Genomic DNA, 60,948 nt, shown 5'->3' with positions numbered 1-60,948 from the left:
GAGTCTAATTTGCCTTATTCCTTGTGGTTGGCCATGTTTTTAAATCAGAAGATGAGGTGAAAAACAAACATGTTTAGATAAAATTAAATAACGTGTCTTATTTCTCTATCCAGGCTGAGAAAACAAAACGCCAGGTCTCTTTTTCAGGAGTGGCAACCCATTATCTTATTTTGTTGCGGTACGCGGGCCTCTCCCGTTGCGGAGCACAGGCTCCGGACGCGCAGGCTCAGCGGCCATGGCTCACGGGCCCAGCCGCTCCGCGGCATGTGGGATCTTCCCGGACCGGGGCACGAACCCGTGTCCCCTGCCTCGGCAGCGGACTCAACCACTGCGCCACCAGGGAAGCCCCATTATCTTAATATTTTGTATTGTTAAAAGGGAAGTGAATGGTTTGGTTCTGATATTCGTTGGAAAATCCTAAGGAAAAAAAAGCAAGGCGTCCTGATGCTCCACCATTACATCTTCATAAATGATATAGAGCAGTAAGCATCGGGGTGATATTCTTCTCTAGCGATAGCATTCTACCTCAGACTTGGATACAATTCCCGGCTTCTCCCCTCTAAAAGTGGCGACCTCGAGTAACCTCTGTAGATTTGTTTCTTCGTGTATTGAGGAAAAGTACACACATATCACGAGGTTGTTTGGACCACTAATAATGTCACCCCCTCATCGCCACCATCAGCAAGAGCCATCCTGTGTGTAGCCACTTTACATTGTTTTATATGGTCAAGTGTCTGGACTTGCTTTTAGACATGCTGTTTATCATATGTTTATATTTGGGAGGGGGAAGGGAACCGGTTGTATTTTAGTTTAATTTGAGTTTTAAAAGGAAAGTGGTGGAATATAGGTTGCTCTGATGGACAAGGACTGAGCCAAGTCAGATGTGAATCTTTAGGCTAGAACTAGATAAAATGAGATTAGATGTCTGAATGCTTTTGTTTCCTTTAAACAGATTAAAGACTTTAAATGCATAGCAGCTTGTCGGTAATAAACAAGTGTGGGTAATGGCTGGTAAACAATCACTACTATCGGAGGTGGTCGCCTCACAAGGGTTCCAATTAAGAGAAGCTGACAGCTTGCGGCTTTCTGCGTAGTCTGCTGCCGGGGCCACATCGGCCGGTTTTACCCCGGACTCAACAAAGAGGCCCGCGGAGCACAGCCTTGACGTCACTCAAACACTGGCCCCAATCCTGCTGGGTAGCGCCGTGACCCCGCCTGCTTGAGCTCCGAGCAGGGTCCGCGCCACGCCTCTGGGGCGGGGCGATGCCGAACCCAGGCGGGCTGGCTCAGTAAAGCGGAGGCAGCGGGGGAAGATGGCGGCGGCCGTTCCGCAGCGGGCCTGGACCGTGGAGCAGCTGCGCAGCGAGCAGCTCCCTAAGAAGGACATTATCAAGTTTCTGCAGGATCACGGTTCAGATTCGGTACTGGAGGCGGCGGGGCGGCCGGGCTGGTGCGGCTGAGGGACACTTCACCCCCCCGTAGATGCCCATACATTCCGTATTCCTCGGTGCCCCCGCCCTCGCTCTCCAGCGGCCGGTGGCCTGGAAGGCCGGAGAGGTCCCGCGTGCGCTCCCGAGCCACGCTCCCGCCCCTCGGGCCGGCCCTATTTGGGCAGGTGGAGCAACTTTACCTCTTGCGGCACGCAGCAGTAGCAGATTTAGAACCTCATTGAGATGCTTGAGTGAGGTGGAGGCTGTGAAAAAAAGGAACCCAGTAGATTTTGGGGGTTGAGACGGGGGCCCGAGGACTGGAGGCTTGCGTGAGATAGATCCCTGGCGGGTAGTGTGGGCTGTTAGGGAAATGAGAAGGGATGTGAAGATTTCGGTGGGAACGATGGTGCGATTTGCTTTTCTCATCAATTACCAAGCACTGAACACTAATAATTGTGATTTTTTAACAGTCTCGCTGTTTAACTTTTAAAATATCGATCCTTTAAATGACCTTTTCACCTGTATATCTAGGGGAGTTACATGAGTATTTCGGGTACAGTGGTCTCCCATTGTTATAAACAAACCAAGAAATCTATTTGGCATTCTTCCTACTTTTACGCCCTGCATTTTTCAGCACAGTCTCCATCTTAACCACTCTCCGTAGTCACAAGTTATTTTTGTCAGACGGCTTCTTTTCCTTTGGAAATTAATATAATTCATATCTCCTTAAATTGCAGAACGACTGTACAGTTTGTGTGCCCGCAGCATCTCCCACATATCAGAAATAGCAGTGGTCTAAATGTGGTTTATCTCCGATTTTTAACTTAATTTCCAATAATCTCCCTCCTGAATAATAATTCTGACATCAGCAAATACTTATACAATATCTACAGCAAGAACCGTACTCAGTGTTTGGGGATACAAGTGTGAAAATGAAAGACTATGCCTCAGAGACACCATTTTATACCATTTTACTATTTTAGTGGAATTATTTTCTCTTAAGCCAATCCACATTTCACTGAAACAATAGAGTAGATATATCATTTATTAACGTGTAATGCCTCAAAACTGTACTATATTCATCAAATTCTTATAAAACAAATCATCCCAAGGTGGAATCTAATATAAAACTGGCCCACGTTGGACAATTTCAAGAGACTTGGCTTGTCAAAATACTAAGATACTAATACTAATATACTAATCTTTTACATGCATATTTTCCAGTGTTCATTCACATATGTAAACCTATATTTGACAGTCACTATTTTATTGATCATAAGATATCATGGAGATATTTATATTTTGGATATCTTTCTGAAAACTTGCTAAAGAAATCACAACAGTGCTAAAGTAACTGCTTCTATTTAATCAAAATAGCCTTTCCCATGAGCCTTTATCCTTTAGAACATTTCTCTCTAAGCGTCAGAGAGAAAAATGCAATAGTGATAGTTTCAGAAAAACTGCTTTATTGTAAGGTTAGAAGGTTAGAAAGATTAAAAGATGCCAGAGGACAACTTTGGGAAGGTAACAAAATGAGGAATCAAGCAAGGACCACAAGGTAGAAAAGGAAGAATAAAGTAAGGAAAACATGTACATGATTTTGAGATGAAGGTACATGATTTTGATGATTTGATATTTCAGTAGTAGTATTTCAGTATTCATCTGACAGTTTAGTCTTATATCTGAGAGAAATGGAATTCTACTGTTAGAGTTATTAAATACATTATTAATCAAATAGGTAATATGTATTGAGTTCTTACTGTGTGACTGGAAATGGTTTATTACATTTACCCTTATAAGAAGCCTCTGACATAAGATGCTGTTATTAATCTTTCACTGTGATGCAGAAACTGAGTCTTTAGGAAAGCTTAGTCCCTTGTCTAAAATCAGACAGCTAGGATTTTAACCCAGTTGGTCTGACACCACAGTCTATACATTTGAACACTATATATCCAGCATTGTGTAACAGTGTTTCTGGGTGTGCCAAGAATGGGTTACAGATACGTCAAGATAGAAATACCCAACATGGCTAGAGGCTCCCAGCGCACGGGCCAAGTAACATCCTGCCAGGAGCAGCTTTGCCCAGTTACCAAAATGTGCTTGCTTGTGTAAGTGTGCTCTTCCGTGAGCTCCATGATGGGAAAAGGGTTAGTACACACCAGTGTAACCACTATGCAATATTACAGTTCTAATCTTTAAGTATTTCTTATAATTACCCAATATGGTTTTTTTAATATTCCTTCAATCTTATTTTTGTTATGAAGTAGAGTATAAAATGTAATGTTTCATTTCTTTTATCAATAGTATGATTGAAAACATAATTTCTAACTCAAAAGTTCATTTTCTAATTTTAGACCCTTTCTTACATGAGGGAAATTATTTTGACTAACCAGCTTTTTTCTTTATAGTTTCTTGCAGAACATAAGTTATTAGGAAACATTAAAAATGTGGCCAAGACAGCTAACAAGGACCATTTGGTTACAGCCTATAACCATCTTTTTGAAAGTAAGGTGAGTATTGTTACATTTTATTACCAAAATATCATTTTAGATATTTTATTCCCAAAAAGAAGCTTTAAATGCATTTATTTGCAGAATATGTTGACATTTTTCCACCTGTACTTTTTCTTAACTATAATCATAAATGGACTGTCAAATTTAGCATGGCTAATCTGTAATATGGCAGGATGTTTTGATATTTTGAAAGGGAACAGATTTTTAAGGACACTGAAAAGTTACAAATCTAAAGTAAGTTGCATTTCATTAATGTATTTAAACTCTTGGTTAGACCTAGGCTGAGCCTTTAGAAAAGCAAATTTTAAGAAATTCTCCAATATATGTTAACTATGAAATGACCACCTTCCACAAAAAAAAAGAGAATCTTTATTAAGGAATTGATTGAATACTATTCATATCTCTGAGTCTGAATTGGTCTTTCTAAAGGTTACGGGTCTCATTACAGAATTTATTTTGTGAGATAGTTTGAGATTCATAATTTGTTGATTAAAATGCTTAATATAAGATTCTTCCTTTGTTCTTAGCCAGACATGAATATGATAAACAGACCATTTTCCTTACAGCGTTTCAAGGGTACTGAAAGTATAAGCAAAGTGTCTGAGCAGGTGAAAAATGTGAAGCTTAATGAAGATAAACCCAAAGAAACCAAGTCTGAAGAGACTCTGGATGAGGTATGTATAGAATGTATTCTTACTTGATTTCGCCTGTGAATTTGAGAAAAAGTATTTGCTTTACAGCACTGACTTCTATAAGGGGTGGCCATTTTCAGTGAGCCAAACACTAATATGGAGTGGGTTTTCTCCCTTGGGTGTACTCAATAAGTAAAAAAGAACTAGTGCTTTACAGTTAGTAAGCCTTTCCTGTGAAATACCTGTAGTTTTTTTTTTTTTAAAAAACATGTTCTCACTCATAGGGCCAAATCAGTACATTGTTTTTTTGTTTGTTTTAATTTATTTATTTATTAATGGCTGCATTGGGTCTTCGTTGCTGCGCATGGGCTTTCTCTAGTTGCCGTGAGTGGGGGGCTACTCTGCCTTGCGGCACGCGGGCTTCTCATTGCGGTGGCTTCTCGTCGCGGAGCACGGGCTCTAGGCACATGGGCTCAGTAGGTGTGGCTCGTGGGCTCTAGAGCGCAGGCTCAGTAGTTGTGGTGTACAGGCTTCGTTGCTCCACGGGATGCGGGATCTTCCCAGACCAGGGCTCGATCCCGTGTCCCCTGCCTTGGCAGGCGGATTCTTAACCACTGTGCCACCAGAGAAGCCCTTGCTTTGTATTTTATATTGCCTCTATGTCTGGCCAGAACTTCTGAGCTTTCAAAGCTATTTTAAGGGCCTATTCTATAGCCAAGTTGGACTGAGTGAAAGAAACTTCCTTTTGATTATTTTTAGCTTTTTCTGATGTACATGGTGTCCTAGGCAATATAAATAGTTAATTTGGGCCTGGCTGCAGGGTGTGGGTTCATCTGTCTCATCTTTCCCAGCCCAGGTTTTGTACCAAGGTTTGAAGAGCTAGATAAAACTATTTCTGAAATTGGGAGATTGGGATTGACATACATACACTAATATGTATAAAATGGATAACTAATAAGAACCTGCTGTATAAAAAAATAAATGAAATAAAATTCAAAAAAATAAAACATTTTTCCACCAGTGTCTCCATTAAAAAAACAAAACAAAACTATTTCTGTAAATGGACAGCCTTAGTAGAGCTAAGGACAGCTCTTTGAAAAGCCTCAGTAGAGCTAAATTGATTATTATCTTGCCACTTTTGATAATATCTTGCTAACAACTAAGCTCACTCATTCCTAGCAGTGTTAGTATCAGTGACAATAATAATAATAATTTGATAAATGTTTTATATAGTGGGCAAATATTGAGCAGCTACTAAGGTAAATAGAGGTATAATTATTAGAAGGGTTACAAAAGCAGTTGGCAACATAGTTCATCTTCCAGAAAGAGTATTCCAGAAAACTAGAATAAGGGACGTATGAGGTAGCAGATAATATATCAAGAGATTAAGAAAAAGAGCATTCAAATAAAAGTAAAAGCTGTAAGGGCTGGAGGCAGTTTAGAGAGATTTCGTGAGAGTCCTAAACTATATCGTTTTCTTTAAGACGTCTTTTCATTTCATTTAACTGGTCAGTGTGAGCCCTCTTTTTTATGTACTCATTGTCTTCCTGCCTAGATTCTGTAACTTCTTGACCAGTACTTTGCTGGTCCCGGCTGTCTGCTTTCTCTGTTCATGCTTCAGGACTGCAGAGCAAGTACTGTGAAGAAAAATAATCATCAGAATTTTTACTGGGCTTTGTATAAATTAAAGCTTAATATCAGACAAGCATGGTTTCTAGTTTCACTGCTACTCAGCAGCTTTCATAACTATCCCTCGCTCAATTCCCCATCCACATAAACTACTTGACATTTTTCCAGAAGTTCTCAACCTTCTCTTATTCCTTTCTCATTATATACTCTTGTGTTCTATTTTACCAAAATATTAACATACATAGTTGTAACCATTCTCTTCTTCCCAGTTTAAAAGTTCTCTGATCTTTGGTTTTCTTTTTCCTTTTCATGTCTCCCTCAGATCTAAGGCTCTCAAATATCTTCTTTTTCACATCTTCATCCATTCCTTTTTGATTCTCAAGCATTCCAAGGCCTCAGACCTGGAGTGTGGGAAAAGTCACTAATCTGCCTTCATTCTCTTTCATCATCATTCAGCCCCAAAATGGCTGTTCTAGTAAGTTTTCTAAAATATTTTGCAAACTGCACCTTACTCAAAAATCTTCAGTAACTCTATACTGTCTAGAGCTGCACTGTCCAATACAGTAGTCACTAGCCATACGTGGCTGCTGAGCACTTTGTGGCCACTCCGAATTAAAATGTGCCTTAAGTATAAAATATGCAGTTTCAAAGTTTTAATGATTTTTTTTAAATGTAAAATATCTCAACATTTTTATATTGATTACATGTTGAAATGATATTAATGCAGCAACTAGACCAGTTAAAATTACATTTGTGACTCATTGTTTTTCTATTGGATTGCATTTTTGGCATTCAAAACCTTCCAATATCTGGCCCCTGCCCAGCTCCATATTTACTACTTCTATAGAAATATTCTTCTTCGGTCACAGATGTCTGCCCATTGTCTACTAAACTGTCCATACTTTTATTTCTTGCTTAGTGTGTCTCTCCTCTCAGCTTCCCTATTTGTCAGTTCTCTGTCCCCTTCAAGACCCAGGTCATCGGCTCATCGCTTCCTTTGAAACTTTTACCATCCCAGACTTTACATAACTGCCAAAAATTTCTGTAGCACATGGTTATCTATATTATTTACCTCTACCTTATTCATCTTAATACAGAGAACCTTGTCTAATAGCTGTTACTAGACTTTAAATAAATCAGTCATAGTCAATATATTTATTACCTATTATGTATTAAATAGTGTTGAGGAAAGTTTTCAAGTATGAATGAATATTGGACAGGAGAGAAAGTATAAGTTAGGTCAGGAACTCACACTCAGACGTCAGAAGTGACTGTAAAAGTACTCAAGCCAAAAACTTGAGATTCATCCTTCATAACTTCTTTACATATAATCATCACCAAAGTCTGTTGATTCTGCATATATATATCACAAAACTGCTCATCTTCTGTCATCCTCAATGTTGGCACCCCAGCATAGACCTAGACTACTATACTAACCTCTTCCTATCAAGTCTCCCCACTTCCACTTTTGATTCCCTATCCATTCCTCAACTAGGTCAAACTGATCTGTTTAGAACACAAATCTGATTTTGTAACTTCGTTTAAAACTGGTAATTGGCTGCTCAGTGACCTAAAGATAAAAACCCAGATTCTTAACATGTGTTATGTCTTTCCAGCCTCATCTCATACCATTCTTTTCTTTCTTACCTTGCAGACTATTTTCATGCTCTTCCCTGCTATGAAAATGCTATTCTCTGTTGTAAACCTTCCCCTACTGAGGGACCTTCTTTTGTCCTTCAAGATACAGTGTAAACATTACTTCAGAGAACCCTCTCCCAGCCTATAGCCTATACTGGAGTACGTCACTGTGTCCTTCTCATGTTGGCACCCTGTGCTTCCTCTTTAGGTCTCCTAACACACACCTATATTCTCTGTTAGAGGGAGGGCCAGAACCACGTCTGCCAACTCAGCTGTGTATCTCTAGTTCCTGACATATAGAACATGCTCAAATATTTCTTGAATTGAGAATAATTATGTAATATACAGTTGACCGTTGAACAACATGGGTTTGCATGGGTCCTTTATAATATGCAGATATTTTCCAGCAGTAAATACTGCAGTACTCCATGACCCTCAATCCTTAGTTGGTTGAATCTGTGGACGCAGAACCATGGGTACGGAGGAATCATGTAAAGGGAGGGCCAACTATAAGTTATACATGAATTTTGGACTGCAGGAAGGGTTGGCACCCCTAACACCCAAAGTGTTCAAGGGTCAACTCTACTCTCATTTTTAGAGGCTATGCCGTGATCTAGTTAATTGCAGCTATGATGATCACTCTCAAAAGTTCCTTTATCTGTGTCTAGAAGTTTCTAGGTCAGACCCAATCTCAGGAATGTAGTTCTTTTCCTCACTCTGGACTAAGAAATGCTGCAAAGCCAGGAAATTACCTAAAAGCCAGGTCCGTTCAAGCACATTAACTCCAGGATAGCTTGGGACTGATCTGACCTCCCACCATGAAGCAATCAGGTTCTTGCAATGAAACCCAAAATGAGATCCACCATTTTACAAAGTGTGTTTTATAGGTCCCAGAAGTTCCATGTTGTTTTCATGTGTCATCAAAAGCTGTACCTTGTGTCTCCTACTTGAAGATTCAGTGTATATTACCTAATGCATAATTAGCTCTGAGAAGTTATGCAAAAGAGGCATATTTAACTTGAATGCAGTATTTCCCAAACTTAATTATATTAGGCCCTTTTCTTCCAACAATGCCAAGGAATGGGTGATCCATAAAAGACACTTTGTGAAACACTGAAATTGAGGCCCCAAGTAGGCAGATTGTGCCTTCACTGTTAAGACTGAGATATAGCCACCAATTTATTGTGTTTGCATTATACTAAGACCTCTAATGTAGGTAACACAACATGCCCAAGCAATGTGGTACAACAAAGGGGAAAATAATGGAATGACATTGGTTTTTTTTTTTTTTTTATAGTTATTTATTTATTTTTGGTTGTGTTGGGTCTTCGTTTCTGTGAGAGGGCTTTCTCTAGTTGCGGAGAGCAGGGGCCACTTTTCATCGCGGTGCGTGGGCCTCTCACTGTCGCAGCCTTCTCTTGTTGCGGAGCACAGGCTCCAGACACGCAGGCTCAGTAGCTGTGGCACACAGGCTTAGTTGCTCCGCGGCATGTGGGACCTTCCCAGACCAGGGCTCGAACCCATGTCCCCTGCATTGGCAGGCAGATTCTCAACCACTGCACCACCAGGGAAGCCCGACATTAAGTTTTAAAATGTGGCTATTATTTGCTAATCGTACCTTATCCACTCAATAGTTATCTGTAATTTCTTTAATAAAGTCTTGATATTCTGATATTCTCACATAATATACGTATATTGTCATCCTCATTTTGTGGCTTTTAAATGTTTTAAGTTAAAATTATTTTCAAATTTGGGATATATGTTAACAGTTTTTGTCAAGTCAACTATATTCCTTAAAAATCATTTATTTTTCTGATAGAAAAGGATAGAGAAAACATAATTCCAACACCTAGAAATGAATGTTTAACATTTCAGAATATTTTTGAATATTTTCTCTGTGTATTTTTATTGAAAAGTTGAGATTTTACTGTAGAACTTTCTACTATTTGCCTTGTAATCTTATAAGAATTTTTCCACATTACTAAAAACTATTATATTACCATAAATATGTGGTTTTATTTTGCCATTATGTATAATAGTGTATGGAATAATTGCATAAAGATTTTTTCCTAAGTTTCAAATTACTTCTTGAGTATATATCTGTATAAAGAGAATTATCATACTTTTAACATTTTAAAATTGCATTCCAAAGAGATGGCACCAGTTTACACTACTAGCAGTAGACTTCTAAAGTAACGTCTCACTAAAACAAGCTTGGAATGGGTCAGGAAGAAAGTTAATGCTTACTTTTGTAATACACTTTGTATTCAAGCTATAGATGTGACTTTCTTCTGACTTAGGGAGGCAGCCTAGCTTTAGCTGAAAGTTCTAATCCTTAAGACTCTGAATTGCATAGGGCTTTATACCCTATCCAGGCCTCACTACTTTCTCTATAAAAGATGGGGAAAGAACTGCCAGGTTGCTGTATGGTTAAATGAATGGACATAACAAAATGACTAGTATTAATACCTGACATTCCATATGTGCTTGAGAGGTAGTAAAGTGGTTAAGGCTTGGGCTTTATAACCAGGCTGCCTGGTTTCCAATCCTACACAGCCACTTTGGAGCTCTAGGACCTTAAGCAAGTTACTTATCCACTCTATCCTTTTGTTTCCTTATCTGTAAAACAGGGATAATAATAGTACCTACCTCATAAGGGAGAGTTAGTTTCTGTAAAACATTTGGAATGTTCTGTAGTATAAAATTCTATATATTCTTAAGTTTACCTAAGAAATTGATTCTTTTGATTCTCAGATTCCTCACTAATGATTAGATTAACCCTTAGCTTTCAAAAAAAAAAAAACAAAGACCCTGATAATCCTGCTTTGTTCTAGGAAATATGCCTCTTATGGTAATTTCTATAGATAATTCCATTCATTGTGTGAACTTATTTTCAATTCAAGTCCAGGAACAGATGCAATGTTACTTGTATTTATTCTAATTGGATATAATTTAAATATTTAGTAATGCCAATTATTGGTGCTAACACAACTCAAATCTTTGAAAAGATGTCACAATGATTTAATGCCTTATAATTTTATAGGAATTAAAATGTAATGATATTTCTAACCTTGGAAAATAACTGGATTCATTTTATGGTTTGATGAATAATTACTCTTGTCAAAAGAACACTGGTTTCCAAAGAAGCTGGAAGTTATTTGCAATTATAGGTGTGCTAGTTACTAATATTCTCATCACAGACTTGAAATGAGATAGTGAGTTTTTTAACTCAGTGGTGAACCAGAGGCAAAATAGTTTGTTACCAAATCTGTGAAATTCTTGTGACTGGACTTAGGTCACAGTTGGCTGTATAAGTATTCTGTCATCCTTCTAAAAAAAGGACATGAATTAACAACTCTGTGTGTGTGTTGTTTCTGTTTCTAGGGTCCACCAAAATATACAAAATCTGTTCTTAAAAAAGGAGATAAAACCAATTTCCCAAAAAGGGAGATATTGTTCACTGCTGGTATACAGGAACACTACAGGATGGGACTGTTTTTGATACTAATATTCAAACGAGTAAGTCTAAATGTAACCTTATCTCTTTGGCTTTAGGGCATGCCAAATATTTGTGTTGGCAGTACCTTTTTCTTGGCTGTCATTTTTTTTCCGGAAGTCTTTTACACCTGTTATTTACTTGTAAAAGGTTTTCAGTTCACTACTTGGCTGGGTGTAAATGAAGACCTTTTGGTCATTGAAAAGCAAAAAATAAGGAAGCTTAGTCTAAACTTTGTTAATGCCCCAAATTCTGGCTTTTGTATTTTAATATAAAAGGCAGAATAGTGTTATTTTAATGGTGTAAATATAGGTCCTTTCCGTCTCCCTCCTTTAGACCATAATTATTTTTACATCCAGAATTTTCTTGATGAATTACTTGGCTTTCTGAATTTTTATTTCTTTTCAGATGCATAGCATGGTAAGTTCTGAAATCAATTTAAAGACTTAAATCACTGTGTTTTTCAATTGGAACTTAACTTCATTATTAATTATAAAGAAAATCTGTTTTACAGGTTCGAAGAAGAAGAAAAATGCCAAGCCTTTAAGTTTTAAGGTTGGGATAGGCAAAGTTATCAGAGGAGTAAGTAAAAACTGGCCATGAACCAGTAGATATTCTGGCACACGCTACTTGTGGTATGGTAACATAAAGAATTAGGTTTGAGAATAGGATGAAAATAATCTTTCGAGTCTCACAAATCAAGTGTTATCATTGCTAACTGATCTGGCACAAATTACATTCTCTGGATCTCAGACAGTACAGCCTACCTCAAGGCTGCTAAAAGATTAAGTGGGGGACTTCCCTGGTGGCACAATGGTTAAGAACCCACCTGCCAAGGCAGGGGACAAGGGTTCGAGCCCTGGTCCGGGAAGATCCCACGTGCTGTGGAGCAACTAAGCCCATGTGCCACAACTACTAAGCCCGTGTGCCACAACTACTGAAGGCCGCATGCCTAGAGCCCGTGCTGCACGAGAAGCCCCCGCACCGCAACAAAGAGTAGCCCCTGCTCACCGCAACTAGAAAGCCCACGCACAGCAACAAAGACCCAATGCAACCAAAAATAAATAAAATTTTTTAAAAGAAAGATTAAATAGGTATAACTTAAAGCACATAATAGACTCATATTATTTCCTTCCATGCCTGCCCCTTTTATTATTTTTTTCTTTGTAAAGTAATTGCCAGAATGTTTGGCTTTCTAAATTTGATTCTTATAAAATGTTAAATAGCTGTTGTACCACTTATACATGATTCAGAAAGGTAAAATATCTGTTCCACTAGAAGTACTGATAGAAACTTCTAGGAGTCTTTCCTGTGGCCCTCTCACCTCTCACAATTTAGGCTCAAACACCAAAAATATCTTTCAAATGTTAAGTATGCCTTTACCCACCCTTACATGTGAGAGATAACAGAAGGAAACTCTGAAAAAAGGGGAAGTTAGGCTTAAGCTGTACTGACCATTGCACTGTACAGTACAAAAGGAGATGAAACAGTAGGATGCCAAATATTAATAACCAAAATGCCTATTTAAATGCAGTTATGAGGACCCTAAATATGTTATTCTTTGTACTGTGGTAAGACCTAAAATATTGTTCAATCATATCCAGAGCCCAAAATAGAATATAAAACATCTTGAAACTAAAGGTTTAGTTGAAAATCACTTTTAACTACTATCTGATTATACCAAGTTGATACATCAGGTTGAGCTATTTTTGTTTCTATAACTAAAATGTTTACTGGTAAATTTGTTCTAGTCAACCATACTCTTAATTTCCAGTATGTGACAGATCTCTATCAATCATTTTAGCTTTATGTAATTTGTTACATTTCAACAGAGTATATGATATTAGTAATATATTCTGTATCCTTGCATCATATTGTTTTTGGTAATTTGGCTTTAAGATCCAAATTTGTACAAAATGACATTGTATCATTTTGAAAAGTTCAAGTATTTACACTAGAAAATTGTTTAATGTGTCCTTAACTTTTTTCATTGAGGAAATAAAGGACAGATTTAGAGACTCTCACCCAAGGACATTACCTTAGGACATGAAATCCTGTAACAGAATGCTTTGTATGTAATCTTGCCTTTCTTCTGGCTTTGCATGCTTTTGTAAAGTATCATTAGTTTTGATTTTATGTTCTTGCCTTTAGTGGGATGAAGCACTCTTGACTATGAGTAAAGGAGAAAAGGCTCGACTGGAGATTGAACCAGAATGGGCTTATGGAAAGAAAGGACAGCCTGATGCTAAGTATCCTTTTTTCCTCTGTAATTAAAAGAAAAATCATTAAGAAAGATCACTTGAAGGTATGTAAATGCTGTCTAGGTTAACCTCTAGGTCAGAGATCCCGTCCAGACCAGTCTTCCTGATATTTAGATGCTTTTGTGTCAACACCTCCAATATACACAATATTTTCTACTGTTACAAGTATTCTAACTTGAGCTGGAGTCATTTTTCTTCCTATAAGCTCTTAATTTTCAGGACCTAAACTGAGGTTTAAGTTTCCATCTTTGAAAAGCTACTATTAATGTTTGAAGGGTTTATTTAAAGGAGTTAAGATGCTCAATACAAACAACTGTAGCAAACTGTAGGATTCAGATATGGCTCATGGTAATTTTATGCTTCCATATGATTTCAGGCAATTAACTGGGTACTCAAAGCTTAGAAATGGAACACGTTGGGGATCACCAGTTGTGAAATGAAGGAGACCACAGGTCCAACATCATAGTGTACGCATTTGTGATTACAACTAGTGACAGTACTTTTCTGATAGGCCCAATTTGTGAACATTAAAAAAAAAAGAAGAGCCATGACTCCAGTCTATTACGACCAGAACAATCCAATAGCTAAGTAGGAAGGTAGTTTAGTTGTTGGTTCCATTCCCAGAGAACTAGTTGGACCAGGTAGAGTAAGTTTGGGGATAAAAAAATTGGAAGTCCTTTCTAGTCTTATCAATTACAGTTACTTGGGAATATAATAGCCTTCTTCTTCTCAGCCTATCAAAATCCCGTGACCAACTGCAGCTCCCTCTCGTGAAGTATCTCAAGACCAGTCAGATAAAAATCAGTTATCTGAATTCAACATCTGAAAATTCACAGCAAATATCAGGTAGTACCTCATATGAACTTTGATTTAATGTAACATATACAATCAGCTAGATTGAAATCACTTGGGGCAGGGGTGGGGCATACTAAGTAACAGTCTTCATCAAGTAGTGGCTAACTTGGCAGTACTAGAGAGGCATCCAGGTAAGGAAGATCCTAGTTCAAGCTGAATTTATCTAGTCAGCCTTTATTGACAGGTTATGACCTCCATTCACAAAAATACTTTCAGGAACCTCTAGGTTCCTATGTACTAGCCCCTGAGTCAACTATAAAGCCCTCCCTTTGGAGTTAATTACCAGTATCCAATATACATAATTCTAATTTTATTTATTTTTGGCTGCGTTGGGTCTTCGTTGCTGTGCGTGGGGTTTCTCAAGTTGCCACAAGCAGGGGCTGCTGTTCGTTGTGGTGGGGGCTCTAGGTCATGAGCTCTAGACGCGTGGGCTTCAGTAGTTGTGGTGCATGGGCTCAGCAGTTGTGGCTCATAGGCTCTAGAGCACAGGCTCAGTAGTTGTGGTGCACAGGCATAGCTGCTCCGCAGCATGTGGGATCTTCCCAGACCAGGGCTCCAACCCGTGTCCCCTGCATTGGCAGGCAGATTCTTAAGCACTGCGCCACCAGAGAAGTCCCATAATTCTAATTTACAGTAAGGGGAATAAGGGAAGAGGCAAGTTTTATCAAATTTACCTTGACTTCTTCAACAGAATTCCACCAAATGCAAAACTTATTTTTGAAGTGGAATTAGTGGATATTGACTGAAATAGTAAAGGCATCAGCAACAATAAAATACAGCCTTGAAGAAACTTAGGTGTCTCATTAGAACTGGTTACTATTTTAAGGGAAGAGTCAACTGGAAAATTCAAGAAGTTAAGTTAGAACTTGTTTACTTGATCCCCAACTTCTAAGAAATGTAATCCATTATAAATCCTTGAAGTTTAAAATATTTTACTACAGCTGTGTAGAATATCACTTAAAGAGAACTGACTTGCCTTTTACCTCATGTTGTAAACTAAAAGGCTCAATAAAAATTTATCCTACGTCTTGATTTGTGTTGTGTAAATATATTCATGTTCTGATTAGGTTAACCAGTACTAAGACTTCGTCAAACCTGGCAGTAACAGTAAAATTGTCTGGACAGCTTTGCCAGAGACAATCATCTTAAAAATCTTTAAATATTTGTGTATAAGGAAGGCAAAAGCATAGAGATTGAGAGGAAGCAAAAGGCTAAAAGGTCTAATAAATTGTCAACAATAGATGAATTCAAGAAAAGTATACTTCAAAACCAATAAACCACTAATACTGGTGAATATAAAGTTATTAGGTGATTTCCCCCCCTCAATAAATTCGTAACAATTATTGGATGAGTCTTCAGTTTTATTACAAAAACAAAGATGATCAGTTTGATCAAAATGAAAGCTTGCTCACAAGTTTTAACGTGAATATTCCAAATACAAAGTCTCCTGAAACAAGTTTTGATATGATTTTCATTTTTTTAAAGGGATGCAAACATTCCATTTCCTCATTTATAATCTCTATTCCAAGACAATATTTTAATAAGTATCTTCTGCTGTTTGATCCAAATTCACAATGATAATGGAACCACACAGACAATATCTTGTCAGCAAAGGTTAAAAAGCCATTTTTTTTTTTAAGGAGGAAGTAAATCCTTAATAACCAGCCCTTATGTATTTTCAGAACCTTGTACTACACTGACATGATTTGCAGTCAGTTTTTTTTCCCTACCCTTAAGGCTACAAAACTCTATTGCAAATGCATTGCAAAAGAATTCTAGACCACTTAATGCAAAAATCAAAAAAATAGTTCTCCAATAAAAAGTAAATTTTATAAATGGTAGGAAATAGTATCTGTGGTAAGCTACTAAGTGACATTTTCCCCTATTACTGAACAAATCATGTTACACAGAAACAGGGAAGACAAGTTATCAAATACAACAAGCTTATGCTATGTTTACATCCCTCATTAAAAAAAAATAATTTCAAACTTTTCACACACTCCATCTGATATTTAATTTTCCCATCAGGTTGGAGGGGGAGGATAATACTGTCCATAATTCCAAGGATTCTGATAATTGTACTGAAAGGAAAAAGCAAACATGTTAGCATACAAGAACTATGGCTGATTTCTATATATAAAAATGTAATTAAAGCAGGTATATTTAAGAAAACAAGCATGTGTTCACTGCTGAAATTTCCAAGTCTTAACCAGAAGACAATGTATTATACAATCTGCAACCGAAGCAAAGAGTTGTTTTTTCTAAAGGAAAAAAAAAAGACTATCCTCATTTATGCATTTCTAATAACATCTATTAACAAAAAATTCAATTATAATTATGTAAACTCACTTGATACCAGGCACTATAATTATATGCAGCTTGATTTGCCTGTAAATCACCATCAATCATCTGCGTAGATGATGAAGTTGTATCTTCTGTGTGTGCTTTCTTTTCCTCTGGTTCTTCTGATCTAAATCAAAGGTCAAAATGGAAACTTTCAGAATTCCCACAGATAAGTACTTTTAACAAATGGATAAGTGTCACCTGTGTACGTTCATCTGAAGTTCTTGACCACTCTGTTTTATATGATTTCAAATCATGAAAATAAATTACCACAACATAAAGGTGATAATTATCTTTAAAGGGATTTCCACAATGAAATGTCTTCTTTTAAGCATCCCTTTCTGATTCAGCAGGAAGTTACATACCCGTTTTCTGCTTTCCTTTTTAAAGAATCCTGTTCTTTTAGGAGTGTTTGATGTTCATCGTAAGCATTCAGAAGCCTGAGAGGGAAGGAAAAACAATCCTTTGGAATAGACAAAAGCCAAACTTAAATTTTTAAAGTGTTTAAGTTATTTCCACTTAGGGAAACAAAAGCATGTTGCAATGAACATCCTTTTGGAAAAAAAAAAATGATCCAGCAGGCAAAACTACCCCCAGCTACCTTTTCTACGTTATCTGCTTTGGCAAACCGCTGCCTTGCACTTTCCTTCTCAGTCCACGTGGTTCAAATGAGGCTTCAGAGATACAGGCCTAGCCAATTACCTTACTACTATCTCTGACCAATGACTGATTTAGAGGTGATCATGTGACTCAAACCAGGATGTCAATAAGTCCCAGGATTTTTGACTGAGCTACTGAAAAAGTGCCTGTTCTCTGTACTACAGTGGGCTAAAGCTGATGGGATACTGGCCAAGAGCTACCTGTTTTTATTATTTGTAACACATGGGGAGAGCCCGACTAAGGAGCTATCACACAACAAAGACAGTGACCTTGACAATATGTTTTCGTCCAATGCAACGAGTCCTGACAGTTACATAATTTGTATACTTTTGAGATCTAACTTAACAATGCTTCTTAAAGACACCTGCCACCAGTTAGGATAAAGTGTAAACTTTGGCCATGTGATAAACTGAATTAGAACTAAAATAAAACTACAGTATAATTAATCATTGATAAAAAAGATAATTTTTAATAAAAAAATGTGATATGTATTATAGGTCTCACCTGGAACTTAGAACTTCAAAAACAATGTCACTTGAAGCCAAACTGACTTTAAAATCATAATGATTTTGTTTTCCTTTTACCATTTTCTTTTTCTTTTTGAGCATGGAATCCTAACCACTGGACAACCAGGAAATGCCCTCCTTTTACCACTTTCTTAAATATTTTTTAGAAAGACAAAGATGGCCTTATTTTTTAAGGAATCAGAAACCTGAACACAGATAATTAACATTTCTGTGGAAATGACCTTGATGTTTACATGCATGTTTAACTTCCCTGGACAGCCTGCATATGTACACATTTAATAACAATTAACAGTAACACTGGTCCCAAAATATTCCAGGGGCAAAAACTGTCAATAATCTCTGGTTCAGTGTTTACTCAACATAAAGGACTTTAAGATGGACTAATTTCCTTAAGACCTTTAACAACTCATGGGTTGGCAACAAGAGACTCAATATTCATATGAGAAAATCTGAAAACTGAGGAATACAAAATACTAAGTGAGAGCTAGGATTTAATCCTATATTTGTCTGATTGAACATTAATCCTTACCAATTCATTACACTGCTACCTAAATTTCTAAGCAACTCATTGATTTTCCATATCACTCCCTTTTTAAATTTCAAATACAACAATCTTAGACCTGATACTCAGACCCTCCATAACTATATTTACAAGGGCCTAACTGGCATCCTTGTGTCGGACCTCAGATTTGTCTGTATATTACTGCCAAATTTAAATATGTCATTTAGTCTAATTCAAAACTCTAATAGTTTCCTACTGTCAACCGTGTACATGTGCTCAGAACTCAGTCTAGCTTTTAAGACACAGCACATTTAGCATCAAGTTTTTACCGCTTCATAAAACCCTCCAATCAAGCAGATATTCTCTTTACATGAACTAATTTGCTTCCACCATTTTATCCTCTCCTTAGCTTATCAGAATCCAGTAATAACTAAATGAAGTCCCACCTCCTCTATGAAAGATGCCAAATACATTCTGTTCCAGAGAGATCAAAGCCTTCTTAACAGTTATATGCTACCTCACATATTATGTACAGCCTCTCTAGTCACCATACCATCCAACTAGACTAAAAGCTAGAATTACATATGCCATTTCTTTTGTATACTTTCTTCAGTACAAAACAAAAGGAAGACACATGCAGCACATGAGGTGGTTAAGAACACAGGCTCCGAAGTAGGTTCTAATTCCAGCTGCACAATGTAATAGCTAAGTGACCTTGGAAAAACTGCCTAATCTCTCTTTAAGCCTCTCTTTGTCTATTAAAAGACCAGTACCTCCTCCCCTGTTAGACTGTTAATGTACTTTACATTAGGTAATTATAAAACTTTTAATGTGCCAAGCACATATATACAGTTGTATTAAAATATAACTCATATTAAACGTTTTTCAGTTTAATTAAAATCTTACTCAGCCATCAAAAATGTACACACACACTTGCCTAACAGGAATTGGGGTATTTCCTTACTAGAACCAGGTAAGAAAGGAATGGCAGCAATGCTCTAATCAATATTTCTACTCTTCTATTTTGCAGATTTAAATTTTAAACTTGTCCTTTTCCTCACCCTCATCTTTTAGCCTTTTATAATGCATGAAGATGAGGTCATTAAGGCATGATCTGTAAAACCACACCCATCCTCTTCTCTAATCTGAGATGGCATTCCTATTCCAGAAAACCCCATCTACCTTTGGTGGTCTATATATTAAATGTTTCTGTGTTTCAGGGTTCAATCCTTCGCCCATTTCCTTTTTCACAGAATTCCTGCCTCCTGCTTTCTCTCATCTACTCATTGTTTAAATCACCACGCTAAAATTCTGAAAATAATTTTGAAGGAAAGACAAACCATATGTCCTCTCATTAAGCACATAGACATCTGCAAAACTGAATTTACCCCCACATATACCCAAGGAAAAATAAACCTAGGAAACATTTAAAATTTAACAATATATTATTTTGTACTCATTATCAAATTCCCATCCAAAATTATCAGTGCTCTATTACTATTCAGATAGATAATAATATATAATTAAGATCTTACTTATTAACATCTGAACCAAAATCTTCAAGAAATTCCACTTTTCTCTGAGAAAACGTAATTCTCATTTTCATAGGTAATGAACCATGTATAGCTTTGTCAAAACAATTTAGGATATTTTCTTCATTTTGTTTGAGGTCACCACTATATTCCATTTCAAGTAAATTGAGGTATAACTTTGTGTTCTCCTGTGTAAAAAGCAGTACCAATTAATCATATTTCTAAGATATTTTGATTAGACCACAGATATTTTAAATGCCTTAATTTTTGTCTCAACTTGAAAAATTTAATATTGAAAATTGTATTAAAATGTAATTCATGTTAAATTTTTTCAGCATACATCTAATAAACAGGTAAAAAACTAATAAGCACATTGGTAGGTAGAGACATCATCCTAGCATCTCCTAAACTATGCAAGTTGTTAAATGCCAATAAATTAAAACCCTATATCCTATCTTGGGTTTAATGTAGCTTGACCTACCATAACAAATATGAAGTAAAACATAAAAAAATGATCTCTACAGTTCCCAGTAATCTAAATCTTCACAACCATAGATAATCTTCCTCACTGCAGCTGGAAGCAAACCTCTTATAAACCTGTGTCTTAAAACAGACCTGTCATTACCCGAAAATCTAAAAAATGAGAAATTTCCTAGACACTATCTTTTGACATCAGTTGATATATAAAAGGAAATACTTTAGAAAAGGAGAATAATCTCACTGCTACATTTGTTACAATGTAGGCAACTGCCATACTTATGTTAATAAAGTGTTCTCAGGCCCTCTACTTAATAATCAATAAACTTGCCGTAAAATTTCTAAATGTGGAGAAAATAGAAAATCCAATAATGTTAATTTTCTCAACCTTTTAATGATAATTTGAAAATTTTTTAAAAGAATGGCAACATCAGTTTAGAGGGACTGTTGTCTTCATTTAGTAATGAAATATATTACATACAGACCAAACCTTTCATCATAGTTGCCAAAATGAAAAACAACAACAAAAAAGACTATTTTTTATGGAAGATATTCTAAAAAACACAAATACATACTTTGTCTCTTTCAATAGCTTCCAAAAGCACCTTTCTTGATTTTGGAAGGTTTTTTTGTATTTTGAAAAGATGTCGGGCTAGTTTGATAGCATAAAATGATGATTCATTATTTGATTTGGCATTTTTAATAGCTTCCTGAAGCAAACGTTCAGCTTCTTCCATATTTCCAAGCCGTCGTTCTAAACTTACTCTTCTCAAACGAACCATTGCCAATCCTAGAACACATTCTTCAAATGTTCTCAAGATATTCCTGGCTTCATTAATATTACCTAGAAATAGTAATTAAATGTTTATGCTTTCGTTTAAACTTATGAAATATCCTTTATGCCAGGTATTGGCAAATAACAGCCCACAGGCTAAATCCAGCCCTCTGGCTATTTTTTTTTTTTTGAAATGGAAAACAGCCATGTTCATTTTTTTATGTTATTGTCTATGGCTATTTTGGAGCTACAATGGCAGAGTTGTTAGGAAAGAGACCATATGGCCTGCAAAGCCTAAAACATTTACTATCTGGCCCTTTATAGAAAAAGTTTACCTGACCTCTGCTTTACACCATCTCTCAAGACTCAATTCCTATAACTTTATCCTAAAGTAACTTAAATCCCAAAATATCAACTGAATGTCCTCATTCTTACCCTGCTGTTCCTCAAAAGCTGCCCAAAGCATATGCACCATGGGTTTCTTTGGGAGATGAATTGTGCAAGCTCTGCTGAAGACATGCCTCACTCCTTCAATGCTATGATTTTCCATATACTTGGCATACTACATACAGAAACAGAGGAAATACTGAATAATTTACAGTTGAACAAGCCATTAAATATGTGACAGAACGATAAAATTCTATTTTTAAACCCATTCAGCACCTTTATTGAACCACTAGACTAGTTTCTGTAAGGAAGGACGAAGAGAGGCAACGAGGTTGGCATATGCAGCAGTCAAATCTGGTTGCAAGCAGACCATCTCCTAATGCAACAGATATAGTTATATGAACAACATTCAACAGAAGTACAAAAAAGGTTAGTCACTAGATCAATGTTTATAATATATTCAAGTTTCAGAGCATATAATTTTCTTACCTTAATCCAAAACTCCTCATAGAGGGCACATGATATGACACATCTTTCAAAGAGAACCACAACTCGTTCATGAGTCCCATTTTCAATTTCAAATTCTAAGTATTCTTTCCAGTTTTTCAGTTGTGCCTTTTCCAATGGTTTCACATGAAAATAAGGTCTTTTAATCTGTAATAAAAGCATGACATGACAATGAAAGTAAACCAGTACCAACACCAAAATATGTATGACTACAGTAATACAAATATTTTAAATTATAAAATATAATAATGAACCAAAAAATTTTAATCACCATATCACATGAGTAAAAAAACTTCTAAAATTAAAATCCCTTTAATTACTTAGGCTTTATAAATTGAAGAAACAGAATGTATTTTCCACTTACCCTGTCATTTTAATAGAACTACACAATTTTATGTTCAGAAAACTGTATTCTTTGCTGACTATTTTAGAATTGAACAATTATACCACAGTAACAGAAAGCAGATCAGTGTCCATCCAAAGATGAATGGATAAAGATGATGTGGTATATATACACCAATGGAATATTACTCAGCCATAAAAAACAACGAAATAATGCAATTTGCAGCAACATAGATGCAACTAGAGATTATCATACTACGTGAAGTTGGTAAGAAGGAGAAAGACAAATACCATTTGGTATCACTTATATGTGGAATCTAAAAAATAAACTAGTGAATGTAACAACAAAAAAAAGGAAAGTAGATCAGTGGTTGCCCGGGGTAGGAGTGCAGTGTAGGTTATTGACTGAAAAGGGGTTCTGAGGTGACAGAGTAGTTCTATATCCTGATTGTTGTGGTGATCACAATGCATATACATTTGTCAAAACTCATTTTACGAGCCAGTCACAAAAAACCACATACTACATGATTCCATTCATGTGAAAAGCCAGAAGAGGGAAACCTATAGGAACAGAAAGTAGATTAGCGGTACCTTAGGGCTGGGAGTTGGGGGCAGTAAGCAGATGAGGGAGTAGAGGGGTGAAAGCTAATGAGTAAGGGATTTCTTTTCAGGATGATGAAAAGGTCCTAAAATTAACATTAATTAAATGTTCTAAAATTAACTGTATGTACTTATCTGTGAATATACTAAGAACTACTGAACTGTACACTTTAAATGGGTGAACTATATATGGCATGCGAATTACATCTCAATAAAGATGTTTAAAAAAAACAAAGAATTAGAATTCTGAAAAAATAAAAACACCTCATTTTACTGTACCTAAAATAGGTACATTTTGTTGTACATAAAACTCAATGAAATTGATTTTAAAAATTGAACTGTAATAAAACGGTTCAGATTAAAGATAATTTGCAATTCATGTAAGTCTGAATTCAATGTTTCTAAAATTGATAATGGAAAATGATAAAATAATGGAAAATTGATAATGGAAGCCATAAGTAGGACAAATACCTCATTACTTAATAAGCAAAAATAAAAGGCAGAGACATCATTCAAAACTAAAAGAAAAATACATTACTCCTATCTGTATTTTGAAGCATATAATGACAATAACAAAAAAGCCAGCACTTACACCTTCTTCAAATGTCCATCTTTTACTAACTTCATGCTCATTATAATTAAACATTTCTTGATGAATTTCAATGATTCTATGTCTCATGTTTTCTATTTCAGTAATTAGCTAGGGAAGAAAAAAAATTTTAATCACACAAGTTATATACAAAAATTTTAAATATCACTGCTTACATTTAAGTATTATCCACCCATACTATAGTCTTAGAATAGTGACGGGTTTTTAACCGTTATCAATTATGTGCAAAGTACAATTAACAATACTGAAATCTGTAAAAGTATTTCCTAATAAACTACTTTCTCATATGCCTTTTTAAAAACAAAAAACAGGGCTAGTACATCACAACATAGGCCAAATAATCCTTCTAAGCTAACGTAGTTTTTCAGGTGTCTCATAGTAAAACACATTATCTACTCTAAATCAAACAAGCTAAAGAATTCCCACCTGCCTTAATCAGAAATTGATTTTATATGAGCTACAAGTCCTACCACACATGCAGTCAAGGGACATAAAGTTTAGTTTCTCATGCACTGAAAGATTTTTTTTAATAAGTCTGGTTACCTTTGCTGGATCAGTTATGTCTTCAATTCCTGATGGTAGATCATCACCAGGAGGACCATCATCACCACTATGCCCATTTACAGAAGCTAATTCCCTTCGCAGCTGAATAAACTGTTCACCAGTTAGAAGATCTCTAGGTAAGTTATTCTGTATATGTTCTTTAAATCTAAAGGAAAACAATAAAAATACAAGCTCTATATATGAAGTATAATTTTAGATCCCACATTACATTTCTACTACACATTACTCTTTCAAAGAACTCTGATTTAAAGAAGCAAAAACACCACACCTTTTCTCCTTTTCTACAGTAACAACCTACCACTTGATAAAACAGTCTACAGACATCTTCATTTCCTTCCTGCCTTTGCAATGGAATGAAGAAGGCGTGGACAAGTCATACATTGAAATCCTACTTCTGTCCATAACTAATTATTTGACTTATAGGAAGTTTTTCCCTTCTCTAAATCTTGGTTTTCTCATCTGTCAAGTGACTGTAAAATTAAATACAGCAATCCATGTTTAAATTATAAATGATCAACAAATTTTGCAGTTCCTTCCTCACCTCCCAATTACTCCTGAATTCACATGTCTGTGCCAAACACTCCAATGAAATTGCCCTAATTAAAGTCACCAAGTACCTCTTACATGCAAAATTAAATGGATACTTGTTTTATAGTACAGCATCTATCCTAATAATGTCCTCAGTACTTAAGGCTGTTAACTAGCCCTCCTTTTAGAATCTTCTTCACCCTGGGCTCTGAGTTACCACTTTCTTGGTTTTCCTCCAAGTCTCTGACTGCTCCTTGATTCCAGCCTGCCCCCCAATGCTAGTATGCCCAATGATTCCACTCTGCATTTTGTTCTCATCTATTTTTATATACTTTCTGTCCAATCTTATTAATACAGCTTGAAATAATAAGCATACTATGACTTTAAAACTCTAACTTAAGCCCAAAACTTTTCCCTAAATTTCAGATTAGTATATACAACTGCCAACGCTCTGCATAAAGAAATATAGATTTTAAGCAAAGAGTGTTTTGAAAAACATGTCATTTATCTACACACACTAGTTTATATATATATATACAAATTTTAATAAAAACACCAAGTTGAAGAGCTAAAGTATCTACACCATCTCAATTTGGAACCTTATATACAACGTGTCTATAAGTGTGTCACTTTCATCCACAAATCAACACCCTCAGCATTTCTAATCTTTTTTAAAAATTATTATTTATTTATTTAGGCTGCACAGGGTCTTAGTTGCAGCACACGGGATCTTTGTTGTGGCGTGTGGGAACTTCAGTCGCGGCATGTCAACTTCTTAGTTGCAGCGTGTGGGATCTTTAGTTGCAGCATGTGGGCTTCATAGTTGCAGCATGCAGACTTCTTAGTTGTGGCATACGGACACTTAGTTGCAGCATGTGAACTCTTAGTTGCGGCACACATGTGTGATCTAGTTCCCAGACCACGGATCGAACCCAGGCCCCCTGCATCAGGAGCGTGGAGTCTTACCCGCTGGACCACCAGGGAAGTCCCAACATTTCTAATCTTGAATCTTGATATTGTCAACCACTAAGTTGCCGAATCTCTTCCACCTACCTTATCTCTTACATTCCACTGGATATTAGGTCCAATTTAGTCTACCTTCTAAATATGACTTCATGCCCTCCTCACTACTCAGCTAGATAAACATAAACCAGTCTTCCAGCCTCTGGTCCCACAGCTTCTAACCCCACCTCAATATTACTATCAAAAATGTTATTAAGGGCTTCCCTGGTGGCGCAGTGGTTAAGAATCTGCCTGCTAATGCAGGGGACACGGGTTTGAGCCCTGGTCTGGGAAGATCCCACATGACACGGAGCAACTAGGCCCGTGAGCCACAACTACTGAGCCTGCGCGTCTGGAGCCTGTGCTCCACAACGAGAGAGGCCGCAACAACGAGAGAGGCCGCAACAGCGAGAGGCCCGTGCACCGTGATGAAGAGTGGCCGCCGCTTGCCACAACTAGAGAAAGCGCTCACACAGAAACGAAGACCCAACACAGCCAAAAAAGTTATTAAGAAGTAAACATGAAAAATAAAATAGTAAACAGGATCATATCCCACCCTCATGCCAAAATCACTTCAGTGTTTATCCTGCATTCAGGTTAAAATCCAGTCTCCTTGAAGTCTTTCATATTCTGACCTAGCCTCTGACCCAGACCTACCTCTTCAACCTAATTATCAGACATGGTTGTACATGTACCATATGCTCCAACCGTATGGACTTTTTCCCCAAGTTTCTTAAAATTGATTTAGGTTACTGACACCTGGATTTTTATGGATTTTAAGACTTTCACAGGGACTTCCCTGGCGGTCCAAGGGTTAAGACTCTGTGCTTCCAATGCAGAGGGCACAGGTTCAATCCCTGGTAGGGGAACTAAGATCCTGCATGCCGCATGGCATGGCCAAAAAAAAAAAAAAAGACTTTCACAAACATATGTAAATAACATTGGAAACTAATTTTAAATTTTGCAAAATCAGTGAATACAGAGGCTTAACTTCACCTATTTTATCACCAGGAGGACAAAAATACAGATTGCCTTATTTAAAAAAACTTTAAATGAGGAAGTAACTCACATGTGTAGTATGAAAATGAATAGATTTAATACTCAAATAAATATTAAAACTAAAAATTGTCAAGACATAAATAAGAAACTTGAAATAAGGTAAAACTGAAAAATAACTACTTATAGAACATATATTTAAAATAACTGGACTTCCCTGGTGGCGCAGTGGTTAAGAATCCTCCTGCCAATGCAGGGGACACAGGTTCGAGCCCTGGTCCGGGAAGATCCCACATGCCGCAGAGCAACTAAGCCCCTGTGCCACAAGTACTGAGCCTGGGTGCCTAGAGCCCATGCTCCGCAACAAGAGAAGCCACCGCAGTGAGAAGCCCGCGCACCACAAAAAAGAGTAGCCCCTGCTTGCCACAACTAGAGAAAGTCCGTGCACAGCAACAAAGACCCAACACAGCCATAAAATACAATAAAAATAAATAAAATAATCGCCACATTATATATATAAACTTCTTTCATATGGTGATAAAATATGCATAATACTAAACAGTAATATTCCATTAGCTTTTTCTACTATAAAGCTAATATTTTCAATATAGAATGGCTGAGTGCCCAATACTGGGTTGGCCAAAAAGTTCGTTAGGTGTTTTCCGTAAAGGAAAATACCTGTTCCTAGGTATTAAGGCCAAAAAGAATTAAAAATCCTCAGAAAATGACAGACATGTGAGGATACAAGAGACATAAATTCAAAACAGTGTTATCAGTGCTAAGATAAATGAAATAAATGTAGGTAGAGTGCTGGCACAAAAGACAAAACAGACACTTCCATTTAGGTGAACTGGAAAAAGTGTCACGGAGAAAACATTAAGCTGTATGGGTCTTAAGGAATATGAGTTCACCAGACAAATGGAAAGTGGAAAAGGTATTACAGTCATAAAAAGCATAAAACATCACTGCCCTTTGGGAAATTATCAGTACTCAGGTTACGTCTAGAGTTTAAGAACTACCAGGGACTGGGCCTGAGGAATTAGATCATATCACAAAAGTACTCATGCTAAGGAGGATTTTAAATTAGATATATTCTTAGAGATAATGTTCAGTGTATATCCAATATACAAGCCTACACAACAGAAATATTTCTAATACAGCACTTAGCTCCTTTAGCACATGTTTCCTCTTCTACACTTTTGAGCAACTTGAGGGCCAAGTCAATGCATACATATCTTCTTTGGGCCTTTATTCCTACAACTTAAATGCATATCATCTGGTACATGGCAAGCACTAAATAACTGACTTTAAATAGGAGAAGTATATTTGGCAAAAGAAAACATTTCAGCAGTTCTCAAAGCAATTAGTCATGTGAATTAGTTTACTTATATAAACTCTAAGATTTACTTATACCAACACTACTTCTGAGTTTGCTATACTCATAAGGAAAGTGTGTCTCATTACATTAAGTGAAAAAGAGTAGATTAAAAAGCAGTATGCGTGAGGCTTCCCTGGTGGCGCAGTGGTTGAGAGTCCACCTGCCAATGCAGGGGACGCAGGTTCGTGCCCCGGTCCGGGAAGATCCCACATGCCGCGGAGCGGCTGGGCCAGTGAGCCGTGGCCGCTGAGACTGCGCGTCCAGAGCCTGTGCTCCGCAACAGGAGAGGCCACAGCAGTGAGAGGCCCGCGTACCGCAAAAAAAAAAAAAAAGAAAAGAAAAAGCAGTATGTGTAATGCAATCCACTAATCTCTATTATACTCATACATGCATTTTTCAAAGCCCAGTGAAATATTAAAAAAAAAAAAACTACACCAAGAACTTTGGGGCCACACTGTCTAGGTTCCAATCAGCTTCCAACCACTTACTAATTCTGTGACCTTTTGCAAATACTTTAATCTTTCTTTGCCTCTACTTCCATAAAATATAGATAAATAATAGTACCTATACCTATACCTGGTTAATTGTGACGATTAAATGAGTTATAAGGCACTCAGAATACTGTCTGTATAACTGTTTCCTAGTCATATTTTTTCTTACCAACAATAAAATTATAATCATATATTTTACCTATACTTTAGACCCTAGAAGAACTGGTTTATGAAAGGAACCCGCTTTGTCCCAGAAAACTTTTTAAATCTTTTTTAAAGGCTTTTAAAAAAACATTAAAAATATTTTAACTTTTTAAATTCAGTCAACAAATATTCACCAAGTGTCTCCACATGCCAACCCTTGTGTTAATAATCTCTTTCAGCAAGTGTTTCCCTAGGTCATTATACCCTAGAAACCTGCCCACCTCCTCTATCTCATGAAAAACAGAGATGGTATATTCAGGTCCACATGCTTTCTGTTTCTAACCTGGGTCTACATAGCTTAGCAAATTGATCCACAGTTCTGTACAAACGTTTCATAAAGTTTTCTAATTTGTTAGTAAAGAAAAATTTAGAAAATCACTTACTTAATAACTACCTAAAGTTTACAGGCTCTACCACAATACTAGTTATAAAAATTATGACAGAAATATGGCAGTTATAGCAAACATTTATCAACACAGTCCTCATAACTTTCTTGTTCAGAAAGACTAAGTCCATATTAGTGGGAGCCTTATTAATGGGATACTTTGAATACATCAGAAACATGGAAATCACAGTACACAGAACTAGTTGTTTTAACAGCACTCATTAAAATGAAATGATACCAGTCATAACAGATTATCATAGTAGAAAATTAAACTGAAATTATTTTTGATTGTTTGAATATAAACAGGACTTACTACATAAAATACATTCTTTGCTCTTTTGGATATAAGATGTTACGTGAATCACAAGAATGGACCTTTAGTAAATCATTATGTTTTAAATAAGCATCTATTATGTGCCATGTACTGTGTTAACCATGAAGAATAATTAAACTTAGATTCTTTTCTCTCATTCCTTCACTACTCTGAAATATCTTAGACAAAAGACAGGATTCCTATCGTTTCCTCACCTATAAAACAGATAAAAAGAACCTTCTGTCTAAAACCAGTAAAGTTCCTAAACATTTTATAAGCTATACTGAAAATGTCAAAATCTAAAACTGTATATAACTTGCGATTATCGAGCAATAAAATTTATTCCTGTTTGCGTCTAACAGAATCTTACATTTCAAGAGAATAAGTATCCTCATTATTGGAAATTAATTACCTGAGTAATCACACAAAAATGTTAACAACCTGATTTTTCCACTCACCTCTGAAAATGATGACTGTACAGCTGTGTTGGAATACCCAGAATACGATCGTATATAGCTGTAACTTCTCTCAGGTTTCCCTGTTCATTTTCCCAGTTTATATACATTTCCCAGAGTCTGTCAGATCGGAAATCTGTTCCTGCAGCTAGAACAGCATGCTCAAAAGTTCTGAAAAATTAAATTACCTCTTAAGTTATCTTTCCAAGATAAAATCACTTTAAAAATATTATTTCTACACTTTGCAATATATACAAATATCAAATCATTGTCATACTCCTGAAACTAATAAAATATTTCTAAATTTTAGAAGATAATGCTAAATTCAAAATTATATTCAACTTTATACAAGTAGAGATTAAAAGGAAGAAGGAATAGTAGAAAAGTGTATGACAGTTGCTTAAAAAAAAGGGAAAACGTAAAGGGAATAGGTAAATGTAATTTTATGTAACTGTATATTGTTTTATATGATATAAATTTGCAATGCAAATTACACAGCAAACATATAAGAGTAACACAGTAGACACTAAAATATTCGTTAAACTTGAAATGTCTGTTGAATAGATTCCTTTAGGACAAAAGACAGACAAAATTTATCTCCCTTTAAGAAGTAATTTTCTGGCAAAACAACTCTCCAACAAGGGGTCCAGCTGCCTTGTCAGGTAATGAGAAATATACATATATTCTAAAACTCTCAAAATTCTCTCCTAATTCTAAAATTCCACAGTTACACTTTACTACAAAATCATTTATTTTAAAATACTTAGCTCATTTGAAGAGATTTCTGTAAGCAATTTTAATCACTGGATTTGATATCCCAAATGGGATAAAATTTTAGGTACGTTTTCAAAATAAATATTAGAATCAAGAGGGATTTTTAACAGTATAAACTACACTACCTAAATTAATCTACAACTTTAACTGAATGCCAATCAAAGCTCTAAGAAATTTTGGATGGAAGAGGAAAAAAATTCTAACATTCATCTAGCATACAAAGATGCAAAACATTTTTGTAGAAGTATAAAGCAGCAGGCATTTTCCTGAAAGGTATCAAAAGAAACTAGAAAGCTACAAAAATTAAAAGTATGGCACTGGCCTGGTATCGGAAAAATGGATTAACAGTTCCCAAGAAAACAAAATAGATCTATATATATGTGAAAATTTAGTATATGACAAAGTATTTTAAATCAATGCACACAAATTTTTTTTTAATTTAAAAAATAAAAAATAAATCATTGCAGAAAAGATGGACTATTCCAAATGGAAAAAATAAAAGGTTAATCTCTGACTTGCAAAAGACGCAAATAAGGTTAATCTGTTTCACAAAAGACACAAGCTAAATGTCAGATAAGTGAACTATAAAAAAAAGCCTATAAAAAGAATTAGAAAAAAATTCAAGATTTATGTATTCTTGGCAAGATAGGCACAAAACTCAGAAACCAATAAAAGATTACAAATTGAACCACAGTAAGAAAAAAACAAAAACAAAAACCTCTATATGATAAAGATACCCTAAACGAAGATGTGCCAAAACCGGGGGAAATATGTTTAATACACATAAGGGATTGAGAGAACATGCGCGCGCGTGCGCGTGTGTGGTACGTGCACACACGTGTATGTTTGTTTGAGATTTTCAAGAGAGTTAAAATACATGTTATTCCTCTGCAGAATCCCAAAGTGATTCAGGAAATTAACGCATCAGACACTAAGAAAACTGGAAGTAGCTGGAAGAGGAAGGATGACAGGTAATGAACAAAATGTTTAGACGAAGGTTTGCTTAATGAATGGTAAGAGGCCTTGAACCCACTTTCCTGCTCAGCTATGGGATTTCAGAAGCTAGGTATATGCTCCCCAGGCAGATCAGATGATCCTTCAACGAAGAAACTGCTTGGTATAGGAATAAGATATAAAGATTCCAACACTGGGAGTCCCCCAACAAAAACCTGAGTAGCCACCTGATCATGCACTGTGAAGCCCTTTATTCCAGCTAACAATGTAGTACAGAACTTCCATTCGGTTTATTAGTATTGAATCTTTAACATGAGCAGAAATCCAGAGATCAAACATATCAGAAATGAAAACAAGCAAACAAACAAAAAAGAGAAAACAGCGCTGAGGGCAGAGAAAAATTTCAACTATCCTTAATACCCTCAAAGAAATGTTAAAAAGATATGCAGCCAGGGACTTCTCTGGTGGTCCAGTGGTAAAGAATCCACCTTCCAAAGCAGGGGACGCGGGTTCAATCCCAGGTCAGGGAACTAAGATCCCACATGCCTCGGGGATACTAAGCCAGCACCTCAACAAGAGAGTCCATGTGCCTCAAACTACAGAGCCCATGCACTCTGGAGCCCACGTGCCACAACTACAGAGCTCATGCGCCCTGGAGCCTGAGCTCCACAACTAGAGAGAAGGCTGTGCACCACAACAAAGAGCCCGCGTGCCGCAACAGAAGATTCCACAAGCCTCAATGAAGACCCCGCGTGCCAGAACTAAGACCAGACACAGCCATAAATAAAATTAAATAAATAAATAAATAAATAGGACTTCCTTGGTGGTGCAGTGGTTAAGACTCCACGCTCCCACACAAGGGGCCCGGGCTCGATCCCTGGTCCAGGAACTAGATCCCACACGCATGCCACAGCTAAGAGTTCGCATGCCACAACTAAGACCTGACACAACCAAAATAAAATAATTATTTAAAATAATAATAAATATTTTTAAAAGTAAAAAATTTGGATATTAAAATAGAAAGATATGCAGCCATATAACAAGAATAGGAGGCTATAAGGAAAGGAACATTCAAAGAAGAGGAAAGATTCTTAAATACTAAAAATCTTATGGCAGCTATTAAAAATCCAATACAAGGTTCAAGGAAATACCTCAAAAAGTCAAACAAATCCTAGGAGATTGAGAAAAAGGAAAAAGGTAAGAAAATTAAATGATTAAAACAGAAGGTCCAATATCCAACTATTGAAAACAACAGAGAAAACCAAGAGAAAGAAATTATCGAAATAAGAATGTACACAATAATAACATTTCTAAGACTAGAAAGATGTGCTTTAAAGCCTCCCAGATTGAAAAGGCCCACTAAGCACAATTAACTAGAAAAAGAAAGTCCACACCAAAGCATTACAACTGCAGTTATAACAAAGATAAAGAGAACATTTTAAAAGCTTCCATGAAGAAAAACAAGTCACATAAAGAGAATTCAAAAGAATGGTATTAATACTTCTCAAAAGCAACACCGGAAGAGAGATGGAGAAATGCCTTCAAAGCCCTAAGGAAAAATTACTTTCACCTCAAAATTCTACATGCCACTGGACCATCAATTGTTTCAGACATAAAGATTCAAAAAAAATTTTTTTATTCCAAGCATCCTTTAACAGGAAGTTATGGGATGTACTCCTCTAAAAGGCAGGCATGAACCAAGAAAGAGTAGGATCTAACAAGCTCTAATAAATAGAGCTTGATACCCAGGAAAAAGGTAAAGACATCTCCTAGAACCATGATAATGAGGAAATCCAAAAACCGCTGTACAACAGGATCAGAATACAGCAACCAGTCCAGATTACAGAAGAGGAGGTTCCAGGAGAGCTATCTCCAAGAAGAGGGAAAAAAAATGGAATTTACATTTCTCAGAACATAATTCTTTTTTTGTAATCTTCAGATTAAGTAGAATAACACTAGATACATATATCTTTTAGTTTCAAAAAATAACATATAGCATTTGTACATTGTGGAAAGTCAGTATTAGTACTGACTACTGAAAGTAGCTGTTGGAGGGGGTAGAAAATTTTAAATGTTTAAAGAAAGCCAGGCAAATGGGAAAAAGGGGGGAGGGAAGGAAAGGGGTAATTACAGGAAAAACAAAAAGCTATGAAACCTATCCATACTGGAAAGATGAGGAATGGGAAGACAGGGTATAAGTGAACTAAAAATTCTCATCTACCATAACAGAATGATAATGTCTATAGGTAGTGAGAGAGAAGCAGAAAGCAGTAGAGTGCTACTGTTTTAAACATGTTGAAAATATCAGAAGAAACGGCTAAAATATTTAAAGAGAGGTGGAGGGAATCACTTTTTGTTACAAGCAGTTTAACATTAACTTTTTAAATTACATGTACATATCAATAAATTGATGAAAATAAAAACCAAAAACACATTTTAAATTCCTATAATCAGTAACAAAGACTATCCAAAGTAAAATGAGCAAATGTCATGAACAAGCAATGTAAAAATGCCTTATATAGACAGCATTTGAAAAGACGGTAAACCAGGATGACCAACCTACAGATATGTGAACTAAGATAATGAAATACTACTGGAGGTTAAAGAAAAAAACATGGCATGACTATGGGAAAATGACTACCCTCATACACTGTGGGAGTTTAAAATTGCTACCACTTTTAAAAGAACATATGACAAAACACAGCTGCGATTCCCTTTGACAGAAGTTACATTTCTAGAGTGTTCTACATAAACATTGACTTGTAAACAGATGTTCACTGAAGCACTAATGATTTCCTATAAATAAGAATTTGGTCAAATAAAATATACTACCTTGATACTATAAAACACTCTTGCAATGGTTAAAAAAATGGTAGGGAGAATTTCTAAAACATTCTGTTAATTTTTTTAAGAAATCAAACAAAAATATGTGCAATACGTATACACACATATATGTACATCTATGTGTATCTAAAAGAACACACCCCAAGTAATTAACCGTAAGAGGAGAGGGACTGGGGACATAAGAAAAGGGGGTGTGGAATGGTGGAGGACTTTATTATGTACATTTTTTAATAATCATGCATAAGTTTACTATGTATATCATTTTTTTTAATAGTGAAAAAGAAAGTTAAACTTTTAGTTCAGCATTCTTGAGTAGTTCTATTATCAATATCAGAATACTTGACTTATTTATATCTTTAAATACATTTAAGTATCAGTGTTTCACATACCCTCTTATTGTACTGTTTGTCTCAGGATCACCAGGGTCCAATGTTTCTTTTAAGAAGTTTATATAATGTATCCAAAGGTCAACACTAAGAGGTATTGCCTGAAGCCCCCGGCGATACACCTAAGAAGAAAACAACAAACTGTACTTCAAATATTTAATTATTTCTTAACAGAGAGGCAACACTGTGTTATCCGGTGAACCTTAGAAATACTAATTACTGGAATTTTGTTTAAATAATCTACCATTACCATTTGGGTGGAGGTTGGATAGAACATGGCAATGTTCTGATCCCCACGTGCAGAGTCTTGATCTTCAAAGCGCAGCAGTCCCTGCATTCTGACCGGGTTGTGTGGGCAGGCTTTGGGTTACAGACCATAGGGCACAGACCCATTAGAGCATCAATGACAGCGTCTGACCAAAAATGCAATAAGACGTAGCAAATGTGACTAGCAAACCAACTATATTGTTTGGAAAATGAGAAATAAATGTAAGTGAGAGAAAAGCCCTGCCCTACTTGTTAAGCTGCAGTGTAATACAGAGGCTTGCACTGCAAAGCTTGACAAACTGTAGAGGTTTAACGCACCTGCCAACAAAGAGAGAAAATATTAGCTACAAATGCCACAAGAGTGACAAATGCAAATAAAATACCCTATAAAATTGTTTGACCATAAATCGTAGGTACTGCCAGCCAAAAAAAGTCTCTGTTTTGTTATTATTTGGCTTACAGTACCTAATGGAGATAACTTTATTCAGTAATGTACGCACCTCATCTGATTGTTTAATGTTGTCATGCCGCTTTTCGAGGTCTGCATACTTTTTCCAATAACCATAGCAATACGGATAGTGTATGAAAAATTTGTCAAACGCTTTCCTGGCAGCCATCAAGTGATTCTGATGAAAATAAAACAAGGTGTTTAAACATCTTGGAAATTTTTGTCACAAAAACTATTATTCCTTTCAAATGTACAGGCATACCTCAGAGATATTGCGGGTTAAGTTCCAGACCACTGTAATAAAGCGTATTATCGCAATAAAGCAGGTCACACAAATTTTCTGGTTTCCAAGTGCACACAAAAATTCTGTTTACACTATACTGTAGTCTATTAAGTGTGCAATAGCATTATGTCTAAAAGAACAATGTACATACCTTAATTTAAAAATACTTTATTGCTAAAAAATGCCAAAATAATTACAATAGTAACATCAAATACCACTGATCACAGATGACCATAACATAATAATGAAAAAGTTTGAAATACTGCAAGAAATACCAAAAATGTGAGAGACAGGAAATGAGCAAATATTGTTGGAAAAATGGCATCAACAGACTTGCTCGACGCAGGATTGCCACAAACCTTCAATTTGTAAAAAACGCAGTATCTGTGCAGCTCAATAAAGTGAAGCGCAATAAGACGAGGTATGCCTGTTATTATCTCAAAATAAACGACAGGCTTAAAAACCACACACACAGCAGCCCTTTTACCTAAATGCAATCTTATCCTTTGAAACAGAAGGAACTAATTCTGTCAAACAGCAAAGTAATTTTTTTATTTCAGCAATTTTATACACACATACATACACACACCAATTATTACAAATATTAGACTTTGATTCTAATACTTTCCATAATGTACAAATGCTATGAAAGTTATTTTTGAAGCTAAAAAAATATTATCTAAAATGTTCTTCAACTTAATCTGAAAATTATAAAAGAGGCAACTTTAATTACAAAACAATAAGGCCTAGTCTGATATTACTTGATTTTTCTGTCCCCTCTAATCCCATTTAAATAGTTACTAACCTCCTGTTCTACATACTGAAGCAAATATACCCAGCCTGTAAAATCCTGAGGATTACTTTCTACAGTTTTCCAAAACTTTTCATATTCTGGAGGGAAATTTGCTTCTGTTTCTGTCACTGGAAGGTCCACAGTATTTGCTATTTCATTTTCTTCCGTAGTTGTGTTCACATTAGGAGATCCATCAGGTGACTGTTCCATTTCTGTAACATTCATAATCTCAGTACTGAAATCAGTAGACTGATCTACCACTACCTCTGAACTGTTGCCTGTGCTGCCATTATTGGAATTTCTGTACTCATCCATGTGAGAATTCTGCATGGCTGTTTATTTTTTCTTCAGTTAATGATCTGTGGAAACATAAAGAGAAACATCTTCCAAATGTTTATTTGGCATCATCAAAACCACCTTTTAAAAGCCCAAGTTAGCTATTAAAGGAATATATTAATTTGATTCTTGAGCTCTCCTGTAAGTCATAATCAGGTTTATTAGTTTTTATATTACAAATTAAATTCTATAACAAATTTTCCAAACTTCTGCCAGTTTATTGTTGACTGAGTAAAAACTAGCTCCTTCATCTATAAAACAGTGAGTATTGAGCCTGCTCCCTAAAGAAGCAATCATATCTAGAATTCAGTGCTCCTTAGCTAGCTAAGAATCTAAATTTTAATATCTGAATGCTATCTTGCTACCAATCCTGAAAAACAGCAATATCTTTAATATCTGCTCTGGAGGCTTTAGCTAACAAAACAAATTCTGGCCATGGATATAAATGTTTCAGAGGGAAATTCATAACTTAGCTCAGGATAGATTTTTAAGAAGGTTATACTGTTGAAATATATCTATAAAATTTAAATCCTAGCAGCTAGGTTTGATTTTATTATAGAAGATACACATTAAGGTTTTAAAATTAAAGAGTGATTTTTAAAGTAAGTGTTATTAAAAACATAGTTATAAAAGAAATAATAAAAAAATAAAAACATAGTTATAAGGGAATTCCCTGGCAGTCCAGTGATTAGGACTCTGTGCTCTCATTGCTGGGGTCCCGGGTTCGATCGCTGGTCAGAGAACTTAGGTCCCACAAGCCACGCAGCCAAAAAATTAAAAATCGTAGGGCTTCCCTGGTGGCGCAGTGGTTGAGAATCTGCCTGCCAATGCAGGGGACACGGGTTCGAGCCCTGGTCTGGGAAGATCCCACATGCCACGGAGCAACTAGGCCTGTGTGCCACAACTACTGAGCCTGCGCATCTGGAGCTTGTGCTCCGCAACAAGAGAGGCCGCGACAGTGAGAGGCCCGCGCACCGCAATGAAGAGTGGCCCCCGCTCACCGCAACTAGAGAAAGCCCACGTACAGAAAAGAAGACCCAACACAGCCAAAAATAAATAAATATTTTTTAAAAATCATAAAAAAAATATTTATGAAAGTTTTACCATCTGGATAGTTACTTCATAAAATCTTTTAAATTAAGTCATCTTATGGTTAAGGCCATAAAATAATAAGGAATTATTCTTTTATCCTGTAAGGTAATACTACAATATATTTTCACAATTCACTTCATCTCTTCCACTAACAGTTTAAATGGAAACTGAATCATTAAATTATAGAGCATGTCTTCTTTTTAAATTAGGGATTATTCTCAAAACTAAACAGACCATAAAACTGATTTACTCCTAAAATATACTCAGAATACATAATTAGTTAATATTGCATAATATAATGTAAAAAAGGATTAAGACTAAAGGAATTCAAAGAAAGAAGTGCAAGTGGCCAATAAACATATGAAAGGACTGAATCTTTATTAATAAAGATGTAAATTAAAACAATGAGATTATCAAATTGGCAACAAGTAAAAAGATATTTCTGGAGGACAGTCACACAAAATATACCAAATGGCAATTGTGCATATTTTATGTTATGTAAATAATCAGATAAAAAACATTTATTAGTTTAAAAGCATTCACTAGAACACTATTATAGCGAAAAAAGAGGGTAGTATTAAGAACACTGCTTTAGTAGGTGGCATATTTGTACAATGGAATAATAATTTAAAAGGAAATATGTGCACCTGTCTTGATATAGAAAGATAACCACTACATATATATTATATGCATGCTACACACAGATCTGTAAGGATTTATATCAAATAAAATACACTAACAATATTAGTTGGTGTTAATGGCTGTTCTCCCCATATAACTGGGCTGACGCTTTCTTCTTTTGGCTTATCTGCAATTATTTAACTGAAAGTTAAAAAAAAAAAAAAAAAAAAGAGGTATTTTGTTTCATTTGTTTTGTTTTTAAGAAAAACGAGCTCCAGATATGACATGCCAGTGGTTGGCTGGATACAAATTTTTTTTTTTTTTGCAATTTTATGCCTACTTTAAAAATCTGGGTTTCTCTATAGTCTACACAACCTAGCTCCACATAATAGTCACCTAGTAAGCTATTTTTTTAAAATACATATTCATTGGCGCCAACGCCAATGATTCTGAGTTCTAGGCTCAGGCCCAGAAAGTTGTACTTCTACCATGTTCTCTGAATGATTCAGAGGAACAGAAACTTATTCATGGGTAAACTCTGAACAATGGAACTGTTGCATCAAAGATCTGTGTATATTAAATTTGGGAATACGCTGACAACTTATCTTTAAAAAAGTTGTACCAGCTGTGTGACAAGACAATTTTAGCTGACTATCCAACATTCCCTCTCACCATCTTCCTAATAAAACATTGTTTTGGTTCAGAGCAGCAATATACCTAACCCCATGTAAGGATTATGAGTCTGAAAAGCACATCTGCTGCAGAGCTCTGGGAACAATTTTGCTTTTCTGATAAAAGGGACAGTCAACAAATAGTGTAGGCTCTACCACTTTCTTCTTACTTTGAATGTGAACATATCTGAAACAACTTGTATTCACAAAGCAGTCAAAAGAACTGGCCAAGAAAATTAAGAAATGCCAGCCCTGACATCAAGCTGCTAATAACACAATGCCAGCTGTGTAAGAAAATAAGTCCCTATTTGCTTAAACTAGTATCAATAGATGAGTTTTTCTATTACTTGCAGAAAAATGCATTCCTAACTAACCCACTAATGAGACATGGACATGAGAATGTCCATTTTTCCATCTCCTCTTGTCAGCACTAGGTATCATGAAACAATTTTTGCTCATCTGATTAAAAAAAGGAAAAAAGAGAGTAGTACCTCATTTTGATTTGCATTTCTTTAACTACAAGGATGTTGAATTTCTATTTCCTTTTTCCCCTTAAATACTATTTCACATCCTTTGTCTATATTTTCTTTTTTTTAATTTATTTACTTGTTTATTTATTTATCTATTTTTGGATGAGTTGGGTCTTTGTTGCTGCACGTGGGCTTTCTCTAGTTGCGGCGAGTGGGGGCTACTCTTCGTTGTGGTGCGCGGGCTTCTCTTGTGGTGGATCACGGGCTCTAGGCGTGCAGGCTCAGTAGTTGTGGCGCATGGGCTTAGTTGCTCCGTGGCATGTGGGAGCTTCCTGGACGTGGGCTTGAACCCGTGTCCCCTGCCTTGGCAGGCGATTCTTAACCACTGTGCCACCAGGGAAGCCCTGTCTATATTTTCTACTGCATTTTTTATGAATGGTTTGCAAAAGCTCTCTGTAAACTAGAAAATGACACACATTGTAAAACATTTTTGAGTTAGTCTTCTTACTAGTTTTAGGTTTTTTCTGTGTGTATGGAAGGCATCTTTTAAATTGTCATGTAGATTTGATATCCAGATTTTAAAATATGTCCACTATTTCAAAATGCAGTATGAAGCAAATTTTTTCCCAAGAAAGGATAAATTTAAAATGTTAAATCAAGTGAACTTTGAGGCTGAATGCCACTGGAAGAATTAGTTATAACCAGGTAAAAATCTAAGGAATATTTTTTAAAAAGGAGAAGAAGAGGGAAAGGAGAAGAAGGAAAGTGGGGGAAGGTCAGGTGGGAACAAAAAAAGTTTTCAATACTTGATGCATATCCAGCACTATACTACATTCCTTATAGAGAATACATAGGTATAAGGTAAGGTCCTCACTCTAAGGCTTATTAACTATTAGTAGCTGGAGAGCGATTAAAAAAACATGCAAAACAATTAGAGAGACAAAATTTCAAATGAAACAAAGTCAAAGTTTAGAAAACTCAATTGAACTATAGGCATCTAGCAAACCTTCATGAAATATAGAATTTGGTCTTCACTTTGAAAAACTACAGATTTTGGAACAATAGAGAAATAATGATAAATTATTCCAAAATAGCGAATAGCCCACTTGACTTGACAGAACAACCCTTCTTATTAACAGTAGACAAGAAGATGGAAATTAGGACTGGTTCCAAGACAAGAAGGAAATAAGACTGACCAGAATGAAGAGGGTCTGCATTGGGGAAGTGAAATGAAAGTAAGCAGCATGGAGAGCAAGAGGAATCTGAGAAGAAATAATACAACCAAATCTAGTTGGTACACGATAAAGGACAATCCCAAAGTATCAATATTAGACTACCAGAAAAAATAGTTCCCTTCTACCTGAATGACTGATTATTGTCATAAACTTTTCCGGGTTTACCAGTTGAGACCCTAGGAAAAGGCGCAGAAGCTTTCAACTTATTTTGGTCTCTTTTGCCCCCTCCTTTAAAGAAAAGACACATTTGACGACTAATCTTCCAGATACAAATTAGTCATTATTTTGTATCTTTTTATTTCAAAGCATGCTGTTAAAAAAACAAACGGAAAGTTGTTACATTGATTCATTTACTACCTGTTCTATTCTAACTGCATACTTAAGTGGGACATAAGGGTTTCTTCTGGAATCAGCAAATTTACCACACCCCTGCATCTTCAGAAATGATCAATTACTCCACACCCTGCAATTACAGTGTTATAAAAAGAGTTAAGGGACTTCCCCAGTGGCACAGTGGTTGAGAGTCCGCCTGCCGATGCAGGGGACACGGGTTCGTGCCCCGGTCCGGGAAGATCCCACATGCCGCGGAGTGGCTGGGCCCGTGAGCCACGGCCGCTGAAACTACGCATCCGGAGCCTGTGCTCCACAACGGGAGAGGCCACAACAGTGAAAGGCCCGCGTACCGCAAAAAAAAAAAAAAAATACACTAAAGTTATTTTTAATAAGTTATTCTAACATATACTTCATAATGTGGCAATTACTAGTACCAGTTTATTCTTAACAACAACCAATAACTTCCAACTAGCAATATAAAATGGCAAAGGAGTAAAAAAACAACTATCAAAAGGAAGAAGACAACAGTGTGGTATTGGCATAAAGACAAACAGACCAATAGAATAGAACAGAAAGCCCAGAAATAAATGTTGGACAAGGGTCCAAAAATCACTCAATGGAGAAAGGACCGTCTTTAACAAATGGTGCTAGGAAAACTAGATATTCACATGCAAAAGAATGAAGCTGAATCCTTATCTTACAGCATACACAAAAGTTAACCCAAAATGGATTAAAAACCTAAACGTGAAACCTAAAACTATAAAACTCCTAGAAGAAAACATACGGGAAAAGCTTCATGATATTGGACTTGGCAATGATTTCTTGGCTATGACACCAAAAGCACAGGCAAAAAAAGCAAAAATAGACAAATGGGGCTACATCAAACTAAAACTTTCATGCATCAAAGGACACAATCAACACAGTTAAAAGGCAAATAGCAGAAGAGGAGGAAGTATTTGCAAATCTTATGTCTGATTAGTAGTTAATATATAGAATACATAAAGAACTCCCATAACTGAACAACACTCAATTAAAAAATAAAAAAACGACTTAGACATTCCTCCAATGATAAACAAATGGCCAACAAGCACATGAAAAGATGCTCAACATCACTAATTATCACAGAAATACAAATCAAATTCACAATGAGATATCACATCAACACTGATTAGGATGGCTACTATCAAAAAACCCCAGAAAATAACAAGTTTTGTCAAGGATGAGGTGAAATTGGAACCTTTGTACACTAACTGTGGGATTGTAAAATGGCACAGAAAACCAAATGGAGTATCCTCAAAATATTAAAAATAGAGCTACCATATAACCCAAAAATCCCAGGGACTTCCCTGGTGGTCCGTCCGGTGGTTAAGACTCCGCGCTCCCAATGCAGGGGGCCCAGGTTCAATCCCTGGTCAGGGAACTACATCCTGCATGTCACAACTAAAAGATCCCGCAAGCCTCAGTGAAGATCCCACACACAGCCATGAAGATCCCACGTGCTGCAACTAAAACCCAGCACAGCCAAAATAAATAAATATTAAAAACAAAAACAAAAACCCCACTTGAGTATATATCCAAACTAACTGAAAGCCAGGTTTCAAAGAGTTATCTGTATACCCCTGTTCATAGCCGCACTATCCACAACCACCAAAGGAGCAACCCAAATGTCCACCAACAGATGAAGAAGTAAATAAAATGTGATGTATACATACAATGGAATATCATCAGTCTTTAAAATGAAGGAAATCTTGTCATACAGTACATGGATGAACCTTGAGGACATTACGCTAAGTGAAATAAACCAGTCGCAAAAAAGACAAGTACTACATGATTCTATCTAGAGTCGTCCAATTCATAGAAAGAGAAAGCTAAATGGCGGTTATGAGGGTATGAGGGAGTAGAGAGAGGGGGAAAAAAGGAGTTGTTTTAATGGGCATAGTTTCAGATTTGTAAGATGAAAAAGTTCTGGAAATCTGTTAAACCACGTTAATATATGCAACACTACTGAAATGTACACTTAAAAATGGTTAAGAAGGGACTCCCCTGGCGGTCCAGTGGTTAAGATGCTGCACTTCCACTGGAGGGGGCACGGGTTTGATCCCTGGGGGGGGAACGAAGATCCCACGTGCCACGCCAAAACAAAATTTTATCTTCTGTTTGGAAAGTTTCAAAGGCAAAGTCATTGTGCCTTCCTGAACTCCTAGATTCATTTTTTCTTTCAATATTTTCTTATCAGGATGCAGCATGGCAAAAAATAAAAAGATTAAGGTAAATTTTATGTGTTTTTACCACAATAAAGCTTTTTTTTTTAAAGGAAGAAGACAGCTAAGCTATAACTAAATTAGAAAAGGCAAAATACAAGAGACTAGGAATTAGAATTTCCAGATCTTTCTTTCACCATAAGAAGACAAAGTATAGTGTGGTAAATATTAGAAAGAACAAAGGGGTAGAGGAGGGTGAGTCCTACTTCTCTCCCTTAATAGCATGAGATTCTAGGTCAGTCTTACTTTTCTCACTTCCAAATAAGACTAGTAATACTTGTATTATCTGCTTCACAAGGCTGTTGAAAACTTCGGATGAGATAAAAGCATGTGAAAGTCTTAAAAACTATAAATTCACATAAATGAAGATACCACTGCAAACAATTAATTCCCTGGAAATTGTTATTCAAACTTAAGGTGTTATACTTTAAAATTAGTAACGAAAATAAAAGTAAACTTTACAATGCATTTAGAATTTGTTTTGCAGAGGTTTTAAGAGGAGGAAGAAAAAAATCTGTTGACATTAACTTCAAAAAACTGGTAATCAACACAGCGTTTATCTGAGGGCATTATTTTATTTCTTGACTTTTCCATTTTAGATCTTTTTTGCTATTAGAGAAGATATGGGTTATTATACCAAACATACATGCACAGCTTTCCTCTCATGTGCTCCCAATACAGTTCTATCAGGTTGGGCTTGAATCAATATTCAAGTTTACATTATTATGACCATGTAAACATTTTTTTCAAGCTATCTTGTAAACTATAATTACATTTCCTTGCTTCTCTTTCTTTAAATATTTCATTTTCATATGTTTCGTTGCCTTTGAAAAATGACCCCACATCCTTGAGGTCTTATAAAGGTCCTTCAAAAGCAACTGTCACTCATACTTATCAATTCTATTTTCCCTTCCAGAGCCATCCTTTCTGAAACCATCTAACCTTCTGCAACAGTTTAGACTGGCTTGTCCTGTCTAGGTTTGTCTCTTCATTTTGATCCAAGGAATTCCTTTCACTTGTCCCCTTGGTTGAATCTCATTTATAATAAAATCTTTTTCTTTGTTGATTTATTCCCTTTTGTAGAGAATCATTTCTGTAACTCTGAAAAAGGGTATGTAGGGTGAAAAAAAGACTTTCCAATTCTAAAATCCTCATAACTGAATGACAGATTGTGAGTTTAAAATTCTAGAATGAAAATAATTTTTTCTTAAAAGTTTTGAAGGAATTTATTCATTGTTTCCTAGCATCTGACATTGCTGTTGAGAACATCTGATGTCTTTTTACTTATCCTCGACATGTAACCTTTTTTCCTCCACAGAAGCTTTTAGTTTCTGTTTATCCCAGGTGTTCTGAAATTGCATAATAATATGTGCCCTAAGGTGAGTCTTTTCCATTCATTCTGCAAGGCATTCATTTGGAAGGCCTATTTTAATCTATTTACATCATTCAGTTCTTATGTTCTGTATCTATTATTTATTTGATAATTTCCTCCTACTGATTTTCTCTTTGTTGAATTCACACTGCTCAGGTGTTGGACCTCCTGGATTGATCCTCTACTTTTCTTACCTTTCCCCACATTTTTCTTCTAACCCTCTGATTCATTCTACTCTGCCATAACTCTTTTACTGGATTTTTAATGTGAGTCAAATTTTTTTTTTTTTTTTTTGCGGTATGCAGGCCTCTCACTGTTGCGGCCTCTCCCCTTGCGGAGCACAGGCTCCGGACGCACAGGCTCAGCAGCCATGGCTCATGGGCCCAGCCACCCCACGGCATGTGGGATCTTCCCGGAGTGGGGCACAAACCCATGTCCCCTGCATCGGCAGGCGGACTCTCAACCACTGTGCCACCAGGGGAAGCCCTGTGAGTCAAATTTTTAACTTCCATTTTTTATTCTCTGAGTAATCAATATTCCTTTTTCACTGCCGTATCTCCTGCTATCTCTCTATAATTTACTTTAAATTTTCTTCTGTTCTCAGCACTATCTGTCTCTTCTGAGTGTCTTTTGACTACTTATTTTGGTCTCTCAAGTACAGTGATCTTCAAACTTCTGTTCAAGAATAAGTGTGAGGCGTTAACAAAACAAATTAGAGGCTGGATAAAGCTTGGCAACTGGTGGGCCTCAGTGCAGGATGGCATTCTTTTTTTTTTGGCCACATCATGCAGCTTGCAGGATCTTAGCTCCCAGACCAGGAATGAAACCCATGACCTTAGCAGTGAAAGTGCAGAGTCCTAACGACTGGGAATGCCCAATGATGGCATTCTTTGACGGGGGAACCCACTAAATGTCAGTGCTCTACATTATTTCCCTTGGGTTAAGTTTTCCCAAAGAAGAATGTTTCAACTTAAGTAAGGCAACAAGCATTCTGGGAGCAAAGAAGACAAACAGGGCTGGTGATTTCACCATTCAATATATAAACTTTCCTTCAACTTCCCATTTTCGCTAAGACCCTTCACCCCTGCCCCACCTCCCAACAGCTGTGTTAACTTCTCTGCTTTTGCCCTCTTCAAATAACGAACATCCAGTTTTTTTGCTGGCTATACTAGATGGAGAAGGAAAATCTAGGGTCTAAACTACTCTAGACTTTTAACAAATCTTACAATTTTTAGTTGCATTCAGCACTCCTATCTTCAGAGGCCCTTGGAACCTGAAATTCCTGAGCCTTTCTGGGATTTCGTGGGAATATCCATCTTGTTTCTTATTAACTTCCCTCTCTGCAGACACAGAGCTGAACGCAAAAAAGTGAAAACCTAAGTTAATCAGTTAAAACTGGTCCATCTGCTTTCTTCCAAAACGTTGAATTCTCATCTGTTGATACCTCCTCTTCTGTTCTTTGTCCTTTTGGGTTTATACTATTTTATTTATTTTTTACTTTATCTGATTTATATTTTTCATTTATTTTACTGAATTTAGGAATACAAATTACTCTATGCTGAACCCCTTTTATTTAGTATTTTTAAAAATCTCTAACCAATATCATTTCCTAGTATAATAATATTAATTCAACAGCTATTTAATGAGCTAATTCTGTGTGTCAGACACTACTATTCTAAGCACTGGAAATTTAGCTGTGAACGAAACAAAGTCCCTGCTCTCAAGGAGCTGACGTTCCAGTGGGGAGATAGAGACTTTTTTTAATCTAACTATATTTCTAATATGTATGTGGTACCAAGTGCTAAGAACAAAATAAAAGAGAGGATGAGGTAGTAAGAAAGCCAGTCATGCAGCTGTCTGGAGGAAGAAAATGACAGGCAGCAGAAAGAGCAAGTTCTGAGATAAGTAAGTGCCTTGCCTGGCATGTTCACAGAAAAACAGATCAGCAAGAAGGGCAGTATGGCTGGATTTGCTTAAATATTACTCAATTTGACTTGAGTTCTTTCTAAGATTTGGCTTTACTAAGTATATCACAGTAAACTCCCTCATGTAAATGCCTATTTGTAAAAAGCAATTTCCTCTGAGTTATATTCTCAAAATTCCGTATGTAGCATAAACCATAAAGTTAAGCACAGCTTTGACCTATGTTTAAAAGAAAATATTCTAGAATTTCTCCTTAAGAAATAATGATGAATCTACAGGCAAATTATTAGAAGTATTAGACTTACAAAGTTATTGGCTAAAAGAGAAATATGTAAGAATAAGTAACATTTCTATCATTAGAAATAATTTTTAAAGGCCATATGAAAGAACTAATCATGAACAACCATGTTCTACTGCAGTATTTTTCCTAATAACCATTTGTTGGTACACTATGTAGTCCAGCCCATATCACTCCAATGAAAATACTAATTTCTCATATTGACCTAGCTGCCACAACCAACGGTGGGTCAGGCTTTATCCTCCTAGATCTCCCTTAATGCCCTATTTCCTTCTTAAAATTCTTTATACCTCCAAGAAGTAAATCTATTATGTTACCATTCTCCCAATCCCCTCACCTCTTCTATTCTTTATTATTTTTTTAAATTTCTATTTTATATTGGAGTATAGTTGATTTACAACGTGTATGTTAGTTTCAGATGTACAGCAAAGTGATTTAGCTATATATACATATATCTATTCTTTTTCAGATTCTTTTCCCATATAGGTTATCACAAAGTATTGAGTAGTTTCCCTGTGCTGTACAGTAGGTGCTGTTGATTATCTATTTTACATATGTAGTGTGTATATGTTAACCCCAACCTTCTAATTTACCCCTTCCCCCCCACCTTTCCTCTTTGGTAACCAAGTTTGTTTTCTATGTCTGTGAGTCTATTTCTGCTTTGTAAATAAGTTCATTTGTATCATTTTTTAGATTCCATATATAAGACATATCATATATTTGTCTTTCTCTGTCTGACTGACTTCACTTAGTATGATAATCTCTAGGTCTAGGCATGTTGCTGCAAATGGCATTATTTCATTCTTTTTTATGGCTGAGTAATATTCCACTGATATGTACAACATCTTCTTTAACCATCCGTCTGTCCATGGACATTTAGGTTACTTCCATGTGTTGGCTATTGTAAACAGTGCTGCAATGAACACTGGGATGCATGTATCTTTTCAAATTATGGTTTTCTCCAGATACATGCCCAGGAGTGCTTTTGCTGGATCATATGGCAGCTCTATTTATAGTTTTTTAAGGCACCTCCATACTGCTCTCCATAGTGGCTGTGCCAATTTACATTCCCACCAACAGTGTCGGACAGTTCCCTTTTCTCCACACCCTCTCCAGCATTTATTTTCTGTAGACTTTTTGATGATGGCCATTCTGACCAGTGCTGAGGTGATACCTCACTGTAGTTTTGATTTGCATTTCTCTAATAATTAGCAATGTTGAGCATCTTTTCACGTGCTTTTTGGCCACCTGTATGTCTTCTTTGGAGAAAAGATCTGCCCATTTTTTTTGACTGGGTTGTTTGTTTTTCTAATATTGAGCTGCATGAGCTGTTTGTATATTTTGGAGATTAATACCTTGTTGGCCACATTGTTTGCAAATATTTTCTCCCATTCTGTGGGCTGTCTTTGTGTTTTATTTACAGTTTCCTTTGCTGTGCAAAAGCTTTTAAGTTTAATTTCCTTTGCTGTGCAAAAGCTTTTAAGTTTAATTAGGTCCCAATTGTTTATTTTTGTTTTTATTTTCCTTATTTTAGGAGGTGGATCCAAAAAGATATTGCTGCAATTCATCCTGAAAAGTGCTGTTCTGCCTATGTTTTCCTCTAAGAGTTTTCCCTCACCTCTTGTATAATCTTCCCTCCCTTTTGCTCTCAAAGTATTTGTTCTGTACCCCTATTATAGCACTCCTATAAAAGCTGAAATACATAACCATTTTTTGTCTTTTGCTCTCTAAGTATTTGTTCTGCACCTCTATTATAGCACTCTTATAAGAGCTATATTATTTGTCCTCCTCCTTACCTTGGTCACAATGGATGAAGTATCTCTGCTGCTACAAAAGGTCAAACCCTGAATTCATGACTTGGATCACTTCTCCCACCCATCTTCTCAAGAATGTTGCTTCTTAAATTATCTTCACTCTCTCCTTATCAGTTTCTCTCAGTATATTAGATTACTTCCATTAGCCTTCAAACATGTAAAAATATCTCTCATCTTTTATCTAATAATTTATAATATACATACTATAATTTAGTTTAAAAACAACCAAAGGACAATCATAAGCTATGTTAAGGATTTGGATTTTGTTCCAAATACAACGGGAAGACAATGAAGTTGTCTACTTCTACACCCTCCATTTACTCGTAAATTTGAATTCTTCTTTATCACGATTCTGAAATTCCCCCAAGATCACAATCTCCTTGTTTATAAATCCAACTGGACATGTTCTGATTCATCTTTCTGATCTGCTCATCATAGCATCCAACAGTAATGATGACTTCCTCCCTGAAAGGCTCTCTCTTCTTGCCCTTTACTGACATATCACAGTCACCTAGTTTTGTTGTATTTTCCAGTTCAGCTCATTTCAGCTTCAAGGCCTTAGTGTATGCAGTTTCTTCTACCTGGAATGCTCTCCCACCCCTGTACCTCACCCCCACACTCCCACTCAGAGCCTTCAACCTAACTGAAGCCCACTCATTAATCTGGGCACATTTAAACATCCCTTCCAGAAAAGTATTCCCATACCCTCCAAATTAGTTAGGTTCCCCCAATGATGCTTCCATAGCATCCTTTTTCCCCATAGCACACATCACATTTGTGATACTCATTCAATGTCTATCTTCCTTTGTCTCAAATTCCCTGAGAATAAGAACCAGGTCTACAAATACATAGAGATACAGTACACACGCAGGCCTAGTACACACTTAATTCATTGTATGATAAACAAAAAGCATCACAGGCCTTACCCTCCACCCAGAGTCCTAAACCTAGTTTATTACTTTCATAATCAATTGGAAAGTTGTATAATAAAGTGCTTGGGCTTTAGAGCCTGATAGAACTGAATTAAAGATCTGGCCCAGTTTCTCATTAGGGAACTTTGAGCAAGTTACTTAACCTCTCTAAACCTCATCCACAAATAATCACACATACCTTGCTATAAAGATTAACTATCCTCTTCTTTTATACTGCTACTGTTACCATATAAATAATTCTTCTCTCCCCTCTTGAATAATGTTTTTCAAACATTATTCAGAATGTTTCAAACCAGCTTATTTTTTTTAAAAGGAAAAATACAGAGTAGAAAAAATACATCAGAGTGCAATGTACACGTTAAGGGCATACTGTTGAAATACACACAGAATTCAACTATTGGATTATTGGATTGAAATGTTACACGTACATCCTATTATGGGTTGCAGTCAAAAAATTTGAAAAACATTGCTACACTATTGCTACAGATAAATTAATATTATTAGAATATTAAATTCAGTGAGATAAGGGCCCTTGGTTTTGTTCACTACTATGTCCCTAGAACCTAAAACTGTCTAGTATAAAACAGCACATAAATATTTGTTGAAAGACTTGAATGATATATCTGGTCCCAATTTAACTTTTCAAACATATTAATCCTACATTAATCCTGTCATTTACAGAGGACAACACGTTCTCATGCCTGAGCCTGGGCTCATGCTATTCTCTCAGAGTAACAAGTTTCCTCCTTTTCTCAACTCACTAAGCCACTCAATGCCCTTTTACTACTCTGTACTTTCTTATATAAAACCATATGAGAGGCATAAAGTCCACAAGTATAAAAGAAAACATATTAAAAGTGAATATGCAGTACATGAAAAAATACAGTTCTACATCAAGTTCATACAGTTCAAGTTTTAGTTCAGTTATGACATACATCTGACTAACAATTCAGCATGCCATCTTAAAATTTAAAAGCTCTTTTAGAGGATGACTTAAAAAACCCATACTCAATTAAAAATGAAAAGTCTGATCTATTACCTTCTTTTTTCTCTCTCTATAGGCATTTATGCTGACAGAGGTACTCAAAATCATACCACTGATTATTCTTTTCATAAAGAGGGCAACACATAAAAATCTTAAGTCATCACTAAGGAATGAAAGTCAGGAATTTGAGTACTGCAATCAACTAGCTTTGCAATCCAGAAGTCACTCTGTGCCTCATCCACACATAAGCCAATTTGAAGACTCAAAGTGTTTAGAAGAAAAGAGGCTATCATAACCACTAGTTTTGGAAACTGTTTTCAGAGGCTGAGCAGAATGTTCACACATTGACCTTTTTAAAGTTTCCACATATTAAGCACTTACTATGTTCCAGAAATTGGGCTTTATTTATTTACATAAATGTTTCTATCATCTTTGGTCTTTGAAAAAAAAAAAAACACCATTTGGCTGGAACTACTTTCTTCCCCCTTTGGCTACTTTTCAAAAAAAATTAAAATCCTATGTTTTATGCAGAATTATTTGTTAGCATACCATAGAAGGTTCTGTTCTTTCTCTCTCTTCTTTTTTTTAGGTTATTACAAAATACTGAATGCAGTTCCCTGTGCTATACAGTAGGACCTTGTTTATCTATTTTATACATAGTAATTTGTATCTGCTAATCTTTCTCTTGAAAAAAAGCCACACACACTTTTTATCTTTCCCATATTCAACTACAAGTAAGCAAGTAAAAAGACTACCAAATATTCTGACACTAAAAAAATTCTGCTTTTCAATTCTCACTTCAAATATCTCTCACCACCTACTAATTAGCCATCTTTGGTAACCCCTAATTATTCCAGAGTTCACAATCTTAAAAACTTGTCTTCTTTAGTACAACTCCTTTCATTCACTTTATCCCTACCAGAGGCTGAAGAGTGGAAAATTCCAACTTTTGCAATTTTAGAATGAGGTTATCAAGGGGGGGTGGGAAGGGACACCTGACAGTAGTTGCTTGTTTTTTTTCAATCCACTTAAGCTATCTAAGCCAAAAACACTTAAGTTCCAACATGCGTTTCATATTTCCCTGTATGAAACCTGCTTTCTTAGGTTTCAACCTTTACAACTGTAAAAACAAAAGTGTTATGTATTTCTGAACAAGGATCAGTTGCCAAATAACATGACGTCCTCAAAGAAAAGGCAACATGAATATTAAACTAAAATTTTAGTCGGCATAAATATAGTACATAATATGGTACTTAATAACACATTAAGAGCAGTACTACTAATTAACTTAAAGATGTGATTTTTGGAACGAGAAAAACATCAGTGTTGGTCTCCGGCTACAAAAGGTAAACATTATTCTTTAATGTTTGGTTTTTCTGCTTCTACCCTATCCTGCCAAAAGCTTTAGCTGATCTTTGGGGTGCTGTGACTCAGGGTCCCAGAGTGTGGCTCTGGTCAGAACGCGAAACGCGCCCTACAAGGCGCCTCAAAGTTTAACACAATTTGTATTATATTCTCCCAATCCTCTGGGTCCCTTCCACTTCCAGCCGTCCCAGTCACAGTGATTCCGAACTCTCGGGAAAGCTTTAGACTTACCCCCAAATCTCTTCCTAAATCAAGGTGGCGGCCCACATTTCCCCTACCGTCCTGAAGCACCGGCAGACAAACGTGGGGTCTAAGAAAAGAAACCTCGCACCGCTCCACCCAACAGGTGGGAAGGAGGAGGGATGGACAGCTGGGCCGCGAGGCCAACGCAGGCCTCAAACAGGGCGGGAGTGGGAGGCCGCAGCCCTAGCGCGGCCTGAAACAAGGCAGGCGCCTTGCTGCCCCGCGTACCACCCACACCGGCCAATTCCAAGGCGCCCGCCCCAGCTGACCTGACGATGGATGCCACTCAATGCCATGAGCCGCAGTGTGGGCCAACCGAGCCGAAGAGAGCACTTCCACCGTCTCTGTCCCCACAAACACCGGAGGAGACGCCACCAGCGCCACGGCCGCCTCGTCGAGAGTGCGGCGCGCATGCGTCGGTGTCCCCGGAGGCGAGGAAGTCACGTGGTTGAGCAGCGCGCAGGCCTCGCCCTCCGCGGGATCCGGCGGGGGTCGGTCCTGCCCGGCCACGCCTCGCCCAGCCCCGCTCCTCCCAGCCCAGCCCAGCCCAGCCCCGTCCCCGCCCTGCCGCCACGGAGGGCGGGGCCGCTGCTCCAATTCAGTTTTTCCTCCTCTACGGGAACTTGCAGAGCCGAAGGAGAGTGTTCAGGGCCTTCCACACCCCTGATTTTAAACACAGACAGCGCCCCGCCCAGTCAAAGAAAAATACTGTTACTATTTTTGGGCAAACAACTGCCTAGGCTCCACGCCTCTACTTAAAAGTGGTCAGAAATTCAGCCTTAAACTCCTAAATCTCACGATAGTTTGGACTCTGGGTCCACCCAGGTTTCCTGAAAGTGAAACAATAGTGGAGTTAGGGGCTTGAGGAACTGATTATTAAAGGGATATGTAAAATTATTCCCTGGACAAATGAAGGCTGCATCATTTTGATAATCTTAGCAGTACTCTTCAGCTATACTCCCATCCTCAGTTTAAAAAAAAATTTTTTTTTTTTCAAATCTGGCCTCTCTCCTGTTTATATTTCGAGGTTCCTGAATTCACCAACAATTTACCAGGCAATCGCTTGTTCAAGATTCAATAGTATCATAACTGGGCTGCAATTTCCTCCTCTGGAATCTGTCTGCTTCCAGAAATATTTCTCTGCAAGATGATGTTTTCTGTCTATTAACCTGTTAATCATAAATCCCCTCAACAGCTCCTTTGCTTCCAAATATCAAAACCAGTCTTATCTTTCACTTACATCAAACTGCATCTAGTTGCAGCTTTCCCTTTGCATTGCCTCTTCTACTCTTCAAGCTAACTTTTCTGAATCTCTGACAGTGCAGCCATGCTTTTTACTGGTGTACCCAGTGACGTTTATGTTCACTATGGGAAGGAGCAGTTAAGTGTCTCTGATATATTGGGAAGGCATGCAGACTTGGCCACAAACAGTCATTCAGTGGCTCTGAGTGCCACAGCTTTCACTCCTCTCCTGGTTCTTTTCAAACTTTCCTAAAGTAATCTCAAATTCTTCATCAGTAAATAAGATTATCTTTGAGATTCTCATCTCCTCTAAGAGCCATTTTCTAAAACTCTACCTGCTTCTTCAGTTTTATTCACTGTAGATTCATTGTTTCCCTTTATCTGCTTTTCTACATCTTAACCTTTCAAGCCAGTACTATTGCTTTCACGGTCCTGCTTAAAAACCTTCACTGGTTTCCCCCAATGCTTTTAAGAAAAACCTAAACATTTTAGCATTGAAAATATACTCCTTCGTAATAACACCAGCCCTCTTACTGGTTTCTGCCTTCCCATAAATTTACAAAACCCACTGTTCCCTTGTAAGTGTCTATGTCCCTTTTATGTGTCTCAACCTTTCAGTGTGTTTTCCTCCGTCTACAGTGCTTGCTCTCCTCACAGGTGAAAACTTAATTTTTTTTATTTTTTACTTGATGTAGCTTTAGTTGACTTTAAAAGAAATTGTATGTCACAATTATAAGCTTTGGGAAGAAAAAAAAGATATTATACCAAATAGTGCAGTTTACAGGGTGGCAAGTTCTAAAATACAGTATTTAAAGTCAGGTGATTCAGAAACAGAACAAAAAGTTGGGACAGATGGGAAAAGGTGTTGTTTATTAATGTAATGGATTTCTTCCATTTACCTCTCCAAATCAACTGTCCACCTTTCTCTATCTTGACCTTTGCTCGCTGGTTTCTGGTTGGGTCTGGCCAACACGGTCCTGGAAGAACAGAAGGGAGGGGTGAGGTCAGAGTATTTATTCCCCTAGCTCCTTCCATGTGGTCTCCGTATCACTTTCTTCTTCCAGATTCCAGGTTTCCCTAAACCATTGTAAATAGTCCCTTATTAACCACTTCTCAAACTACCCTGATGTTGATAAGCCATGTATTTCCTTCTGGGATTGTGACTGATAAAAGAGCAAAAAACTTCTTATACCCAGTGTTAGTCGCAGCTTCTTTCTGGACTATTCAGTAAAGATTCCTGTTTATTCTGTTCAAAATGTAACATGCAATGAAAAAGCGCATAAAACACCACATGGCTCATTTATTACAGAACATATTTTCTCTAGGGAATGCTATTTGTTCATTTACATCATAAATAAATCCATCATTGAATAGTGGTGGCTCTTGTATTAGTTCAAAACATTTAGACTCCTGTATTTAGTGTTCTTTCTTACTGGTTAAAGCAAATAAAATTGTGGCTCTAGGAGATTTAAATCCAAACACAATATGGATATTGTCCCTCTCTACTATTATATGATCTGTGAGATTTAGTTCAAATGGTATCGCCTCAGTTCAGTCTTCCTGAGAGTTATTTGGATCCTACAATGCTCCAATTTGAATAATTTATTTTTTATTTTATTACTTATTTTGGCTGCGCCGGGTCTTCGTTGCACCATGCGGGATCGTTTAGTTGCGGTATGCGGGCTTCTTAGTTGCAGCATGCATGTGGGATCTAGTTCCCTGACCAAGGATTGAACCTGGGCCCCCTGCATTGGGAGCCCATAGTCTTACCCACTGGACCACCAGGGAAGTCCCCTGAATAATTTGTTAAATTGTTAATCTGTGTAATGTGTTCCCAGCTGTAGAAATGTCAAAATGAAAGAAAGAGGGAGATTTGCATTTTAATTTCCCCCACCCGTGCCCCAATTTCCCTATTCCAAGCCTTTTTGTTCTCTTGTCACAGGGCTATGAAACTGTATCTGTAATTGGTCATGACTTCCTATAGCAGGTCCTAGGGGATAAAAATCCAAATCCTTGCGTTTACCATTTTGTTCTTGTTCTTACCTCTACTTTTATCTGGAACCTCTCTGTCCTGCTCACTGTGACACATGGAAGATTGACTTCTTTCATCTTCTTAGTTTCTGATCTTTGCAGGTACTTAGAATGTGCTTTTCCCTTCTTTTCTCATTGTCAAATAACTCAATCTTCAGAACTTATTTGAAATGTTGCTTCCTTGAAGATATCTTCTCTGATCCCACAAGCCTGGGTTATGATACTGTTATTTTGCCCATTAAAAATCATGATACCTACATTTTCATTATGGATTTTATCTTTACTAGACATGGAGTGTTGGATATAGTATGTTGCAAGATTGAAGTAAGGCTGTATGTTGTTATAAGTTAGGGACTAGGAAATTTCTACATTCTTCACAAATAATGCTGCAAAAAGAGAATAATGTGAATGCAAGAAGAGGATAGGGGTTATTCTTTCAGGGTGATTGAGTTGAGTTTTCAGGCTTTAATAGCTAAATCAACTGGGGTACCAGGAACGGCTTGTGAAAGAGATTGCTGATATTTGCAAATATATATTGTGTGTGTATGTGTATGTGTATTGCTGTTTAGCTACTGTTTATGTATTCCATGTATATTCATACATATACTCTTTTTTTTCTTTATTTTTGGCTGTGTTGGATCTTCGTTGCTGCACGCGGGCTCTCTCTAGTTGCAGCAAGCGGGGGCTACTCTTCGTTGTGTTGAATGGGCTTCTCATTGCAGTGGCTTCTCTTGTTGCAGAGCACAGGCTCTAGGCGCACGGGCTTCAGTAGTTGTGGCACGCGGTCTCAGCAGTTGTGGCTCACGGGCTCTAGAGCACAGGCTCAGTAGTTGTGGCGCATGGGCTTAGTTGCTCCGCGGCATGTGGGATCTTCCCGGACCAGGGCTCGAACCCCTGTCCCCTGCATTGGCTGGTGGATTCTTAACCACCAGGGAAGCCCCATACTACTCTTTTAAGTATATTCATATTGCTGTGTTAGGTATATATTTTGCTTTTTAAAGTTTTTTTTTTTCTTCAGGTATCAGGTAATAATGTGCCCAACTCCAGGAGCTGAATCATAGTCAATACAAACCAACTGTGGTAATCCCATTCCTATTTGCCAATGACTGATTGAGGGATAGAAGGGGTGACCCAATTCTGGTCAACGAGACATAAAGAGAAATTGGCTGTTTCTATGGGTGAAGGAGAGAGAAACTAGTTCTAGACATTATTTGAGCCCTGAATCAAGCCAGCTTTGAAGCCAGAGACTTTGACTTCTGTTATAAGCATCAATAAAAATAATTTTCCTTTTTGCTCATGCCAGTTGGGTTTTTTCTTTCCTTTTCTCTTTCTTCTCTTCCCTTCCCTCCTTCCTCCTTCCTTTCTTTTTATCCTCTTGGCCATACATTTAATAAATGTAAAGCTGTAATTTAAATTCAGAACTCTGCCGGGAATCCCCTGGCGGTCCAGTGGTTAGGACTCTTGTGCTTTCACTGCCGATGGCCCAGTTCGATCCCTAGTCGAGGAAGTAAGATCCCACAGGCCTGGCGGCGCGGCCATCAATCAATCAATCAATCAATTCAGAACTGCCTTCAGAGTCAGTTCTCTCACAGGGGTCTGAAAGCATTACATTCCTCTTTTTTCCACCACCTGCTTCTCCTCCAGTGTTCTCCATTTCAGTTAATGGCATCAGCATTCACCAGTCTCTAGTGTGAGAAACTTCTTTAACTTTGACTCCTTTATGTTCCAAATCTACGTATGTCATCAATTTAGTCAGTCCTGCCATCAGAATACCTTTCAGATCTATCCTTTCAATTCTCACTCCTGTTATACTATTCTTTAGACCTTTACTATCTAGAATCTGGCTCTGAGCCCTGGATAGTAAGTAGATCACTATACTCTTTCCTATTGAAACTTGCTAGAACCTCACAATCTTTTTCAACACATTGAACAGGCAGACCTTATCTATCCATTAGGCTGGGACATCCTATGAAATCCATTTGCCACAGGAGGCCTTTGGATCGGTGTTTCCATCCAACTATCCCTCTTCTACTAGTTAACTTTTAAAATACACCACCCCCACCCTTGAAAACATTGCTCCAGAATAAATTTCAAACGTATGTAACATTTTACTCAAGTACTATTTATTCAGCACCCAGTATAGGCCAAGGCACCCAGTAAATGCATAGAGGTGAACAACTCATTCAAGACTGGTCATACCACACCATTGTCTTCATCTTACATAACATTGTCTCACACATTCCATATTTAATAAGAAAAAAAAAAAGACTATTTGCTAAACCTACAATTCACTTTGAAATCTGTTTATCCCATTGTTGCCCAGAGAAGAGTTTAAGTATGAATTTAGGTATTCTTTTACAGAACACATTATGAGACTTGAATTCATTCATGTTGATATAGTACTTAAATGATTTTGCCTTCGTTTGATGTATTTAACCTCATAACCAGCAATGAAATAAGTAGGGTTAGCTTATCTTGGCTCTAAAGATCTCTGTAGTGTTTCTGCCCATCTCTCCTCAACTTCATTTGCTGCTGGGAATAAGTTACCTTTGTACAGAATTTGAGGTTTACAAATGCTTTCTTACACATAATCCCATGTTAATTTTGTACCTCACACCAACTGCAGGATATATGTAAGGTTTAACAAGTAATAGTAAACCTGGTTTCCAAATCCATGCTTTCTGAATCAAAGTCTTATGCTCTTTACCTTCACAATTTCTTGCTTCCCTTTCTTCTCATCTCTCTTCTAGTCGTATCACTGTCTACCTCCCTTAGCACTTTGATATTCACTACTGTCTCTTTTTTGCCATGTTTTCTTCTCTTCACATTACCCTTATTTTCAGATTCTCCTCAGATTACCATATTGTCATTTAAACGTTATTACACAGGCAATACATGTTGCTCATTTCTGAGAAAATAGAAATTGCAGAATAGTGTGCTGAAAATATTAAACTTCTTTACCCACAGATTACCACCATTAACATGTCGGTGTATATAATTCCAGTTCTGTTTTATCTGTGTGTATATATTTAACAAACAGAGACACTGTATTTTGTAGTCAGGCTTTTTCCCTTTAACACATTGTGCACATGGCCCTGTGATTAAAATGATTAACATTTTTAGTAAATATGTGCTATCAATTCCATTGGGTGAATATGCCATTTAAATTTTTTGTTGTTTATTTTTTACTTGCAGTGCTGGTGGGGTTAGACTTTTATCACTATCACTGCTTGTAAAAAAAAAAACAAATTCCTTTATTTCAATTTATTCAAGCCTTCAGCTTTTCTTAAGTTCTTTCCATCAGTGATCAGTCTCCAATTCTTTTTGATTTCTGGGTTGGTAACAGTTCTTGGCAACAGAATCCTAGACTTCTGAGTGCTCAATATCAAGAAGTTACTAATATAGAGAAAAAACTTTTAGGCGTGGGACTCTGTTACATTATGGCTATTTTCTTTATAATAAAAACACACAGATTGTGTGAAGTAAAGTTCCTACATTATTAGTAGCGATATATTTACTGTACTTTTTTCAATGCAAAATTCAAACTATATATACTGAAAATAAGGAATGATTAAGCTTTAAATAACGTAGTGCTCTTCTTTGGCCTTTGAAATTTATATATTTCAATATATCCAACAATCAATCAATGCAAATTTACTAGGCACATTTGCAATGCAACAAGGGCAGTGGTAAAAATTAATAAAATTTAGAATCTGTAACTATTGTTTCAATAATGAATATCACAAAGGTGAAGCAAAATTTAATAATGATTTCAGAGTTAAAACTGAAGTCACAAGAATCTAAGCCAGGTGTTGGCAAACTATGCCAGAGGCCTGAGCCAAGAATTTATTTACATTTTTAAAGGGCTGTAAAAAAACAAAAACAAAAACGACTATGTCAGAATCTGTGGCTTACAAAGCCAAAAATATTTATTTCCTGGTCCTTTACAGAAAATGTTTGCCAATTTTGGACCTAAATTATAGGAACATAATAAAATACATTTAGAAGAAAAGGAATTTTAAAAGTATGTATTTAATTATAAAACAGTGTATATAAACAGAAAAGGTAGCCACATCTTTACTCTCCTTTCAGATTAGCTTCAAACTTTTTTTTTTTCTTTTTTCCTCAGAAATTGCAGATAATACAAAGAATCACAATTTAAAAAGTAGCCAAATATTAATACATTAGAAAATTAGTCAGTGACACAGAAGTGAAAAAGAATGAAGGTAGTTCACAATGGTAATAAAGTGATCTTAGAGTAAACTACAACATAGAATCACAGAATTTTAGAGCAAAATGGAACCTTAAAAATCATCTAGTCCAGTGCTCACATTTTAGAGATGAGAAAATTGAGACCTAAATCTGGCAAGTGACTTGCCCAAGGTCACAGAGTGAATTTTCTGTAAAGCTAGAACTATAACCCAGGTCTATTGTTAGGTCAATAGAGATAGGTCAATATTGTATCAAGTATAACAAGTGAAAATGATAGGTCAATATCAGAATACATATTTTCCCCATTTTAACAAATACGGAGATGGAAAAATAGGACACCTCTCACACATCTACAGAAATAAATCCTTTTATTTTATAACATTCCTTTTCATTTTTAAGATGCATACAGTACTTGTTGCCCAAGAATTCTGAGAAAAGCTATAGAAGACCTGGCACTATATTTGAGAATTACACAACTGGGCAGCAAAATAACACCTTTATAAATGTCAGGACATATAGAAATAAAATTTAGTGTTTGCACATAAAAATAGGGAAATTACATTCAACACGTTTTCTTAAACGTGCATTTAAAATATTTAAATGTTTTCTAAAACTTTGGTCGTCATGCTTTATTATAACTTGTTAAATTTCACAATTATATAGATGATTAAACCCAAATGGTAAGCAAATATATCACATTAACACAGCAGCAAAAGCAAGCTAATACTGCA

General features: G+C 36.6%; 3 protein-coding genes and 1 non-coding gene across 6 annotated transcripts in view; 1 reads left to right on the top strand and 3 right to left on the bottom strand.

The window, feature by feature from the left end:
- The first annotated feature begins 1,289 nt into the window (after positions 1–1,289).
- On the top strand, positions 1,290–15,486 carry FKBP3 (FKBP prolyl isomerase 3). Its single transcript, XM_024743432.1, is given in 8 exon segments — positions 1,290–1,421; positions 3,839–3,940; positions 4,510–4,617; positions 11,227–11,281; positions 11,284–11,361; positions 11,853–11,920; positions 13,490–13,587; positions 15,146–15,486. Coding segments are annotated over 8 exon segments (672 nt in total). The 5' UTR covers positions 1,290–1,313; the 3' UTR covers positions 15,201–15,486.
- A 308-nt stretch (positions 15,487–15,794) lies between these two features.
- On the bottom strand, positions 15,795–53,148 carry PRPF39 (pre-mRNA processing factor 39). Of its 3 annotated transcripts, XM_024743430.1 has the most exons (16): positions 53,002–53,148; positions 36,794–37,140; positions 35,758–35,883; positions 35,507–35,575; positions 35,241–35,403; positions 34,994–35,112; positions 30,036–30,203; positions 24,260–24,425; positions 23,699–23,806; positions 22,147–22,311; positions 21,706–21,832; positions 21,071–21,339; positions 20,022–20,206; positions 17,163–17,237; positions 16,804–16,924; positions 15,795–16,535 (listed from the first exon to the last, which is right to left on the bottom strand). In XM_024743430.1, exons 5-16 carry the CDS (start codon positions 35,325–35,327, stop codon positions 16,479–16,481), a joined length of 1,647 nt encoding a protein of 548 aa, XP_024599198.1. In that variant the 5' UTR covers positions 35,328–35,403; positions 35,507–35,575; positions 35,758–35,883; positions 36,794–37,140; positions 53,002–53,148; the 3' UTR covers positions 15,795–16,478. The 3 variants fall into 3 exon arrangements, with proteins under 3 accessions (XP_024599198.1, XP_024599197.1, XP_024599199.1); XM_024743429.1 differs by lacking the exons at positions 35,241–35,403; positions 35,507–35,575; XM_024743431.1 differs by lacking the exons at positions 36,794–37,140; positions 53,002–53,148 and having other exon boundaries at positions 35,241–35,879.
- Positions 20,918–21,003, bottom strand: LOC112398730 (small nucleolar RNA SNORD127). The gene has a single exon (XR_003003054.1). It is a non-coding gene; the product is annotated as a small nucleolar RNA SNORD127 (small nucleolar RNA).
- A 7,420-nt stretch (positions 53,149–60,568) lies between the features above and the next one.
- TOGARAM1 (TOG array regulator of axonemal microtubules 1) overlaps positions 60,569–60,948 on the bottom strand; it is an 85,331-nt gene continuing 84,951 nt past the window's right edge. Inside the window, exon 21 of the mRNA XM_024743436.1 lies at positions 60,569–60,948. This exon is cut by the window's right edge and continues 762 nt beyond it. The gene's annotated coding sequence lies outside the window, so the exon portion shown is untranslated.

This window comes from Neophocaena asiaeorientalis, unplaced genomic scaffold, assembly GCF_003031525.2.
Source record: "Neophocaena asiaeorientalis asiaeorientalis breed wild unplaced genomic scaffold, Neophocaena_asiaeorientalis_V1.1 scaffold107, whole genome shotgun sequence".
Taxonomy (NCBI): Eukaryota; Metazoa; Chordata; class Mammalia; order Artiodactyla; family Phocoenidae; genus Neophocaena; species Neophocaena asiaeorientalis.
This window is presented reverse-complemented; position numbering and strand designations above follow the sequence as displayed.

Coding starts and splice junctions, on each gene's coding strand:
- PRPF39 (XM_024743429.1), bottom strand. CDS start 37,111: ATGCAGAATTCTCACATGGATGAGTACAGAAATTCCAATAATGGCAGC. Junction 24,426..30,035: donor TACAGTCATCATTTTCAGAG/GTGAGTGGAAAA, acceptor GTTTTCCTTTAG/ATTTAAAGAACATATACAGA. Junction 20,207..21,070: donor AAGCTATTGAAAGAGACAAA/GTATGTATTTGT, acceptor CTTTTTACACAG/GAGAACACAAAGTTATACCT.